At 43.4% G+C, this 72,089-nt stretch overlaps 2 protein-coding genes across 3 annotated transcripts; one reads left to right on the forward strand and one right to left on the reverse strand.

Annotated features, from left to right (window-relative positions):
• Positions 1–11,592: 11,592 nt before the first annotated feature.
• LOC125125905 (zinc finger protein 77-like) lies at positions 11,593–35,185 on the reverse strand. Of its 2 annotated transcripts, none has more exons than XM_047777598.1 (4): positions 34,985–35,185; positions 15,391–15,517; positions 13,558–13,735; positions 11,593–13,135 (listed from the first exon to the last, which is right to left on the reverse strand). In XM_047777598.1, exons 1-4 carry the CDS (start codon positions 34,985–34,987, stop codon positions 11,932–11,934), a joined length of 1,512 nt encoding a protein of 503 aa, XP_047633554.1. In that variant the 5' UTR covers positions 34,988–35,185; the 3' UTR covers positions 11,593–11,931. The 2 variants fall into 2 exon arrangements, with proteins under 2 accessions (XP_047633554.1, XP_047633553.1); XM_047777597.1 differs by having other exon boundaries at positions 15,391–15,563.
• A 6,692-nt stretch (positions 35,186–41,877) lies between these two features.
• Positions 41,878–51,600, forward strand: LOC125125909 (zinc finger protein 709-like). The gene is made up of 4 exons (XM_047777605.1): positions 41,878–42,030; positions 48,833–48,959; positions 49,807–49,867; positions 50,477–51,600. Exons 1-4 carry the CDS (start codon positions 42,028–42,030, stop codon positions 51,516–51,518), a joined length of 1,233 nt encoding a protein of 410 aa, XP_047633561.1. The 5' UTR covers positions 41,878–42,027; the 3' UTR covers positions 51,519–51,600.
• The last annotated feature ends 20,489 nt before the right edge of the window (positions 51,601–72,089 follow it).

The following is a 72,089-nucleotide window of genomic DNA, read 5'->3' on the forward strand; positions in this document are numbered from 1 at the left end:
TAAAAGCTTAACCAACTACCAGCTATGTAACTTTTAAAATAATAAAACATAATAAAAGAACCATATCCTGCACCTACAACCCCTCTCCTCACTTGACTGTAATCCTAATGAGCACAATAAAAACAGCATGGTTTCTTGAGGCAGCGTTCTTGGTCCCTGAGACCTTGAGGCCCCCAGTTCCCACCTTTGATTTCCCACCATGGCACAGCAGAAACAAATCCAACTAGGAACAATGAGGTTGTGGGTTCGACCCCTGGCCTCACTCAGTGGGTTAAGGATCTGGTGTTGCCGTGAGCTGTGGTGTATGTCTCAGACGTGGCTCAGATCTGGTGTTGCTGCGGCTGTGGTGTAGGCCGGCAGCTGTAGCTCTGATTAGACCTCTAGCCTGGGAACCTCCATATGCTCTGGGTGTGGCCCTAAAAAAAGACAAAAGACAAAAAAATAAAAAATAAATAAACAAAATAATAAAAGAACCATATCCTGCACCTACAACCCCCACCTCACTTGACAAAATCCTGAAGAGCACAATAAAAACTGTGGTTTTTTGAGGCGGCACTCTTGGTTCCTGAGATCTTGAGTCCCCTGGTTCCCACCTTTGATTAAGATAAATGTCTCTGTGTCTTGTTTTATGTTAACGTTTTCTTTTCTTTTTTTCTTTTTGTCTTTTTGCCTTTTCTAGGGCTGAACCCACAGCATATGGCGGTTCCCAGGCTAGGGGTCTAATCGGAGCTGTAGCCACCGGCCTACACCACAGCTCACAGCAACACCAGATCTGTAACCCACTGAGCAAGACCAGGGATCAAACCCGAAACCTCATGGTTCCTAGTCAGATTCTTTAACCAGTGAGCCATGATGGGAACTCCCTATACTAACCTTTTCTTAAGTTTCACAGCAACCGTTCTTCAGCCCTCACCTGCTGAGCTGGTCTCAGCACATGACCAATTGTTACTCTTGTTACATTTATGTAAATAATCCCGCCAAGTTTATTGAAACCAGACTTATTTTGCAAATTAATTATTCAATGTGGTAGAGGTGATTTTAGAGAGAAAAATTATGTTTCTGTAATATACCATTTGGATATTAGGTCCTAGGACTGTTAATCGTCTTTGGCATTGACCCGTAAATTAGACTAAATCCTGAATTCTTTTCATTTCCTCCAACATATGGCTATGACTCTCCAAACTAACATGTCTACTTTTTCTTCCATCCTTTTGACTTGGAATCACTGAGAACCAAACTGCTCTCTTCCCAAAGCCAGGCAAGCTAAAAATTGGAAAATTTGAGATAATGATTTTAGAGAAATCATCCTAACAGTTCTGAATAGAACATTTTTGTGCCTGTTGCCATATGAACCACTCAGAAAGTTTACCTAAATACTTGATGACCTCATCAAAGACATTTCAAACTGCAAAAGATGTTTTGAGGCAGAATATTAACTCAGGTAGTCAGTGTAGGAGCATGGGCTTCGATGCATTCTTTGATATGGCTGTTGACGAATATTTATGGTTTAGGGGTCCCAGAGAGTAATTCCCCACAGGCCTTGTTTACTATAGAAAATGTGCCTTCCCCCAGATAGACCATAATCTCTAACCCACTCTTCAACTGATAGAAAAGGAATGAGAGGAATGGTAACCTGGTCCAAGGGAAGAGAAGGACAAAGAAGTCATCAAACCTATGGGGACATTTCCAACCCTAAAACCCTATTGGACAAGGACTGATAGAGGTAACTGAGCAAGGCCAATGGGAGAAAACCGCATCTTTCTGGACCCCACGTTGGTACCCCCATCTTTAAGGAATAAAAACCCCTATAGGACAATAGAGAAGGGGGCTCTTCTCCCCCTTCCCTGGAGCCCTGGAAGCTAGTTGCTTTTCTTTAATAAAGACTTTGCTTGCTTCCCGCCTGTGTGTTCGTGGAGTTCTTCCTTCGACTGCCGTGAACAAGAACCCAGATTCCGGTATCATCTTTAGCTGGCTCATTTCTGGTGCCTGTCATCTGAGTTGCCACTAGTAGTACTAATCATTGTTCTAATTTGTTCTGTTTTAATACTGCTTATGCTTTGTATCTCTTCCTGCTGTACTATGAGGCTTTCTACCGAAATAATGACAACTTCTGGAGGTAATTGATCACTCTGATAAGATTTCTCCTAAGGATAATCCATGAACTCTCCTATTTTGGTGGGTTTGTGGTTTGTTTTGCTTTGTTTTGTTTTTGCCTCACCTGAAGCATGTGGGAGTTCGAACCTGTGCCACAGCAGTAACCAGAGCCACAGCAGTGACAACGCCAGATCCTTGACGCTCTGAGCCACCAGGGAACTCCAAAGAAGTCACTCTTTTGAGCCAAGTGGCTTGCTTAGTGACCTTACCTGAGTTTCAGTTTGCCCAGAAGTGTTAATCTAGGTGCAGCAGGTGGTGTTGGCCACAGCACAGACATCTTCTTGCTCATCTAAAAGATAACCAAGGGTGGAGCTCCCACTGTGGCTCATCGGGTTAGAACCTGACTAGTTCAACCTAAATGAAGATATTCATCACTCAGTAGGTTAGGGATCTGGTGCTGCCATGAGCTTCAGCATAGGCTACCGATGAGGCTCGAATCTGGCATTGCTATGGCTGTGGTGCAGGCCAGCTGCTGCAGCTCTGATTCAACCCCTAGCCTGGGAACCTCCATATGCCTCAGGTGCTACCCTAAAAAGAAAAAAAAAAAAGAAAACTAAGGGCTATCCTCTTATCAGGAACATTAGTCAGAGAGTCTAAGAATCTTTTTTTTTTTTTTTTTTTTGCTTTTTAGGGCCACACTTGCAGCATATGGAGGTTCCCAGGCTAGGGGTCTAATAAGAGCTACAGCTGCTGGCCTACGCCACAGCCATAGCAACGCAGGATCCTAGCCGCGTCTGCAACCTACATCGCAGCTCAGGGCAACACCAGATCCTTACCCTCTGAGCGAGGCCACAACGGGAATTCCAGAGAGTCTCTAAGAATCTTTGTTGGGCAGCATTGCTTTAGCAGCAGATTCTGAAATATCTTCAAGAGGAAAAGAGAGCTTTCTGATCATAGCCTCATTTGGACTTTCTCTTGTACCAGGGAGGCCAGGGGAGCAGTGAGCTATCTGAGGAAGCTACATTTGAATCACAGTCACCTCCTGGTAGGTCCTTTCTAACTTGGCAATGCAAAATTTTAAGGGAGTTGACCAGTGAGGTGTCTTGTACTATGTAAAAAGTTAGGGGCAGAGTTAGATGACTTAAGAGGCAGCCATCTAGGCATTTATAAGCCTGAGGAGAATGATCACCAGCAGAGACAAAGACAAATTTTGTTGTGCACAGGCACTTCCACAAAGGCACTTCCACTAAGGCAGCACCGTGAATGGATTCATTTGCAATGACTGTGACATTTGCCCTTTCAAATCAGTTTTTTCCTACCTGAAATAAGTTGTTCTAAACTGCAGAAGTGAGCCTCCATGACCTTCCCTTAGGTCCAAAGGGTAGGTTTAAACAGTTGCTAATCAAAGAAAGGAAGGGGATTCAGAGAGAAGGAGAAACAGTCAAGAAACAACAGTGCAGGGAGTTCCCAATGTGGCGCAGCAGAAATGAATCCGACTAGGAACTATGAGGTTTCGGGTTCAATCCCTCGCTTTGCTCAGTGGGTTAAAGATCCGGCCTTGCCATGAGCTGCAGTGTAGGTTGCAGATCTGGCATTGCGTGGCTGTGGTGTACGCTGGCGGCTACAGCTCTGATTAGACCCCTAGCCTGGGAACCTCCATATGCTGCCAGTGTGGCCCTAAAAGGACAAAAGACAAAAAAAGAAAAAAAAAAGAAAGAAAAAACAGTGCAGCCTTGGGAGAGAGTCCTGGTCTCTCCTCAAGGAATATACATATCTTTGAGTTCTTCTGTAGAACTAAATCCCCAACAATGAAAGCCAGAGAGGAGGACCACCAGAACCAGTCCAAGGGCCACTAAACACCAACTCTGAAGGAGAATGGAAGCTTAAATCTACCCTGATAACTTATCTGTGGCCCTATTTTCCACTCCCAAACTATAAAACCACTTCATATTCTCTCCCAAGGGAGAGCACAATCTTTAGGGCGTTAGCCTGCTGTGGCCCCCTTTGCCAGCCAAAAGGATAAAGCTATTTTCAGCCCCCCCCCAAAAAATTCCAGAAGTGGGGTTCCTGCTGTGGCACGGTGGGTTAAGGATCTGGAGTTGCTGCAGCTGTAGCATAGGTCACACCTGCAGCTGGGATTCAATGCCTGGCCCAGGACATTTCACAGGCCAAGTAAATAAATTCCAGAAGTAACTCCCTTTAGCAAAAGTCTGAGAGATACAGATGATGGCATCATCATTAAAGGCCAATACCAGAGTAAGACCCTCTTTCTCAGATCCTGCATTGCTGTGGCTGTGGCGTAGGCAAGCAGCTATAGCGCCAATTCGGCCCCTAGCCTGGGAACTTCTGTATGCCTTGGGTGCAGCCCTAAAAAGCAAAACAAACAAACAAAACCTCAAAGACAATTAACAGGAATAGAATCTGATTCTTTTTTTTTTTTTTGGTCTTTTTTGTTTTTTTAAAAAAAACCTCCATGGCATATGGAGGTTCCCAGGCTAGGAGTCAAATCAGAGATGCAGCTGCCAGCCTCTGCCACAACCACAGTAACTCAAGATCCGAGCCACCTGTGCAACCTACACCACAGCTCACAACAATGCCAGATCCTCAACCCACTGAGAGAGGCCAGGGATCAAACCCAAGTCCTCATGGATGCTAGTCGGATTAGTTAACTGCTGGGCCGTGATGGGGAACTCCAGGAATAGAATCTAATATTTACAAAGGTGCAAACAAAATTTGTCTCTCTACAATTACCTCCATTTTTAACCAAATATAATAATAGTAAAAGTAATTTGTTTGCATCAAACTTCACCTGATTATTTACGTAAGTCCAATAATAGCGATTGACCATATAAGTTCATTTCTTCTTTCTTTTTATGGCTGCACTTGAAACATAATAAAGTTTCCAGGCTAGGGGCTGAATTGGAGCTGCAGCTGCAGGCCTGTGTCACAGCCACAGCAACACCAGATCCAAGCCATGTCTGCAGCCTACACCACAGCTTGCAGCAGTTCTAGATCCTTAACCCACTAAGCAAGGCCAGAAATTGAACCCACATCCTCACAGAGGCAATAACAGGTCCTTAACCTGTTAAGCCACAATGGGAACTCCATAAGTTCTTTTTTCAATTTTATCATTCTAGAATTAATTTTTGCAACCAATTGAGCCAAATTTCATATATCACGTAAATCATCTATTTCAAGTGTTACTTTTCTTTTTTTTTCTTATTTTGTCTTTTCTAGGGCCCCACCTGCGGCATACGGAGGTTCCCAGGCTAGGGATCCGAGCCTCATCGCGACTTACACCACAGCTCACAGCAACACCAGAACCTTAACCCACTGAGCGAGGCCAGGGATCAAACCTGCAACCTCATGGTTCCTAGTTGGATTCATTAACCACTGAGCCACGATGGGAACTTCTCAAGTGTTACTTTTCAATTATTTTTAAAAAGAAATGTGTCAAGGTGTGCAACCACTATGATAAGTCAATTTTAAAATATCTCTATTACCTTAGTACGACCCCTAATGCCTATTTAGTTTTAATTTTCTTCACTACCCACCCCACACAGGCTGAAGTGCTTTCAGTCTTTGTAGATTTGCAGTGTCTGGAAATTTCATATAAAATGAACGTGTACTCTCATATCTGGTTTCTTTATTGTAACGTGATTTTTTTTCCGTTTAACCCATATCATATTATGGATCAGTAGTCTGTTTCTTTTAATTGTTGAATAGTATTTCCTCATGTGAATATACCACATTTTATTTATCCATTCACTGGTTGATGAACATTTATGTTTCTGTCAATATTTGGCTATTATTATAGATTTTGCTACACAATACACAAACTTTTGTGTGGATATGTGTTTTCATTTCTCTTGGGAAGATAGCTAAGAGTAGCATTGATAGGTCATGTGGTAAATTTACAGTTAACTTTTTTTTTTTTTTTTTTGGCCACGCCTGTGGCATGCAGAAGTTTCTGGGAGAGGAATGAAATCCTTGCCACAGAACTAGCAATGCTGGATCTTTAACCCGCTGAGCCACCCGGGAACTCTCTACAACTTTTTTGCCTTCAAATTTTGTTCTGTGTTTTCTTTTTCCATTCTTCACTTTAAAATAAAAAATACTTTCCTTTTGGTATTTCTGTTGTGGCTCAGTGGTAACGAATCTACCTAGTATCCATGAGGATGGGGGTTCAGTCCCTGGCCTCATTCAGTTAAAGGTTCAGCATTGCTGTGGTGTAGGCCAGCAGATACAGCTCAGATTTGACTCCTAGCCTGAAAACTTCCATAAGCTGAGAGTGAGGCCCTAAAAAAAAAAAAAAAAAAAAAAAACCCGAGAGAGAGAGAGAGAGAGAGAGAGAGAGAGAGAGAGAGAGAGAGAGAGAGAGAGAGAGAGAGAGAGAGAGAGAGAGAGAGAGAATGAGAACATGACTACTATCCACGAGGACTCAGGTTAGATCCCTGGCCTCACCCAGTGGGTTACGAATCCAGTGTTGCTATGAGCTGCAGCATAGACTGCAGATGTGGCTTAGATCTGGTGTTCGTGTGGCTGTGGCATTGGCTGGTGGCTACAACTCTGATTTGACCCCTTAGACTGGGAACTTCCATATGCCATGGGTGCAGCCATAAAAAGATTGAAAAAAAAAAAAAAGGTATAGTCCTACAAGGGTGAAAACAGGTTAATAAAAGTGCATAAAGTACTAAGCTATGGAAAGCTAAACATTTTCGAATAAGATACTTCATATAAAATGGTACATACCTATTTACATGCAATGTAAAATAGGAAAAATTATTGCATACACAGATGAAGAAACCAAAAAGAAATGAATGGAAACTATCTTTTAAAAGTTTAGGATGTTGGTAACTGCAAGAGGGCAAGATGGGCTTCTGATAGGACATAATCCCAAGTGGGATGTGGCAGGTATAACAGCAACACCTCTGTCTTATATGAATCATGATATCATGTTTTATTTTGTTTTTTTTTTTTTTTTTATGGCTGCACCCGCAGCATACGGAAGTTCCCAGGCCAGGAATTCAAGCCCAGCTGCAGCAACACTGGCTCCTTTAACCCACTGTACTGGGCCAGGGATGGAACCCAAGCCTCTGCATTAAATGGAGCTGCTGCAGTCAGATTATTAACCCACTGTGCCACAGCAGAAACTCCTTGATATCATGTGTTTTAAAAAAAGAGCTATCAGGCCCAAAATATATAGTCAGTTGTGCTAAATCCCATCAGCAAACCAAAACTTAATACCTAGCCAAATTATGGTTTCAGTCTTCCCCAGGAATGTAACCTGCAGTCAATATGGATTTTCCTGCTCAGCACTCGTGAGATAATCTTCTTGATAGGCCACTTCCATTCCCTTTAGGAGGGTGGCCTTGCCTGAAACAATGCATTCTTTGCTAATAATTTCCTTTCCATATTTAAGAATCTTTCCTTCTCTGCAGCTCAATGGTGCTTCTCTCTACTTGCTAGATGTGGTGCTGCCTCATTCATAAATTGTTTAATATGCTAATTTGATTATTTCATTTAGTTTTTTTGTCTTTTTTTTTTTTTTTTTTGCTCTTTCTTGGGCCGCTCCCACAGGCTACGGGTCAAATCAGAGCTGTAGCCACTGGCCTATGCCAGAGCCACAGCAACGCAGGATCCAAGCCGCGTCTGCGACCTACACCACAGCTCACGGCAACGCCGGATCGTTGACCCACTGAGAAAGGGCAGGGACCGAACCCTCAACCTCATGGTTCCTAGTCTGATTCGTTAACCACTGCGCCATGGTGGGAACTCCTATTTTTGTCTTTTCTTTTTAGGGCTGCACCCGTGGCACATGGAGGTTCCCAGGCTAGGGGTCGAACTGGAGCTGTAGCTGCCGCCCACAGCCACATCAACATGGGATCTGAGCTGCGTCTGTGACCTACACCTCAGCTTGCAGCAATGCCAGATCCTTAATCCACTGACCAAGGCCAGGGATTGAACCCGCAGCCTCATGGATACTCATCGAGTTCATTAACTGCTGAGCCACAATGGGAACTCCCCAATTTGATTTTTAAATTTACTCAGTAAAATTTTTGTTGTTTGACAGATTTAGAGGCAGCAGTGGGATCAAAGGACTTTCCAACAGTATTTAGAGACAAGAAACACAGGCATGGTTTTTTTCTGGCCACACCCACAGCATGCAGTAGTTCCCAGGCCGAGGAATGAACCCACAAGTAACCTGAGCTACAGCAGTGATAATGCCAGATCCTTAACCCACTGTGCTACCAGGAAACTCCACCCTCCTTCTCTTTACATTTCTTTATTTCTTTTACATCCCCTTCCTTACAATGAAATATAGGGCTTTGGTTGCAAAGATATGTCAGATAAGGACAAGTTTCTCTCAATTCTTCAAAGACTTGGGTTGTAGCTTAAATGACATCATGGGTTGATCCACACATCCCCCTAGGTTGGAATATTGAGTGTGAACTCTCTTTCTGCTAGTGGTGAAATTCGCTGTGTGGTTATAGCCACACCTCCCGTGCTTTTACATGAGAGGTCTGATTAAAAGAGAAATGAGCAGGAGCCATTTGTCATCCATCAGAAAAAATACAAGGGAACCCACTGGGAAGTTAGTAGTCCATCAGTCAAATATCCAGCCACCACAGGAAGAAAAATCCTGTGGAGACATAGAGAAGAGACTTGTGGATGGCAAGGGAGAGGGGGAGGGAGTAGGAGCGACTGGGAGTTTGGGGTTAGTAGGTGCAAGCTATTACATTTAGAATGGATATGCAATGGGGTTCTACTGTACAACACAGGGAACCATATCTATCTCCTGGGACAGACCATGATGGAAGATAGTATAAAGAAAAGGAATATATATAAATGTATGACTGGGTCACTTGGCTGTACAGCAGAAATTGTCACAACATCATAAATCAACTATACCTTATTTTATGTTTTGGGGGGGTTGTCTTTTTAGGGCCATGCCCTCAGCATATGGAGGTTCCCATAAATCAACTATGCTTTAAAAAAGAAAAGAAAAACCCTGTGGATATGGCACAAAATTACTAGCAAGAAAAAGTAAGACAGAGAGATGTTTCCATTTCAGTATTGATTTTCCATTAAACTTCAAAGAGCTATTTGGAAAACAAACATTAGAAGCAGGATCTCCCGAGATGAGCAGTTTATTCAGTGAGGTTATGCCTATAAACTAGAGCAATATCTCCTAACTTAATCCCCACCACACCTGAAGTGCTCACCACACCAAGAGTATCATTTGTGCAAAGACAACTTGGGAAGACATATGTCTGATTCTCCCTCCCACACTGTTGACTTGTAGAAGCCTGACTCCTGGTCATCTCTGGCTGGAAGCTAGAAGCAGTATTTAGATTTCCGATACTAGGAATGAATAAGTCATTTAATGAAAAAAGATGGTAGCTGCATAGAAATTAACAGAAAACACCACCTGAAAGAAGAATGTCAAAAGGTCTATGTATTTAGTAATATTGCCCCAGAGTGTTTGTAGAAAAACTGACCCAACTACAAGAATGAGTTAATCCTCCAAAATGGGATATTTTCAACCTATCCTTTCAGCTAATGCACGTAAAGCACGGCAACACTTGTGAGTACACAAAGATTTGAAAACCTAGGTAATAAGAGCTCTAAGAAATAATGCAGAAACCTGGATTGAAAAATGCACACCATTTTAAGACCACATACTAGGTGGTCACCTATAAAAAACACTGGGTAATCACATATAAAAATGGAAAGTAATTAAACATACTGGGCTTATCATTTAGAGAGCAGTCAGCTGTAAGAGAAAATGAAACACACTGCCAGATACATTTGCCAGTATTTAATCATGGAAACATCAAGAAACAAATGCAGGGTTAGTACAGACTTTCGACCATGCAACCAGGGCAGTAGGTTTCCTGCATCTGTAACTGTCACATTAAATCTACCACGGGTGGAGGAAGGAAATATCCTGTTAGAGGAATAAGATGCTTCCTACATAAATCATGTGATTAGGAAAATTGATGGACATGAAGGGGGTCACACAATAGGAGAGGATCACCAAGTGCGAATGTCTGAAGAGGCTTGATGGGCCCTGAAGGGCTACAGGAACATGCAAGGACATGTGTGAACCTGAAAACCAAAGAGGATCCATCCTGAGGGAGCTTGGGGAGAAGTGTGGATTCTGACCAAGAGGGAACTAAAATCACTCATGTGTCTGGTTGGGGCTGTTCCACATGGACAAAGCCAGGAGTCAGAAAACTGGGCTGGAACTTGGGCCCACTAAATTGCCACACATCTGTCTCCTGATGGTACGGAAGACCCGAGAATGATGGCTTCTTCGCTTCTGCTTTCTAGACCTCATGCATCTTTTCCCTCCCATGAATGCTAACTCAGAACCAGTAATATTAAGTATTCAGGGATATATAGTTTTCCACCTTCTCCAAGCCGACAACACAATTCAACAGAACCATCAGGACAGTAGCTTTCACTTTCATGCCACCACCAGGTTGCGCTTCCTTTGGTGGGGCAGGGGGGCTGTAGCATGTTGCAGCTTGGTATGGGATCTCAGTTTCTAGACCAGGTATTGAACCTGGGATGTAGTAGCGAAAGCATTGAGTCCTAACCACTAGACCACCAGGAACTCCCAGGTCACCCTTAACTCAATGTATTGTGTCCAATTTCCGACCAAAATCAAGGACAATGAGCAGAGACCAAATTATGAACATTAATCAGACAAGACTATTATCGTCCAAGACCTTCTGCAATTACTGATTTCTGTGAGGAACAGAGACATGGTACCCACTAGCAACGATCAACTTGGAAGATACAACTTTCACTAATATAGAATCAAGGGGAGTATAAATACTGAGTCAGAAAATTCCAGTTATCTATAACATGGACCAGAAAAGACACTGCAACAACACAGGTCTCATATCATGATCACAATGGGAACATAATGCAAAGTAGGAATAAAAAAACTTTTCATCTCCAGTTCTTTTTTGGTACAGTGGTTTAAGGATTTGGCATTGCCATTGCAGCAGCTTGGGTTGCTGCTGTAGCACAAGTTTGATCCCTGACCCAGGAACTTTCACATGCCATGGGCACAGCCAAAAAAAACCCCCAAACAAACAAAAAAAACACTTTTCATCTAAAAATTAGACCAAGTTGCACATGAAGGAGTTCCTGCCATGGTGCAGCAGAAATGAACCCGACTAGGAACCATGAGGTTGTGGGTTTAATTCCTGGCTTTGCTCAGTGGGTTGAGGATCCAGCATTGCCGTGAGCTGTGGTGTAGGTCACAGTCGAGGCTTGCATCCAGCATTGCTGTGGCTCTGGTGAAGGACAGCAGCTGTACCTCCAATTAGACCCCTAGGCTGGAAACCTCCACATGCTGCAGGTGCAGCCTTAAAAAGACAAAAGACCAAAAAAAAAAAAGTTGCACATGAAAAATGCCAAAAACTGAAAACCACTTAACACCCTGGGTTCCAAGGACATTGTAATGGAAATGAGACAAGCTTTATAAGACTGCATGATTATTCAAAGTCTGAGATAACAAAATGCAGGTAGTGCAGATGAAGAGTACATAGAAAGATAGCTATTATCATAAACATTCAGATCAGCAACATGAACTAGAAATTAATACACTGGGATCCTATTAAAGCCAAGCCACTTACAAAGGAAAAACCATATTTATACCCATTGAAAGATTTCTGTCATGCCCTGAGTCTTCATGTACAAAATAAGTGAAGTGCTGAAGACATTTCCACATTTTCCCATTCATAAGGCTTTTCTACAGTGTGTTGCTCACATTATAAGTCAAGAGAGAGAATGAGGTCTCTCCTACAGTCCCTGCAGTCAGTGCTTCTCCCCAGTGTGTGTCCTCATGTGTCCTCGCAGATTGGCAGGATACCAGAAGGCTTTTCCACACTGCTGACACCCATAGGGTTTCTCCTCACTGTGCATCCTTACATGTTTTCTTAAGGATGAGGGCCAACAGAAGGCTTTCCCACACTGGGTACATTCATAGGCTCTCTCCCCACTGTGTGTTCTCATGTGTCCTCGAAGAGAGGCGTTACGAGTAAAGGCTTTCCCACAGTGCTGACATTCAAAGGGTCTCTCCCCAGTGTGTATTCTCTCATGCTCTCGGAGGGATGTGGAACAGCTGTAGGCTTTACCACATTCTGTGCATTCATAGGGTTTCACTCCACTGTGCATTCTTACATGCTTTTTAAAATATCGCTGATGCCTGAAGGCTTTGCCACAGTGCTGACATTCATAGGGTTTCTCTTCGCTGTGTGTCCTCACATGTTCTCGAAGGGATGAGGAACAACTGTAGGCTTTCCCACATTCTGTACATTCATAGGGTTTCACTCCACTGTGGGTTTTCAGATGTCTTCTGAAATATTTGGGACAACTGAAGGCTTTCCCACATTCTGCACAAACATAAGGTTTCTCTCCAGTATGTATTGTAACATGTCCTCCCAGGAATGTGGGATATTGGAAGGTTTTCTCATATTCCTTACATTCATAGGGTTTCTCTCCAGTGTGAGTTCTCACATGTCTTAAAAGGTAGGAATAATACATAAAGGATTTCCCACATACTTTACACACGTGGATTTTCTGTCCATGGTGGCTTCTCATATGTTCTTGAAAGGAAGAGGGACAAGTGAAAACTTGTCCACATTTCTTACACTCTAAAGACTGTTTACTACTATGACTCTTCACAAATCTCTTAGATGCTATCCCAGCATCCTGACAGTTATAGGGTTTCTTTACAATGTCTGTTCCTCCAGGAGGGCTTAGGTGGGAGACAGAGCTGCATACTTGCCCACATTCCTCACATGGATAAGATTTATGTCCAGTGTGAGACCTTTGGTGATGCTTCTGGAAAGAATGGTCGCTGAAGGCTTCTCCACACTTAGTATATTTAGAGGGCTGAACTGCAGTCGGATATCTCAGATATCCCTTTTGAACAGTAAAATCTGTAATCCGGTTCAGGGTTTCTCCACATTGATGATTGTCATTACCTTTGCATTGATGACACTCTGCCAAATGATTTCTGTTAAAAATGGGAAGCACAGTGTTAGGGATTAATGATTTAAAGTGATTTCTTCATTAATGATGTATTGATGGTTTTTCATTATTTTGAATCTGTATTTGCCATTTTCAATGAATGGGTATGTTACAGGCACTTCCCACACTGCAACAAAGGGCAACAAGCTTAATGCTCTGGCTTAATTATGGCTCAAATACACTTAGAGACAAATACACTTAGAGACCCTGTCTTAGAGATAGGGTTTCCTGGTCACTGTGTCCAACTGAATTACGTTTAAGATACCCTATATCACATTTACCAAAGTATTTTCTTGTGAAAATTTTCCAAGTACAAAATTGTTTACCTGGGCTTATACCTTTCGTTTAGTTTCAAGTTAGTCTAACACTCTGCCAAGATTCCCCTTCCCCTGAGGCAGTGGCACTCACCTCAAATCCCTCTCCTGGGTTTGGTGATCTCCAATGTTATGAAACATCCAATTTGCTCCAAAAACAGACCAAGAATCATTTCTTATGAATCTTAGTATTTTCTCATCACTGCATAGTTTGTTCTCCAAAATATTCCATTGAGGACTTGATCCAGTGGTTTTAACTCGAGGGCAAAAACCTGCAACAATCAGTAGCATAACTAAATGCTTGGGGAAAAAATGGTGATATAAGTAAAGCAAAAGAGAACATAGATATTTCTCTCCATATACTGATTCAAAAATGTAATCAAATTTTTTAGGAAAAACAGACATGGGAACAAAGAAAAACTCCAAGGACCTCCGAGAAATTTGGAACTTTGGCCATCATAGGGGAAATGAGCCAACATGGCAGCTTGTTCAGTAAGAGATACTTCAAAAAGAATAGAGACTGAGTCAATATTACCAGAGAGGCAAAGCAGAAAGGAACTGGGCAACATGCACATTCCCAAATGCTCCCTTTATAAGATGAGCTATAGAAAGACTTCCCAAGTGGGCAAGGACGGATGAAAACTCCAACAGGGAAGCCAGGTTAATGATAAACATCACCTTCTTAAACAAAGATTAAGTCATGTTCCTAATGGTGTGTCCAAATACCTCCCCCTTATCCAGGGAGATGTGCTCTCCTGGGGATCACAGGCACAGAGGTCCTAGATGGAGCCTGTCTCCACTGACCCAGCTGCCACTGGGAGATGGGGTGTGGGGTGGTATGAGCTGCTGTCCTGCTCATGGAGGAAGCTCATCATGAGGGAGGAAGGAGGACCAAAAGCACTCCATGACATGGACTGATTCTTTGGTCCTTATGTCACTGATGACAGGCAAGAGTGGGTTTAACTGCAACAAGGTTATGACAACAAATGTGAACTGACCACTGTGTAACTTTCACAGGGTGAAACCCATAACACCGTTCTTACTGCCCAAGGTGACACTGGAGATGATGCTAACATTTACAAAATTAGGGAATTTGGGCTTATGATCAAGAGTAATAAAAAGTAAATCAATAGTTCGTATCCTGCCAGCTACACCAAAAAAAAAAAAAAAAAAAGTAAATCAATAGGAGTTTCCGTCATGGCTCAGCAGAACTGAATCTGACTAGCATCCATGAGGACACAGGTATAAACCCTGGCCTCGCTCACTGGGTTAAGGATCCACCATTGCTGTGAGCTGTGGTGTAGGTCACAGACACAGCTTGGATCCTGTGTTGCTATGGCTGTGTTATACGCTGGCAACTATACCTCCGATTTGACCCCTAGCCTGGGAATTTCCATATGCCATGACTGTGGCCCTAAAAAGATTAAAAAAAAAAAAAGTAAATAAATAGATGAAATTTGTTTTCATGGAAAAGTTCTCTGACCCTAGGTAGGTTTCATGAAAGCTTAGACCGTGTCTGTCTTTTTTTCAACATATTCCCATTCTTTGGTTCTAGTAAGAAAGGAGATTTGTAAGAAATATTTGTTTCCGGAGTTCCCGTCGTGGCGCAGTGGTTAACGAATCCGACTAGGAACCATGAGGTTGCGGGTTCGGTCCCTGCCCTTGCTCAGTGGGTTAACGATCCAGCGTTGCCGTGAGCTGTGGTGTAGGTTGCAGACGCGGCTCGGATCCCGCGTTGCTGTGGCTCTGGCGTAGGCCGGTGGCTACAGCTCCGATTCAACCCCTAGCCTGGGAACCTCCATATGCCGCGGGAGCGGCCCAAGAAATAGCAACAACAACAACAACAACAAAAGACAAAAGACAAAAAAAAAAAAAGAAGAAATATTTGTTTCCTAAAGACTAAGTGTAGGAGTGAAGCCATCCTCACCCACGAAGGCCAGGTTCTTGAAGGTCTCCAGCATCACATCTCTGTAGAGCCTCCTCTGAGCAGGGTCCAGCAAAGCCCACTCCTCTGGGGTGAAGTTTATGGCCACGTCTTCAAAAACCAGTGATTCCTGAAACAGCCACATACTCTATTCAGCAAAGTCCCTTTTCACCTGCCTGTGTGGGAGGAAGAGGAGGCTAATGGTCAGGGAAGTGGATCAATCCCTAGGACTCTCGAGTTATAGTCTCATGAGAAACGACAATAGACAAGCAGATCAAGTGCCAATTATTCAGTGATGTAGAAATTCAAGAAAAGTGTGACAACAACAATGGAAGTAGATTTATAGACACAAGATTAAAAAGAATTGCTTTTGGAATTCCCACTTCGGTGTATTGGGTTAAAGATCTGGCATAGCTGCAGCTGTGGCTCAGATTCAATCCCTGGCCCACAAACTTCCACATGCCAAAGGTGTAGCCAAAAAGGGGGGAAAACTGAGAGAGCAGATCCTGAGGTACCATAAAGACAGAAAATCAAATTATTACCCATATGACATGGAAATGGGTCCCAGGTTTGCTCATAAGTTATTTCCTTGAAGGTCCAGGAATAGGAGCGGATTGTCAAGATGCAATGAACATGGATTTTCTAGAGCTGCTGAATCTGAACAATTCTTTTTTTCCCTTTTTTTTGGCTGCCCTATGGTATATGGAGTTCCCAGGCCAGGGATCAAGTTTGAGCCATAGCTGTGGCAATTCCAGATCCTTTAACCCACCATGCCAGGCCGGGGATTTAATCCACATCCTAGTGCTACAGAGACATTGCTGATTCCATTGTGCCATAGCAGGAATTCCTGTACAACTCAGTTACAACTTCAACTTATAACTTGAAGGCAATGGCATCAGGGAGCCAGTTTTGTCCCCTCATATCCAAAAGAAGCACAAACATGTCCCCCTGTCATGATGAAGTGGACAGCAAGGATACAAACAGGCCAGGGCCCAGGGCCTGGCACAGCTATGGGGTAAGAGGAGGCCTGGTTCCTGAGGAATGTGTCAAGCACCAGGGTCTCTCAAATGAATAACCACATGCCCAGAAATCAAGGAAGATGCTACACAGAGTCACAGAAGGTTCTGATGGTAACAGAGACGAAGGTGACTTTAATGGGGAGGAAAAAAACACCTAATTCTTATCTTTAGTGAAATATGGGATCATACTGCACTAATGATATCAAAAGAAAACAACTATGAAATTAAAAATTAGAGTTTTTTTTTTCTTTTTTGGCTGCCCTAAAACATATGGAGTTCCTGGGCCAGGGATCAGATCTGAGCTGCAGTTGTGACCTACATTCCAGTTGCAACAATGCTGGATCCTCAACCCATTGTGCCGGGATGGGGATCAATCCTGCATCCCAGTGCTGCAGAAATGCTGCTGATCCCATTGTGTCACAGCAGAAACTCCAAAATCAGAGATTTTTAAACAAAAAATATGGTTGCAAAAGCCAACAGGAGAAAAAAAAAATCTCTACAACATCATCTACAAAGAGGCCAATGCTACTTCAAATGTGGTTTGCTAATCACACACCTGATGAGAGACCTGTATTAGGAATACATTTTAAAAACTCACAGGACTGAGTTCCCATTGTGGCTCAGCAGAAATGAATCTGACTAGCATCCATGAGTATGAAGGTTTGATCCCTGCCCTTGCTCAGTGGGTTAAGGATCCAGGCCACACATGCAGCTCAGATCCCACCTTGCTGTGGCTGTGGTGTAGGCCAGGAGCTATAGCTCTGATTTGATCCCTAGCCTGGGAACCTCCATATGCCATGGGTGTGGCCCTAAAAAGACAAAAATAAAAATAAAAACCCATAGGACAACAATAAAAACTAAAAGATAAAAAAATTAAAGACAAATAATATAATTAAATAATGGGGGAATAAACGTGAATAGACAATTCTCCAAAGATACACAAATGGCCAATGACCACATGAAAAGATCCCGAACACCATTAGTAACTGGGGATCCACATACAGACTTGAATTGTGGATGCACTTCCCAACCCATTCTATGAGGCCAGTATTATCCTGATACCAAAACCAGAAAAAGACATCCCATGACATGTAAAGAAATCCACAGACCAGTATCCTTGATACACACAGACAAAAATATTCCTCAAATATTAGCAATCAATATCCAGAGAAATAGGTGTTTCTGTCATGGCTCAGCAGTAACAAATCTGACTAGTATCCTTAAGGACGCAGGTTTGATCCCTGGCCTCACTCAGTGGCATTGATCGGGCATTGCCATGAGCTGTGGTGTAGGTCGCAGATGAGTCTTGGATCTGGCATTGCTGTAGCTGTGGTATAGGCCAGCAACTGCAGCTCTGATTGGGCCTCTAGCCTGGGAACTTCCATATGCCACGGTGGAGCTCTAAAACGACACACACACACACACAAAATCCAGAGTAACATAAAAAGGGTTCAACACCATGACCAAGTGAGGTTTACTTAAAAATCTGGTTCAAAAAAACAAAGCATTGGGAGTTCCCATTGTGACACAGTGGAAACTAATCCAACTAGTATCCATGAGGATGTGGGTTCAATCCCCAGCCTTGCTCAGTGGGTCAGGGGTCCAGTGTTGCTGTGAGCTGTGGTGAAGGTCACAGACTTGGCTCAGATCTGGCATTGCTGTGGCTGTGGTGTAGGCTGGCAGCTGTGGCTCCAATTTGACCCCTAGTCTGGGAACTTCCAGATGCCATGGCTGCGGCCCCTAAAGGCAAAACAAACAAACAAACAAAAAAAACCACAAAGCATTTTATCATATACCTTATTAACAAAGTACAAAAATCACCTGATCACCTCAATAGACAGATAAAAAGCATCTATTCAAACACAATTATCTTTTCATGGTAAAATACTTAGCAGGAATTCCCGATATGACACAATGGGATCAGCAGTGTCTCTGCAGTGCCTGAGCATATAGGTTCAATCCCCAGCCTGGCACAATGCATTGGGGGATTGCTACAGCATGAGTCACGACTATAGCTGAGATATGATCCCTGGCCCAGTAACTCCATATGCTGTGAGGAGGCCAAAAAAGAAAACAAAAAATTCAGCAAACTAGTGACAGAAGGAACTAGAGAAGCTCACACCTAACATCTGAACAGACCCTTCTCCAAAGAAACACAAATGGCCAATAAGCTCACAAAAAGATGCTAGACATTAGTCATTAGGGAAATGCAAATCAAAACCACAAGCTAATGGCGTTTCCATCATGGCTCAGTGGTAATGAACACGACTAGGATCCATGAGGATGCAGGTTCAATCCCTGGCCTTGATCAGTGGGTTAAAGATACAGTGTTGCCATGAGCTGTGGCATAGGTCGCAGATGAGGCTCGGATCTGGCATTGCTGTGGCTGTGGTATAGGCCTGCAGCTGTAGCTTTGATTCAACCCCTAGCCTTGGGGTGGAATATTAGCCCAGCTCACATTTGACCTTCTATATGCTGCAAGTGTGGCCATAAAAAGACAAAAAAAACAAAAACAAAAAACTACAAGCTGATACTTCACACCCACTAGGATGGGTAGAAGAGGTATAAACAAATGCTGGGGATGATGTGAGGCAGTGGGAACTCTCAAACACTGCCAAACAGAATGTAAAATAGTACTCTCTGGGGTGATCAAAATGTTCTAAAATTAGAATATGGGGATGGTTGCACAATTCTATAAATATACTAAATACCACTGAATTTTATACTTTAAAAAGGTAAACTTTATGATATGTAAATTATGGGTCAAATAAAACTGTTTAAACCATAAATTCAAATGAGCTAAAAAGATATCCTTCTTGGAGATCCCACTGTGGCACAGTGGAAACGAATCCAATTAGTATCCATGAGGTTGTGGGTTTGACCCCTGGCCTCACATTGCTGTGAGCTGGGATGTAGGTCACAGACAGGCTTGGATCTGGCACTGTTGTGGCTGTGGTGTAGACTGGCAGCTACAGCTCTGATTCGACCCTGCCTTGGAAACCTCCATGTGCTGTGGGTACAGCCCTAAAAAGCAAAAAATAAAAAAATAAATTAAAAAAAAAAAACATATCCTTTTTTCCCCCCTTTTTTGGCTGCCCAATAGCACATGGAGCTCCCAGATCAGGGATCAGATCTGAGCTACAGTTGCGACTTACACCAATAGCCGTGGCAACACTTGATCCTTTAACCCACTGTGCCAGGCCAGCAATCAAACCTGCTTCCCAGTGCTCCAGAGACACCACTAATCCCACTGTGCCACAGCAGGAACTCCAAAACATATTCTTCTTAAAACAATGGCAATTTAATTAAAAAATAACAGAACTCCAGCAAATTAAAAAAAAGTGTAGAAAAGGAACAAAATTACAGGTTTTTCTGAGATTAAGTGGAATTAGGAGAAATTACAAAACACTTGTGGGAAAAAGTTTTTTTGTTTTTTGGTTTTTTTTTTGGTCTTTTTGCTATTTCTTGGGCCGTTCCCGCAGCATGTGGAGGTTCCCAGGCTAGGGGTCTAATCGGAGCTGTAGCCACTGGCCTACGCCAGAGCCACAGCAACACCAGATCCGAGCTGCATCTGCAACCTACACCACAGCTCATGGCAACGCCAGATCCTTAACCCACTGAGCAAGGGCAGGGACCGAACCCGCAACCTCATGGTTCCTAGTTGGATTCGTTAACCACTGCGCCACGACGGGAACTCCGGAAAAAGTTTTTTTAATTAGATGTAATGGGATGGTTTTTAGAAACTGTTAAACATATCTGAGATGATGTAAGCAAAGAGAACATCTGAGAGGGTCGATGGTTATAAAAGAAACAAAATTAGCAGATGCAAATGCTCCCACATGCTAAATATAAATCTCAAATGGTTCACAGGCCAAGTACAAAATATTAAAATACCAGAAGTTTCCACTATGGCATGGTAGATTAAAGATCTGCTGTTGTCGCTGTTGTGGTGAAGGTTTGATCCCAGGCCTGGTGAAGTAGGTTAAGGATCTGGTGTTGCCACAGCTGTGGCATGGCTTCGATCCCTGGCCTGGGAAATTCCATATGCTGTGGGTGTGGCCATAAAAAAAATCAGCAATTCCAAACCTTAGAAAGAAATTTCACAGCATTACAAAACCCAGAAAGGGACAATTCAAAATATTAAAAACAACAACATTCATCAGAAACTTTTCAGGCCAGAAGGGAGTGTTGAATGGGAAAAACCCACGATGAAGAATACTCTATCTAGCAAGGCTATAATTCAGATTTGAAAGCACAATAAAGAGTTTTATGAATAAGCAAAACCTAAAATAGTTCAAAACCATTCAACTGGCTTTGTAAGAAATGTTAAAGGGGAAGTTCGCATTGTAGACCAGCAGAAACAAATCTGACTAGCATCCATGACGACAAAGGTTCGATCCCTGGCCTTGCTCAGCAGGTTAAGGATCTGGCATTGCCATGAGCTGTGGTGTAGGTCACAGACACAGCTCCGATCTGGTGTTGCTGTGGCTATGGCGTAGGTCAGTGGCTACAGCTCCAATTCGACCCTTAGCCTGAGAATCTCTATATGCCACAAGTGTGGCCCTAAAAAGACCAAAAAAAAAAAAAAAAAAAGCATGTAAAAGGGAATTCTCTAAGTGGGGAAAAAAAACCATAACTAGAAATTTCTATTAATGTAATTATAATTATTAAAATCATCATTGTTAATTATAATTAATTTAATATAAATATTAAATTATATATATACATATATAGCTTTTTTTTTTTTTTTGCCATTTCTAGGCCCGCTCCCTCAGCATATGGAGGTTCCCAGGCTAGGGGTCAAATCGGAGCTGTAGCTGCCGGCCTACGCCAGAGATACAGCAACACGGGATCTGAGCAGCGTCTGTAACCTACACCACAGCTCATGGCAATGCCGGATTCTTAACCCACTGAGCAAGGCCAGGGATCGAACCCACAACCTCATGGTTACTAGTCGGATTTTGTTAACCATTGAGCCACGACGGGAACTCCTATATATAGCTTTTTAGGGCCACACATGTGGCATATGGATGTTCCCAGGCAGGGGTTTAATCAGAGCTGTAGTTGCCAGCCCATGCCATAACCACAACAACACAGGATCCGAGCTGTATCTATAACCTACACCACAGCTCATGGCAATGATGGATATTCAACCCACTGATCGAGGCTAAGGATTGAACCTGCATCCTCATGGTTACCAGACAGGTTCATTACCACGGAGCCATAATAAGAACTCCTAACTTTATATATTTTTATAAATTGGAAAAATCTTATCGGTAAAGTCAAAAATAAAGGTAGTATAAGAGTCTCTTACAAAGCTACAGCTCAGATTTGATCCCTGCCCTGGGAACTTCCATAGGCCACAGGTATGGGCAAAATAGAAAGAAATATAGGAGTTCCCATTGTGGCTCAGCAGTTAGTGAACCCAACTAGTATCCATGAGGATGTGGGTTTGATCCCTGGCCTTGCTCAGTGGGTTAAACTCATGTTGCTGTGGCTGTGGCATAGGCTGGTGGCTACAGCTCCGATTGGACCCCTAACTTGGGAACCTCTATATGCCGTGAGTACAACCCTAAAAAGACAAAAATACCAAGAAAAAAAAGAAAAGAAAGGAAAGAAATACAAATTATGAACAAACCAGCTGCCAGTAATGATACTGTATCAGTAATTCTAAAAAACAAAAAGAAAACTCTCAACAAACAAAAGTCCAGGACCAGAGAGCCTTACAGATAATTCTACCAAACATTTACAGAAGAGTTAATGCCTATCTTTTCCAAACTATTCCAAAACATTGAGGAGGAAGGAATGTTTCCCAGTTCATTCCATGAGGCCAGCATCACTCTGATACCAAAACCAGACAATGACACCATATACACAAAGAAAATCACACACCAATATCACTGATGAACACAGATGCAAAAATCCTCAACAAAACAGTGACAAATCTAAATCAACAATACATTAAAAGGATCATACACACACTATGTATGATTTATCTCAGGGACACAAGGATGGTTGTGTATCTGCAAAACAGTCAATGTGATACAACACATAACAAACTGAAGTATAAAAATCGTATGATCATCTCAACAGACACAGAAAAAGCTTTTGACAAAATTCAGCATCGATATATGATAAAAACAATACGACAGGAGTTCCTGTCATGGCACAGTGGAAACGAATCCAACTAGGAACCATGAGGTTGCAGGTTCGATCCCAGGCCGCATTCAGTGGGTTAAGGATCTGGCGTTGCCATGAACTGTGGTGTAGGTCGCAGATGTGGCTTGGATCTGATGTTGCTGTGGCTGTGGTACAGGCCAGCAGCTGTAGCTCTGATTGGACCCCTAGCCTGGGAACCTCCATATGCCACGGGTGCAGCCCTAAAAAACAAAAACAAACAAACAAAATATAATACGACAAACCTAGAGCCAATATCATACTCAATGATGAGATTAGGAATAAGAAAAAGATGTCCACTCTTGCCACTTTAAATCAACAGAGTATATATTGGAAGTCCTAGCCAGAGCAATCAGACAAGAAAAAGGAATTAAGAAATCCAAATTGGGGAGTTCCCATCATGGCTCAGTGGGTAACAAACCCAACTAGTATCAATGAGGATGTGGGTTCGATCCCTGGCCTCACTCAGAGGGTTAAGGATCTGGTGTTGCCGTGAGCTGTGATGTAGGTGGTAGACATGGCTTGGATGCCCCCGCTGCTGTGGCTGTGGCTGGCAGCCACAGCTCCGTTTTGACCCCAAGTCTGGGAACTTTCACAAGCTGCAGTTGCAGCCCTAAAAAGCAAAAAAAAAAAAAAAAAAAAAAAAAAAAAAAAAAAGAAAGAGAGAAATACAAATTGGAATGGAAGAAGTAAAACTATCACTGTTTGCAGATGATATGATCCTATACAAAGAAAATTCTAAAGATGCCACCAAAAATCTATCGGAATAAATGAATTCAATAAAGTTGAAGAATACAAAATGAGCATACAGGAGTTCCTGTTGTGGCGCAGCAGAAACGAATCCCACTAGGAACCATTAGGTTGTGGGTTCGATCCCTGGCCTCACTCAGTGGGTTAAGGATCCAGCATTGCCATGAGCTGTGGTGTAGGTCACAGACGCAGCTCAGATCCCGAGTTGCTGTGGCTCTGGCGTAGGCCACCAGCTATAGCTCCAATTAGACCCCTAGCCTGGAAACCTCCATATGCCATGGGTGCAGCTCTAAAAAGACAAAACAAATAAACAAACAAACAAAAAACACCAAAATGAGCATACAGAAATGTTGTTTCTAACAGCAAACTATCAGAAAGAGAAATTAAGAAAATAATTCGGAGTTCCCATTGTGGCGCAGTGGTTAACGAATCTGACTAGGGACCATGAGGTTGTGGGTTCGTCCCTGCCCTTGCTCAGTGGGTTAAGGATCTGGCGTTGCCATGAGCTGTGGTGTAGGTTGCAGACGAGGCTCGGATCCCACGTTGCTGTGGCTCTGGTGTAGGCTGGCAGCTACAGCTCCGATTGGACCCCTAGCCTGGGAACCTCCATATGCTGCGGGAGCGGCCTAAGAAATAGCAAAAAGACAAAAAAAAAAAAAAAGAAAAGAAAATAACTCATTTACAACTGCATCAAAAAATAAAACACATAGGAATAAATCTAACTAAGGAGATAAATGACCTGTACATGGAAAACTATTTAGACACTGATGAAACTGAAGATGACACAAACAAATGGAAAGATTTATGATTCTCATGGATTAAAAGAATTAATATTGTTAAAAAGACCATGCTACTGAAGGGAATCTGTAGATTCAATATGATCCCTAAATTACCAATGGCATTTTCCACAGAACTAGAACACACACTTCAAAAATTTGTACAGAAATACAAAAAAACCTAAAATACTCAAAATAATTTTCCAAATGAAGAACAAAGCTGGAGGTAACATCCTCCCTGATTTAAAACTACACAACAAAACCACAGGAATCAAAACAGTATAGTACTGGCACAAAAACAGACTCATAGGTCAATGGAACAGAAAAGAAAGCCCAGAAATTAACCCACACTATCTGGTCAATTAATCTATGACAAAGGAGGCAAGAATATATAATGGGAAAAAGATAATCTCTTCAATAAATGGAAAACTGGACAGCTACATGAAAAAAAATAAGTAGGAGTTCCCATCGTGGCACAGTGGTTAACGAATCCGACTAAGAACCATGAGGTTTCGGGTTTGATTCCTGGCCTTGCTCAGTGGGTTAAAGATCCGGTGTTGCCGTGAGCTGTAGCGTAGGTTGCAGATGTGGCTCGGATCTGGTGTTGCTGTGGCTCTGGCATAGGCCGGTGGCTACAGCTCCAATTTGACCCCTAGCCTGGGAACCTCCATATGCCTCGGGAGTGGCCCAAGAAATGGCAAAAAGACAAAAAAAAAAAGTAAAACTGGACTACTTTCTTACACCATACACAAAAATAAACTCAAAATGGACTAAAGCCTTTTTTTTTAGGGCCCCACCCTCAGCATACGGAGGTTCCCAGGTTAGGAGTTGAATTGGAGCAGTAGCTGCTGGCCTACTCCACAGCCACAGCAATGCTGGCTCCTTAACCCACTGAGCAAGGCCAGGGATGGAACCTGTGTCCTCATGGATACTAATCAGATTCATTTCCAGTGAGCTATGATGGGAACTCCAAAATGGATTAAAGTCTTAAACGTAAGACCTGAAGCCATAAAATTCCTAGAAGAAAACACAGGCAGTGTGCTCTTGGACATCTGTCTTAGCAATAATTTTTTGCATATGTCTCATCAAGCAAAGGAAACAAAAGCCAATAAACAAATGGGGCTACATCAAACTGAAAAGATTTTGGCCAGTGAAAGAAACCACTGATAAAACAAAAAGGGAACCTATCGAGTGGGAGAAGATAGTTACAAATGATATGTTCAATAAGGAATTGATGGCCAAAATCTGCAAAAAAGAGTCATACAAGTCATATAAAGCCCCCAAATAACTCCACTGAAAAATGGGCCGAGGATCTTAACAGACGTTTCTTCCAATGAAGACATACAGATGGCCAACAGCCTTATAAAAAGGCGTTCAACGTCACCAATCATCAGGGAAATGCACATGAAAACCACAGTGAGGGACCACTGTGGCACCATGGGATCCAGTGGCATCTCTGGAGCACTTGGGATGCAGGTTCAATTCCTGGCACAGTGGATTAAGGATCTGGTATTATTACAGCTGTGACGGAGGATGCAACTGCAACTCGGATCTGATCCCTGGCCTGGGAACTCCATATGCCATTTCTTGGGCAGCCAAAAACAAACAAACAAAAAAAACACAGTAAGGTATCACCTTGCACAAGTCAGAATGGCTATCATCAAAAAGACAACACATGGGAGTTCCCACTGTGGCACAGTGGGTTAAGAATCTGACTGTGACTCCTATTGTGTTTCCTATGCTTTAACTCAGTGCTGACACCCTCTACCTGAAGATGGCATCAACACCCACAGGTTCAAGGCTCGGTCACACAAGAGTGCCCTTGACGCCCAAACACATATACTTCAGATGCCAGTCCAAGAATAGGCTGTCACTTGGGCTTCTGCTGACCTCCAAAGACTCCCCTCTTGGGGTTCCATTAATTTGCTGAAGCAGCTCACACAACTCAGAGAAGCACTTCCTTATATTCACCAGTTTGTTAAAGGACATGATAAAGGACACAGAGAAACATCCAAATGAATAGATAAGTAGAGTCAGGAACATGCAAAGAGGTTTGAAGCTTCCATGCCTTCTCTGGGCCCCACCCTCTCCACACCTCTGCCTGGTCACCAACCCAAAAGCTCTCCAAATTCCACACTATTGGGATTTTGTGGAGCCTTCAGCTTAGGCAGGATTGATTGTTAATTCCATCTCCCTTTTTAAGAGCATGGGAGGGCAGAGCTGACAATTACAAGCTTCTGATCAGGGCTTGGTCTTCCTGATGACCAGACCTCATCCAGGAACCCAACCACAGTCACCTTGTTAGAACAAAAGATACTTCTATTACCCAGGATATTAAAAGGGCTTCAGGAGCACCAATCAGAAGCCAGGCATAGACGAATACAATTTTCTATCCACTCATAAGTCTTTAAACACAACCGGCCCCACAGTGATGATATGCCCTCAGGCTTGAAAACAAGGAAAGAGCATCCTTTAAAAAGGAAATTGGGGACTTACCATTGTGGCTCAGTAGTAGCAAACCTGACTAGTATCCACGAAGATGTGAGTTCAATCCATGGCCCCACTCAGGGGGTTAAGGATTTGGTGTTGCCACGACCCGTGGTGTAGGTCGCAGACACGGCTTGGATCACGCATTGCTATGGCTGTTGTGTAGGCCGGCAGCTGAAGATCTGGTTCAACCCCTAGCCTGTGAAATTCCATATGCTCAGGCGTGGTCCTAAAAAGAAAAAAAATAATAAAATAAAACAAAAAGGAAACTGTGTACAACAAGATCAGTGGCATCTCTGCAGCTCCAAGATGCAGGTTTGATCCCTGGCCTGGCACAGAGAGTTAAGGATCCAGTGTTACCATACCTGTGGTGTAGGATGCAACTGCAGCTCAGATCTGATCTCTGGCTCAGGAACTCCATATGCTGCAGGGAGGCCAAAAAAAAAAAAAAAAAAAAGAGAGTAAACTGGGTTCAAAAATCTTCACACTTTTTCCTGGTCTTGGGGGGGCGGGGAATCCTCCATAAAATAAAGGTTTTTTGGCTGTGCCTGCGGCATACATTCCCAGGCCAGGGATCAAACCTAAACCACGGCAGCAACCCAAACCATACCTGTGACAACGCTCTATCTTCATCCCTCTTGAGCCACCAGGGAACTCTCCATAAAACATAATTTTTGATAACTTTTTTAGGAAAAACTCTGAGCTGACAGTTCATAAAGTGATGTGGTTGAAACACCTCATTTTCACAAACCTGCCTTAATAACAGGTGAACAGGTCACTCTTCAGTACACTCTATGGAGCCTGCTGAGGTTTGAAAATGGACAAAGGTGGGAAATAATACATAATCAAAGTTAAATCATCTTATTCTAGTGGATGTGACTTTTTTATTTTTTATTTATTTTTTATATGGAAGTTCCCAGGCTAGGGGTCCAATCAGAGCTACAGCTGCCGGCCTACACCACAGCCACAGCAAAGCAAAATCTGAGCCACATCTGCAACCTACACCATGGCAACGCCAGATCCTTAACCACCTGAGTGAGGCCAGGGATCGAACCCGCATCCTTGTGGATCCTAGTTGGGTTCGTTACCACTGAGCCACAGCGGGAGCTCCCCATGTTTGATTTTTAAAATCCATTAACAGGGGAACTAATGGTGTAAGTTTTGACAGGAAAAAAAATATAATAGAAGAAAACATCTGCCTTTATTCCTAGCTTAAATATGTGTATGTCACACCCAGAAAAGAATATGAATATAAGCAAATAATCATATTTTTACTAAGTTTCCAGCATGCAAACTCATAAAGATAAATCTCAGTGTATTCTGAATCACTAGAAACAAGCAACTAAAAAGTAAAAATTTTAAATGTTAGAGTTTTTAAGCAAACAGCTACTAAAAGTTAATTTTCTTTAAGTCCTAAAATGTGTGTAACTACATATATAAAATGATTTATGGATAAATCCTAAAACATTACTGAATGATGCCACAGTAGAATGAAATAAATGGAGAGACAGCCTACGTTCTCCCAAGGCAACTCAATGTCACCCCGTCAGCTTCTCCCCAGATCAAGAGCTGAAGAAAATTCCATTGACTACAAGCAGGTTTGCTTTGGGTTTTGTTTTGGGGGTTGTTTCCATTTTGCTTGAACTTAAGAAAAACTATTCCTAGGGAGTTCCCTGTTGGCCTAGTGGTTAGGACTTGGCCCTTTCACCACTGCAGCCCAGGTTCAATCCCTGCTCTGGAAACTGAGATCCCATATCAAGCCGCTGCACATTGAAACCAAACCAAACCAAACCAAAGCAAAACAAAACAAAGAGAAACTACTTCTAAAAACTGAAATGGAAGGCAAATTTCTATTAGCCAAGATCTTCTATAGGACAAGGTGGTACTATTTTCTGTAAACAACATGGAAGCTTTTTACATAGCAGGGTTTAGGACAGGATGGTGTTAACACAGGGATAGACAAATACTTGGGTAGGAAAAAACCCACAGTACACTGAAACAGGCCCACAAGTTTTTGGCAACTGGGTCTACTCTGGAGCAAGGGCTGCCAGGCAGGGCTGAGATGATGACGCTTTGACACGTGGGATAGTGACCACTGGGTATCCACAGGGGAATAAGAAATCTTTTTTCCTTATCAACTGCATATATGATAACCAATTCCCTGTGGACTTACTATGAGAGACAAAAGTAGAATACACTGAGAAGTTATAGGCAAAAGCATTATGACTTGATAGTTGGGGAAATTTTCTTGTATAAGAAAAAAAGGGTACACTACAAAGGAAGAGATGAAGAAATTCAAGTCTATTAAAGGTAAGATGTGTCCATCAAAGTGTAGGACAGGGAGAAAAAAGGAACTACAATCTGGGAGAACGTACTGGCAACACTTAGAAATGAAAAAGGTGAACAACTATATGGCAACAAGTTTGACAGTCTGGAAGAAATGGACAATTTTCTAGAATCTTACAGCCTGCCAAAACTGAATCAAGAAGAAACAGACCAACTGAACAGACCGATCACTAGAAATGAAATTGAAGAGGTCATAAAATCACTCCCTACAAATAAAAGTCCAGGACCAGATGGCTTCACAGGTGAATTTTATCAAACATATAAAGAGGAATTGGTGCCCATCCTCCTTAAACTCTTTCAAAAGGTTGAAGAAGAAGGAATACACCCAAAGACATTCTATGATGCCACCATCACCCTCATTCCAAAACCAGACAGAGATACCACCAAAAAAGAAAACTATCGCCCAATATCATGGATGAATATAGATGCAAAAATTCTCAACAAAATCTTAGCCAACCGAATCCAACAACATATCAAAAAAATTATACACAATGACCAGGTTGGGTTCATCCCAGGTTCACAAGGATGGTTCAACATACGCAAATCAATCAGCATCATACACCACATTAACAAACAAAAAGTCAAAAATCATATGATCATCTCAATAGACGCAGAAAAAGCATTTGACAAAGTCCAACATCCATTCATGATCAAGACCCTTGCCAAAGTGGGTATAGAGGGAACATTCCTGAATATAATCAAAGCCATTTATGAGAAACCCACAGCAAATATAATACTCAATGGGGAAAAAATGAAAGCCTTCTCACTCAAATCTGGAACAAGACAGGGATGCCCACTCTCACCACTGCTCTTCAACATAGTTTTGGAAGTCCTAGCCACAGCAATTAGACAAACAAAAGAAATAAAAGGCATCCATATAGGAAGAGAAGAGATAAAACTGTCACTGTATGCAGATGACATGATACCATACATAGAAAACCCTAAGGACTCAACCCCAAAACTACTTGAACTGATTAATACATTCAGCAAAGTAGCAGGATATAAGATTAACATTCAGAAGTCAGTTGCATTTCTGTATACCAGCAATGAAACATTAGAAAAGGAATACAAAAATACGATACCTTTTAAAATTGCACCTCACAAAATCAAATACCTCAGAATACACCTGACCAAGGAGGTAAAGGACCTATATGCCGAGAACTATAAAACTTTAATCAAAGAAATCAAAGAAGATGTAAAGAAATGGAAAGATATTCCATGTTCCTGGATTGGGAAAATCAATATTGTAAAAATGGCCATACTACCCAAAGCAATATACAGATTCAATGCAATCCCTATCCAATTACCCATGACATTTTTCACAGAACTAGAACAAACAATCCAAACATTTATATGGAACAACAAAAGACCCAGAATCGCCAAAGCAATCCTGAGAAACAGAAACCAAGCAGGAGGCATAACTCTCCCAGACTTCAAGAAATACTACAAAGCCATAGTCATCAAAACAGTGTGGTACTGGTATCAAAACAGACAAGACAGACCAATGGAACAGAATAGAGAACCCAGAAATAAACCCTGACACCTATGGTCAATTACTCTTTGACAAGGGAGGCAAGAACATAAAATGGGAAAAAGAAAGTCTATTCAGCAAGCACTGCTGGGAAACCTGGACAGCTGCATGCAAAGCAATAAAACTAGAACACACCCTCACACCATGCACAAAAATAAACTCCAAATGGCTGAAAGACTTAAATATACGACAGGACACCATCAAACTCCTAGAAGAAAACATAGGCAAAACACTCTCTGACATCAACATCATGAATATTTTCTCAGGTCAGTCTCCCAAAGCAATCGAAATTAGAGCAAAAATAAACCCATGGGACCTCATCAAACTGAAAAGCTTTTGCACAGCAAAGGAAACCCAAAAGAAAACAAAAAGACAACTTTCAGAATGGGAGAAAATAGTTTCAAATGATGCAACCAACAAGGGCTTAATCTCTAGAATATATAAACAACTTATACAACCCAACAGCAAAAAAGCCAATCAATCAATGGAAAAATGGGCAAAAGACCTGAATAGACTGTTCTCCAAAGAAGATATACAGATGGCCAACAAACACATGAAAAAATGCTCAACATCGCTGATTATAAGAGAAATGCAAATCAAAACTACCATGAGATATTACCTCACACCAGTCAGAATGGCCATCATTAATAAATCCAAAAATAACAAGTGCTGGAGGGGCTGTGGAGAAAAGGGAACCCTCCTGCACTGTTGGTGGGAATGTAAACTGGTACAGCCACTGTGGAGAACAGTTTGGAGATACCTTAGAAATCTATACATAGAACTTCCATATGACCCCACAATCCCACTCTTGGGCATCTATCCGGACAAAACTCTACTTAAAAGAGACACGTGCACCTGCATGTTCATTGCAGCACTATTCACAATAACCAGGACATGGAAACAACCCAAATGTCCATCGACAGATGATTGGATTCGGAAGAGGTGGTATATATACACAATGGAATACTACTCAGCCATAAAAAAGAATGACATCATGCCATTTGCAGCAACATGGATGGAGCTAGAGAACCTCATCCTGAGTGAAATGAGCCAGAAAGACAAAGACAAATACCATATGATATCACTTATAACTGGAATCTAATATCCAGCACAAATGAACATCCCCTCAGAAAAGAAAATCATGGACTTGGAGAAGAGACTTGTGGCTGCCTGACAGGAGGGGGAAGGAGTGGGAGGGATCAGGAGCTTGGGCTTATCAGACACAACTTAGAATAGATTTACAAGGAGATCCTGCTGAATAGCATTGAGAACTTTGTCTAGATACTCATGTTGCAACAGAAGAAAGGCTGGGGGAAAAATGTAATTGTAATGTATACATGTAAGGATAACCTGACCCCCTTGCTGTACAGTGGGAAAATAAATAAATGAATAAATAAATAAAAAGAAATGAAAAAGGCTGAATGTCCAGAGTATATAAAGAAAACATAAGAAATCAGTAAACATACAAATGAATTAAAGGTGAGAAAATGACTGAAAACTATTTCACAGAAGATGAACCACCACTTACAAGAAATGCTCAAGCCCAATGGTTATCAGTAAAAAACCAACATACTGACCACATACACGGAACCAATATACAGTCCACAAGCAGATCTCACTTGATACACTCAAAAGGGACAAAATTAAGCTGGATTCTCCCCGTGCTGGAAATGATGTGGAATAAACATTTGACTCCAGCCCTCCAGCCACACCTCCTAGTATTCTGAAAATATCCAGGATCTACAACCCACCAATGTTAGTCCAGGGGTAAAAAAATTTGTGATAAATTTGCACTCAGAGACAAAAAGCAGCAGGAATATAACAGCCTGCTGACAAATCAAACCTAAACCTGAGACACCCTGAGCCCCACAGGACTGGATGGAGGAGGGAACCGGGTGACCACTGACACCAGCACGGGTGAAACAGACCAGGGCTGAGAACCATGGAGAAACCTTCTAGGCGGTGTTACTGGTGCAGTACTGGTAATATTCACTTTTTGCAAATTCAGCAGAAGCAGAATTTTAAACAGAAAATTAAAACAAAACACTACTTGGTGAGGAAGGACCAGATGTAAAGCTGCAAAGAATAGCACACAGGTAATGCAGGGCCGGGAAATTCTAGGCCCCTTTTATGGTCTCAGTCACTAGAGCTGGATTATCCCATTTGCTCACTACCACCCTCACAACAGGCTGTACATCATCTATTCAGAAGTGAGCAAGTCTCAAGAGCACAGGTCACTATTCACAGAATGTCCACTAACCTCTGCTGACCAGCTAAGAACAGGAAGTGAACTAGGACCAGACAAATGTCCTAACTCTGCCCCCTGCATGAAACAGTCAATACTCTTTCTATGAATCTTTTTAATCCCTATCTCCACTCATTTCACATGAATGTGGGGAACTGCCTGTGTTTCCTAAAATTATAATGGCAGAGAGAACAGTCTCTGTACTGACACTTGTCCTCAGAGGCACCTCTGGTTAAGCCCAAAAGGTCCAGACGCTCACGAGTCTGCAGAAAACAGCAAAGACCTGAGATGCTTCCCAACCTCATTAAGGAGAAGAAACCAGGCACAAAGAACTCAGTATTTCACACCTGCCAAAACCTGAAGCTGGATTAAGGGCAGCTCTGAGTGCTGAGCTGGACCTAGAGGAGGCTGCTCACAGGTGTCAGGTGACAATGCTCAATGCTCCCTGAGCCCTGTGCTCCTGGAAACTTCCATGGAGGGTCTTCAAGGAAAATAGCAGGCTGCATTGAGCGCTGTCACCTGCCCATCCACACCTGACTTAGAGAAGACTCCCACTGAGGCCAGGTAGCCAGGATGAGGCCAGACACAGCCTTAAATCCCCACCTCCGCCTCAGCAGTGACTGGCTGAACTGCTGGTCCCCGCTGCCCAAGCAGAACAAATGCTTGTTGGTCAGACTTGGTTTTAGCTCCTCTCCTGACCCTTGACCCCTGATTGGCCTCAACCCCAGCCAGCAGACAGCCCCCTAAGGACAGGCTGGGCTCATGGATCTGCTATCAGAGCATCACACCTGGTCCTTCCTGGTTCTGTTTACTCCTCTGTATAAAAGAAAAACTCTCTTTGCCCAACTCCTGAGATGCTTGCATATCTCAAGGTCATGTTCTCCCTGCTGCAGAATCCCTGTGCTGGTGCAAGAGACCTTTCTCCCCTGCAATAAAAACTCATCTGAATGAAAGTCTGCCCTTAGGAAATTCGGATTTTTTTTATTTGACACTAGCTTAACCAAGTGTTCACAACCGCCCATTTCTTACCTTAGCTTTACTTAGGCTCCTGTCTCCCCACAAGCCCCTGACTTTGGGTCACCACCCCCTACCAAGAAGCACTGAGATGTAGAACATAGCTGCCCCCCCCCCACAGTCCCCACTTCTGCTGAGGATACAGTGACCACAGGGAGGCCCCATCCTATCCAACAGTTTTGCTCTCAACTTCCTTAAAGAGAAGATACAACCCTTTTTCTGTTTCATCTGAGACCCTGGCACAGCTGTGAGTGAGATCTGAGTCTCAACCCTAATCCAAGTCTTAGAAATGTTAAAAACAAAACCACAGGCCCCAAATAGGGTCGCTTATGCAAGTTCCAAATCACCACAAGGAGGCTCAACTTAACTACAGTTTCAGCCTCTCTTAATAAACAGAATCAGAAACCAGTCAATCAGGAATTACCTGGTCACCTTAAGTGAGGTAACCTGCCCGCCAGACCCCTGCCTTCCCTAAAGTAATCCTGCCACAGACAAGCCACTTTCGCTAGTTTCTTTCCCGCTCTCTTCTGCCCATTTAAGGTTTTCATTCTGTTCAGCGCCGGGCTGCGCCCTTCTATTTGCGGGATGGGAAGCTGCTGTTTTCGTGAATTGTTGAATAAAACCAGTAAAATCTTCAAAATTTACTCAGCGGAATTTTGTTTTTTTTAACAGGAATAAAAAAGTAGGAATTTGACAGATCAGGGTGGGTCCCCTGGGACCCCCAAGCGGCGCCCAAGCGGCGCATACTCAGGTCAGGACCTCCCACCCCCACGAGAGGACAGGAAGGGGCAGGACGCCAGGACCCACCCGCAGGCAATGGCGGAGATTTCAGTCAGTACCTGGGCCCTACCCCGCCAACGTGGTGACAGGACCGGACGCTGGGACCCCACCCCTTCTGGAGACTCGGGTAGGGACCCCGGTACAGGACACCGGGAGCAGCCCCCACGCCCCGTCGCGACCTAGGGCGGAAACTGGGGTAGGGACCTGGGTCAGGACGCCAGGTCCCCCCACCCTGCCTCCAGAAGCCAAGATGCGAGTCAAGATCCCGGGATCCTACCCCGCAGCCGAGGTAGGAAACTCAGGTCGGGACCTGGACCTAAGAACCGGACGCCAGGTCCTCAAGCCGCCGCCGAGGGCAGATACTGGAGTCGGAAACCCGAAGAGCTGGCGCGGGGAGACCCGGGCTGGCCTCAGCTCCCAGTCGGTCCAAATCAGCTCCTGCCGATCTCGGGCCCAGGACTCGCTCACTCACCATCTCCTTCCGGCTCTGGGGCGTCCTCCCCACGGTCCCAAGATGCAGGTAGGTGAAGACAACGGAGAAAGGACACCTGGGGCCACGCCCCGCAGGTGCGCAGGAGCGCCGAGATCGGCAGAGTGACGCCTGCGCGGACTGGGAGCGCGCCCACCTTCCGCCTTGATTGGACGGAGACCCACGCACTCCTCCTCCCCGGGTTTCTGAGTGTACTCCGAGACCCGCCCCGGCGCCCTTTATTAAACAGCTCCCGATTCTGCCCCCCGAACCCCTTGATTGGATGGTTCTCAAGGTCCCTTCAGTCTGATTGGACTGTATTCCAGGCACTCACCTTATTGAGGCCTATGAATGGATAGAGCTCGGGCAAGTTCCCAGACCCTGATAGGAGAGTTGTTCGGACAGCCCCCGCCCCCTTATTCCCGTCCCTTGATTGGGCAGTTCCCGGGCCCCTCCCCAGCATTTGTTAGTTCTCCCCGCCACGCTCGCCGACTCCTTTGACTGGAAAGGTGTTATAGTCCCTCCGGGTCTCAGTGACTTGCGGGGATATTGATCAAACGCCTTGCGGGGCGGAAATGCGGGTTCTTGGCTTCAGCCCTTCCTTGCCCGGTCTCCTCCTCAGGACCCAGACCTGTCCGTCCCGGACATGAGCTCGGAGCTCGGAGAGAACTTGTTCCCGGGCTGGCGGAACTAGCGTTCGCCCGCAGCTCGGCCGCCCCTCCTTATCTTCCTCCTAGACTGGGAAGTACTAACTCAATGTCCCCACGGAGCATCCCCTTATCCTTAGTCGGAACAGGACAAGATGGGACAGGAGAGCCTGGGGACATCCGGGGTCGGCGGTCGGCCCGGGAGTGAGGTCACCGTGGGTTTCTGCGCTTTAAGAGCAGAGACAGGTCAGCTTGAAAGGGTTTGACGTGTGACCTTTGACACTGGGAGGTTCGGCACTCCTGTTCGGCCTGCACATCTGGTCTCGACCAAGTTCTAGGAGTCCATTTCTTAGGCCGCATCAGCAGGGTGCGCATCACCATGCCTGAGCAACACCGAGATTCAGAAAAAGTCCTTGGTCAGCTTCTCCAGAGAATGGGCCACCAAGGGGCCCTGTCCTGTCCAGGCACACTGGTCCCACAGTCAACACACTGCCCTCACTCGCCCAACTTCCCTCCTGCTCACCCTCCTCACACAGAAGAGAAAAGCCCTTTTCTGTGGGGTTGGAGACCCTGGTACATCTCTGAGATCCAAGCCTTGGCCGTACTTCAGCAGTCTTTGTGCTTAGTCTCTTTATCTAAGTCTAGACATATTTTTATTATTATTATTATCATTATTTTTGTCTTTTGCCATTTGTTGGGCTGCTCCCGCAGCATATGGAGGTTCCCAGGCTAGGGGTCTAATCAGAGCTGTTGACGCCAGCCTACGCCAGAGCCACAGCAATGCAGGATCCGAGCCGCGTCTGTGACCAACACCACAGCTCACGGCAACGCCGGATCCTTAACCCACTGAGCAAGGCCAGGGATCGAACCTGCAACCTCATGGTTCCTAGTCAGATTCGTTAACCACTGCGCCACGAACGGGAACTCCTTTTTTTAAATTTGTTATTATTATTATTATTTTAAACATTTAAAAAGATGAATCCTGCAGCTTCCTAAGGACTTGGTGCTGGGGCCATGTTACCTGGGACTGGGATATTCTTTCCAAGTGGCTGTTAGATTGCCGGGGAAAGAAAGACAGTTGACCGGACCAGTGAGATCTGAAGCAAGATTGATTGACCAGCAGAGTGGCCAGGAGCATTGAGCAAGAGGAGCTCAGAGCCCCCTGCTGTTAGCAGAGAATCAGGTTTTATAGGCAGGGGGTCATGTGCTGAGTTCTATGGGTCCAGGATAGTGGTTGAGATCATGGTATCAAAATTTAACTTTCTCCTTGAGGCTGTCTTTGTCCTTGGGAGGTCAACCATTTGGTGGGCTTGGTTGTTTTGCCTTTGGAGGTCCGATAAGGTGGAGACTGCAGGTCTGGGTCAGGATGGGTCAATGAGTCACGTGAACTTATTCTTTTTTAGGCCTTCATTTTTGTTTCCACCTAAGAATATCCACTTGGGTTGAGGTGCAGTGAGTTTTGTGGCTCTCTGGTATAACAATGAGGCTGAGCCACTTACAGAATTTTAAGGCAAATGTGGGCCTGGGAGCTTGACTTTAAAATACCTTTCAGGAGTTCCCGTCATGGCGCAGTGGTTAACGAATCCGACTAAGAACCATGAGGTTGCAGGTTCGATCCCTGGCCTTGCTCAGTGGGTTAAGGATCCGGTGTTGCCGTGAGCTGTGGTGTAGGTTGCAGACGCGGCTCGGATCCCGTGTTGCTGTGTCTCTGGCGTAGGCTGGCTGCTACAGCTCCCATGAGACCCCTAGCCTGGGAACCTCCATATGCCGCAGGAGCGGCCCAAAGAAATAGCAAAAAGACAAAAAAAACAAAAAACAAAAAACCTTTCAAATCAAGGTTCACAGCCAACAAAAGTGATGGCAGCCTCCATGAAATTGCCATCATTGAATCCAGCTGGTATAATTAAAGCCCCAGTTGAGGGTGGGTGAATCTAAAAGCCCCCAACAGTCCAAGATGTCTCCTAGAGGGTGATGAGGTAGCTCTATTGCAAATAGATTTTAGATACTATGGCATGATTTTGGTGTATGTAGTTCATAGGGTGTCAGGTTGTTTGCCCACTAAAACACATGTGGTTGAGGTTGGAGCTCCAGCACTGGCCTATAAGGACTTTTATTCAAAAATAATATATCAGGGAGTTCCCGTTGTGGCGCAGTGGTTAACGAATCCAACTAGGAACCATGAGGTTGTGGGGTCGGTCCCTGCCCTTGCTCAGTGGGTTGACGATCCGGCGTTGCCATGAGCTGTGGTGTAGGTTGCAGACGCAGCTCGGATCCCGCGTTGCTGTGGCTCTGGCGTAGGCCGGTGGCTACAGCTCCGATTCAACCCCTAGCCTGGGAACCTCCATATGCCGCGGGAGCGGCCCAAAGAAACAGCAAAAAGACAAAAAAAAAAAAAATATATATATATATATATATATCAGTATTGGTTCATTATTTGTAACAAATGTACCAGACTAATAAAAGATATTAATCATAGGGTAAACTGGATATGGGATACAGGGAACTCTTTGTACTAGCTTTACTTTTTTTTCCTTTGCTTATCTAAAATCATTCTCTTCAGGGCCCCACCTATGGCATATAGAAGCTCCCAGGCTAGGGGCTAAATTGGAACTGCAGCTGCCAACTTATGCCACAACCACAGCAAGTTGGGATTTGAGCTGCACCTACGACCTACCCTACAGGTTATGGCAGTGCTACAGTTCATGGCAGCACTACAACTCAAGGCAACCCTGGATTCCCAATCCACTGAGCAAGGCCAAGGATCTAACCTGTGTTCTCGTGGATGCTAGTCAGGTTCATTACCACTGAGTCACAACAGGAACTCCTCTGAAATCATTCTAAAAATAAAGTGTGTATTTTAAAAAATTATGACATTCTGATGCTATAACATGGATGAGCCAGGAAGACACTATGCTAAATGAAATAATCCAGACACAGAAGGACAAATACTGGATGATGACACTCCTGTTGAGGTCCCCAGAGAAGTCAAATCCTAAAGAGACAGAAAGTAGATGATGGGGCCAGGGGAGGGGAGAGAGAATAGAGAGTGTTTCATGGGGACAGAGTTTCAGTTTGGGAAGGTGAGAAAGTTCTGGAGAGGGATGGTGGGGATGGTTGCACAACACTATGAAAAGAATTGATTCCACTGAGATGTGTGCTTAAAAATGATTAAGATGGTATATTTTATGTTATATGTATTTTACCACAAAAATGTTACAACAAAGTGAAACCAAACATATTATGGATATCAACAAATGTGAACTGGCTCAACTCACCATTAAATAAAAAAGGAGTCTCAATTTGGCTCACCAAACAAGATGTAGATAGAAACTGCATGCAGAAGACACATGTGAAATGAAGTGAATCAGAAAGGCAAAAAGAGAGGGACAAAAGGCCAGCAGGAAATTAAGTCAAAAGGAGAAAAAGTAGACATCAAGACCAAAGGCACTGACCGTAATAATGAAGGAGCCTATGCATTAGTCTCATGGTGCCTCAGAAAAAATAGATTCCAGGGAGTTCCCTGGTTGCCTAGGAGTTAGGACTCCATGCTTTCACCACAGGTCTGAGAACTGAGATTCCACATCAGTGGGAAGGCCTACTGACCTCAGTTCCTCTTCACTTACTGCTCTCAAATACCTCCTATGAGTAAGACCCCAACCTGGCAGTCATTGTCTGAAATATATCAGAGAAAATTTAGTAATAATAGTAATGGCAGTGTTCCCAGAGGCTAAGATTATGAAGTAATGCCACAGACTTCCTTCCAATAGTGCAACTGTGTCAGGGAGACAGACAACAAGCACCTAAATGAGCTAACAGAAAATGAGTATAAATGCAGAAGAGAAACTCCTATTAGACTGATTAACAAAAGGAAAGATAATGCTTCCAAGGAGCTCCTTGGAAGGCACTGTGAGGGAGAGAGACCTTTACATTGAGATCAATGCCACCGGACTGTGGGGAGAGTCTCACTGATTTTCTAACTGACTGACTGGATCTGAGGACCAGAGAAAGGATGGTGCTGGACCCTGAAGAAGCTGGGGATATGAGGGGGTTCCCGTCGTGGTACAGCAGAAACGAATCTGACTAGGAACCATGAGGTTTAAGGTTCGATCTCCAGCCTTGCTCAGTGGGCTAAGGATCCGGAATTGCCATGAGCTGTGGTATAGGTTGCAGGTGTGGCTCAGATCCTGTGTTGCTGTGGCTCTGATTCCACCCTTAGCCTGAGAGCTTCCATATGCTGCAGGTGCGGCCCTGAAAAGGAAAAAAAACAAACAACAAACTGGGGAAGTGGGAGTGAGGCATACAGATTTTTTTTATTTTTTATGAACACACCAGTGGCATATGCAAATTCCTGGGCCAGGGACTGAATCTGAGCCACAGTTGTGATCTACATCACAGTTTTGGCAGTGCTGGATCCTTTAGCCCATTGTACCAGGCCAAGGATCCAACCTGTGCCTCTGCAATGACCTAAGGAGTCATGTTCTTAACCCACTTTGCCATGGTGGGAACTCCTGCTGTAGAGATTTTAGACAAAATAACCCTGGGAAAGAAAACAATATAAATAGAAATATTAATAAGAAAAATCCTTGGAGTTCCCATCATGGCTCAGTGGTTAACGAATCCGACTAGGAACCATGAGGTTGCTGGTTCGATCCCTGGCCTTGCTCAGTGGGTTAAGGATCCGGCGTTGCCGAGAGCTGTGGGTTGTAGACGCAGCTCGGATCCTGCATTGGTTGTGCCTCTGGCACAGGCTGGCGGCTACAGCTCCAATTCGACCCCTAGCCTGGGAACTTCCATATGCCGTGGGAGTGGCCCAAGAAAATGGCAAAAAAGACCAAAAAAAAAAAAATCCTGATGGTAAGTTAAAATGATAGAAATTAAATCTTTTTTTTTTTTTTTCTTTTTAGGGCCGCACCCCTGGCATATGGAAGTTCTGAGGCGAGGTGTCTATTTGGAGCTGCAGCTGTAGTCTACACCACAGCCACAGGCATGCCAGATTCCAGCCACATCTGCAACCTGCAGCATCAGATGGATTCTTGACCCACTGAGCAAGACCAAGAATGGAACACGAATAGATTTACAAGGAGATCCTGCTGAATAGCATTGAGAACTTTGTCTAGATACTCATGTTGCAACAGAAGAAAGGCTGGGGGGAAAATGTAATTGTAATGTATACATGTAAGGATAACCTGACCCCCTTGCTGTACAGTGGGAAAAAAAAAAAAAAAAAAAGAATGGAACACCATCCTCGCAGAGACAACATCCGGTCCTTAACCTACTAAGGCACAACTGGAGCTCTCTAGAAGTGAATCTTTTTTTTTTTGTCTTTTTGTCTTTTCTAGGGCTGCTCCTGTGGCATATGAAGGTTCCGAGGCTAGAGGTCTAATCCGAGCTGTAGCCGCCGGCCTACGCCAGAGCCACAGCAACGCGGGATCCGAGCCACGTGTGCAACCTACACCACAGCTCAGGGCAACGCTGGATCCTTAACCCACTGAGCAAGGCCAGGGATCGAACCCACAACCTCATGGTTCCTAGTCTGATTCATTAACCACTGAGCCAAGACGGGAATTCCTAGAAATGAAATCTTAAAGAAGCTAACCAGAATCAGATCTGTTTTAAGTACACTAAAAAAAAAAAAAAAAAAAATCAAGACTAGTGGGAAAAAAAAATTTTTTTTCCTGAAATTCAGACAGGATGATATCAATCTCCAGTGTGGGTACTGACTTCCTAGAGGTCGTGGTCCCCAAAGCCCCGTGTCTACCCCTGACCCCGGAGGTCACCTGGCTCTTAGGGTCTGTTGCTTTCTGGCTCCGGCCGAGGGTAGGGGGCGCTCCGCCGAAAAGCTAAGCCAGGACTTCCCAGTCCAAGGGAGGACCAGGAGGAGCTACGGACGTGGGCGGATGCCGGGTTGGCCAGGCAGAGAGCAGGTTCGGGTCAGAGCCAAGAGCGGGCCGGAGTCGGTTGAAGAGGCTGGACAAGCACAACTCTGAAGCGGAGAATCAGCTTTCCTCCAGGCTCAACCACTTGATCCGCACCTCACCCACCACTCAGGCCAGACACGCAAATTGCCCAATTAGCTGCGTCGGAGCGTGGAGCACGGTCCTCAGACGCTCCAAAGGACGCACTGCCCAATCAAGGTGTTTGTCTCGAGAAACCACCCAATTAGAACCCCTGTGAGGGGAATGGCTGAAGAACGCCCCAATCAGAGCAGAGAATACCTAGCTCCATCCAATCAGAGCTGGGGGTGTTCGCGCTCCCGAGGGTATGGATGTAGCTCTTGGACCGCAGGCTCTCCTGCTCACCTGCCCCGCGCTGCCCCAGGTGTCCGGTCTCCATCTCTCTAACCTCCCCTGATCGCGGAACCGCGAGGAGGACCCCAGGGAGAGCTCAGAGCGGGCCCAGATGGTGAGTTCGCGGGCCGAGCTGGAGACCAGGAGGGGCTGGTTCGAGGCGGCAGGAACCTACTGGAAGATGACGCGGGCCCGGTGTGCGTCTCCCCCGCAGTTCTGGCCAGAATCTCCGTCCTCGGTTGCAGGGTGCTGGGGAGGGCTGGTCCCTGTGTCACCCAGATTTTTCTTTACTGAGTCACCAAATATCCTAGACTATGAAGCTTTAAAAAAGGAGACCTTTTAATGTCTCGTTGGTTTATAGCGACTACAGAGGCGAGGGTCTGGTCTAGTATACTCAGAAGTGGATGTATTCTGGTGCCCAATGGGATTGTTTCTTGTGTGTAAAAAATAAGATTAGAATCACCACTTCAAGTACAAAGATTGAGTTGAGATTACATTGAACCTGTAGATGAATTCGAGGATGGATCCTTTATAGTATTGAGCTGTGCGATCCCCAGTCTTGGTATGTCTCTCCATTAATTTCCTTTAATGATGTTTTATTGTTTTCATCATACGTGTTTTTCAAAACCTTTATAAAGCCTTGTTCCTCTTTACCTAGTATTGATGCTGATTTAAGTGGTATTTTTTTTAAAGTACTGTTTGTAGTACATAGAAGTAAACACATTTTTGAGCAATATTTTGGAGTCCTTGTTAGATGCAAGCATAGATTTTAATTATTCATCTATAAATTCTTTGAATCTTTACATACAGAATCTAACCTGCAAACAATATTTCAGCTTTTTTGGTCCTGTCATTTTGCCTTTTTCTTTTTTTTTTTTTAATGATTCACAGGGACTTCTAGTACAATATAGAATAAGATACTGTGTGTCTTATCTTTTTGACAAGAAAGCTGCTTTACTATATCACATATTTCGTTTAACACTGCAGTAAGTGTTTTTATGCACATATTCCCCAGTTAGCCGTGTTCCTTCTAGTTCTAGTGTATTAAAAGTTTATATCCATTATTGAGAGTAATATGTTAGTAATTGTTTTGTATCTAATGATGTGGATTATGATTTTTCTGTTTCTATTAATATGGTAAAATGCATTAATTTTGAAACATTCTTTCCTTCCTAGAGTAAAATGAACATGGTTGTGTTTTATTATGTACATTATTACTCATTATTTAGGAAACTAATTTTCAATAGAATTTTATGCTTGTATTTGTTAATGATATTTAATTTTGTTGTGCTATTCTGCTCTTGGCACATCTCTGAAAAAGGAATTATTTTCTACACATAGAATTATCGATTTCAGAGTTTCCTTAGTGGCTCAGCGGTTAACGAACTGGACTAGGATCTGTGAGGTTGCGGGTTTGATCCTGGCCTCGCTCAGTGGGTTAAGGATCTGAGCTGTGGTGTGGGTCGCAGACGCAGCTTGGATCCTGCGTTGCTGTGGCTGTGATGTAGGCCAGCAGCTGTAGCTCTGATTCGACCCCTATCCTGGGAACTTGCACATGCCACGGTTGCGGCCTTGAAAAGATTAAAAAAAAAAAAAAAGAATTACTGATCTCTTTTTAATAAAACTGGCCCGTAAAATGGTTTGGGATTTTTGTTTCTTTTCCGTGAATGTTTGAAAACACCATTTTATTAAATTACTTTCAACTACTGAATAGTATAGAAGTACTCAGATTTTAAAATTTTATTTTAGACCATTCCCCTTTTCTCATGTTTAATCCCTAGAACATCCCTAATTATGCCTGCTTTTTCATTCATAAATTTATTTGCCCAAGCTTTGTTTTTGTTGAAGAAGATTGCCAAAGGTTTCAATTTGAGTAGTTCTAAGAGATGTGTTCTTAGCTTTATTAAAAAAATTTGACTATATAGTTTATTTGCAATATTGTGCCAGTTTCACTGTACTGCAAAGTGACTCAGCCATATGTATATATGCATAATTTTACATCGTGGTCTGTCCAAAGATTGGATATAGTTCCCTGTGCTATACAGTAGGACCTTGTTTATCCTTTCTAAATCTAATGGTTTGCATGTACTAACCTTAAACCCCCTTCCCCCTCACCCCCACCCCCACCCACCCCCCGGCCCCGTTGAGGGGGGCAGGCAACCACAAGTCTGTCCTCCATGTCTGCGTGTCTGTTTCTGTTTGGTAAATAGGTTCATTTGTGCACATTTTAGATCCCACTTTTAAGTGATATATGGTATTTGTCTTTCTCTTTTTGACTTATTTCCGTTAGTATGATAATCTCTCATTGCTGCAAATATTTTTGTTTGTTTGTTTTGGTCTTTTTGTCTTTTAGGCCGCATCCACTGCATATGGAGGCTCCCAGGCTAGGGGTCCAGTTGGAACTGTAGCTGCTGGCCTACACCACAGCCACAGCAACTCAGGATTCAAGCCACAGCTGTGATCCACACCACAGCTCATGGCAATGCTAGATCCTTAACCCACTGAGCAAGGCCAGGGATTGAATGCGCAACCTCATGGTTCCTAGTCAGATTCATTAACCACTGAGCCAGATGGGAACTCCTTTCTGTGCTTAAATGCTACTGCTCTTTTTCCAAATTCTTGAGTTCATTTTTAGCCCTGTGGTACTGTTCATTTCTGAGAGTAGATGGTGCTTCTGCACTTGGCTGGGGACACTTTTTTGATTCTACTGTCTCTCCAATGGGACATGGTGAAGTTGACAAAAACACTTGAAATCATGACATTCTGTTTCTGATCCTTATAGTTTAAAAACGTAGAGGCATTAAAACAAACAAACAATCCATCCAAGGTATCAATTGTGTGTTACTCAGATGGTTATCTCACTGGGTTTTTTTTTTTTTTTTTTTTTGTCTTTTTGCTATTTCTTTGGCCGCTCCCACGGCATATGGAGGTTCCCAGGCTAGGGGTCTAATCGGAGTTGTAGCCGCCAGCCTACGCCAGAGCCACAGCAACTCAGGATCCAAGCTTCGTCTGCAACCCACACCACAGCTCACGGCAAAGCCGGATCCTTAACCCACTGAGCAAGGGCAGGGACCGAACCCACAACCTCATGGTTCCTAGTCAGACTTGTTAACCACTGCGCCATGACGGGAACTCCTATCTCACTGTTTTGATGTCACCTCTTCCAGTCCCTTTGCTCTTGTTCCTAGTTCCAACTGCCTTCACTGTCCTGGATTTTACCCTACAGCACTTATCCCTTTTTCTAGATAATATTCAATTTACTTATTGTCTTTCCTCTGAGATTTTATGACTCATGTGGTTCAGGATTTTTCTCTTAAGTGCTGTATCCCTATAACTGCATGTAGGAGGAACTGTCACCCAAATAGATCTTTCCCAAATGAGTCAGTTACAAGTGTCTAGAGAAGGAAGGGCCTGAGACAGAGGGATTTGCCAGGAGAGGGAGCCCGAGGATGTCCGACGTGAAGATAATGTTCCATTTTTCTAGTCTCCACTGGCCTGTTCAGGAGACAGGCAGAGTGGGGATCTGCACTGTCCACTATCCCTGGCCCCACGTGGCTGTTAAGCTCTTGAAACACAGCCCAGAGCTGAGTTGGGCTCATGTGTGAAATCCATACTAGATTTCTAACACTTAGTGTAACAAAAATAATGTAGCGTATTTCTATTAGTATTATTATTTTATGGCCACACCTGCAGCATATGGAAGTTCTTGGCGGAAGATTGAACCCACACCTCCTCAGTGACCCACACTGCTGCAGTTGGATTCTTAAGCCACTGCACCACGGCAGGAACTCCTAGAATATCTCAGTAATTATGTGGATCACATGTTGAAATGATATTCATACTGTATTTGCAGGGCAAATGAAAAGTATTATTGGATTTCTTTTGTGGCACAGCAAGTTAAGGGTCCAGCATTGTCACTACAGCGGCTTGTGTTGCTTCCATGGTGCAGCTTCAGTCCCCAGCCTGGGAACTTTCACGTGCCATGGGTGTGCCCAAAAATATATGTATTATAATTTCAATACAACTTAGTTTTTATAAGGTGGTGACAAGAAAATTCAAATTTGGATATGCGGTCTGTATTGTCTTCCTATTTGATGGCACTGCTCCAGATCAGGGGTTGGCAATATACAGCCCTCAGGCCAAACACTGCCAACCACCTATTTGTATAAATAAAGTGCCATTAGCACGCTGCCACGTGCATTCCTTTACATATTATCCCTGGCTGCTTTTGTGCTGCAAGGCAGAGCTGAGCAGTTGCAACAGGGACTACATAGCTAGAAAAGCCTAACAATGTACTGTGTGACCTTAATAGACAAAGCTTGCTGATCTCTGTTCTGGGTCACATTACTCATGCTGAGTAATAACAGGCATAATCATCCCGTAACATGTATGAACAGAAATGCAGCTATTAGGAGGCTTTGAAAGCAGGCAGACCTACCTACAGCATTCTAACTGGGTCACAATGAGAGTATTAATTGATTGTTGTCTATGGAGTTTCCTCTGCTCCATACTGATTGTAATGATAGCTACTTGGGAGATTATGAGAAATAAATGAGCTAATGTGTGGAAATCTATGTACAAAATACGTCACACATCATGGATGCTCCAATAGTGCATTTTAGTTTTAACATTGTTGTGAATCTATTAGGAATTTTGATGGTTTTAAAATGCGGAAGAGTTAGCTGAATTTTGTGGAAGCCTGTTTTGAGACAGTGCTGGATACCAGTGCACCAAGAATGATCAAGGATGCCCAGAGCAGTTGCTTTACTTACCAGCCTCACAAGAGGGTTCCCACCTGGAGCATTCTAGTTCTGCTGTTTCCTGTTCAGGCAAACTGTAGCACCTGCATTGCAGTGTGGCAGCCTGTGTTCACACCTCTGCACGTGGAAGTCAGTGGAATGATGTACTTCTCAAAGGCAAGGCTTTTGGGGGATGCAGCACGTCATCAGATTCCACGCTCAGGGGTGGGCATTTAGGCTTGTCTGCAAGCCAGGGGGCGCAGAAATGACTGTTCTATGTAGAGCCCCCAAGAGGCTGGTGGATAGGTCAGTGCTCTGGATTTTCAGTGGGAGCAGATGTCCTTAAGGATGAAAGTGCTACCAGATCCCATTATACATTTTACGATCTGGGCGAACTCATAGCCATACCCCTCTGGGCTTAAAATAATTCACTTCTCACAACTGCCTCTTCACAAGCTAGAAGGCCAGCGCGCTCTTTTCTAGGGAAGGCAGGGCTGTTCTGGCATCATGTAACATCAGTTTGCCTAGGTGTTGAGGAAGAACTATCACCCATAATTGTGACATCACTTGTCATCATCAACACTGAGGCTCCTGAATGCAGGCACTGTGGTGAGGTCTGAAGTCTTGCGCTTCCTTTCTCTTGCCTGGGCTCCAACTTGTCAATACACTGCCTGACTCCCAGAGAGCATGAAGAGAAAGGAAAAGTTGCTGTTTTATAGAAGAACAGGAGACAGATAAGTAAATATTAATGCTTCTCATAAAGAATATTCTTATTCCACCAGGTGGACCTGCCAGTTTATGAGGGATTGGAGTTTTTCAAGGAAATATCCAGATCAGGGCCTGGGTTGAAGGTTGGGCATAACAAGGCATCTTAAGAATCAAATTTTTGGGTGTTCCCTTTGTGGCACAGCGGAAACAAATCTGGCTAGAAACCATGAGGTTGCGGGTTTGATCCCTGGCCTTGCTCAGTGGGTTAAGGATCCCACATTGCCGTGAGATGTGATGTAGGTCACAAACGCGGCTCAGATCCCACGTTGCTGTGGCTATAGTGTAGGCCGGCAGCTGTAGCTCCAATTTGACCCCTAGCCTGGGAACCTCCATATGCCATGAGTTCGGCCCTTGAAAAGCAAAAAAAGGAATTAAAATTTTGGATTTCCCATCGTGGCTCAGTGGTTAACGAACCAGACTAGTAGCCATGACGACTAAGGTTCACTCCCTGGCCTTGCACAGTGGGTTAAGGATTCGGCATTGCTGTGAGCTGTGGTATAGGTCACAGACATGGCTTGGATCCTGAGTTGCTGTGGCTGTGGTGTAAGCCTGCAGCTGCAGCTCCAATTGGACCCTTAGCCTGGGAACCCCCATATGCCAAGGGTGCGGCCCTAAAAAATGACAAAAAAGGAGTTCCTGTCGTGGCGCAGTGGTTAACGAATCCGACTAGGAACCATGAGGTTGCGGGTTCGGTCCCTGCCCTTGCTCAGTGGGTTAAGGATCCGGTGTTGCCGTGAGCTGTGGTGTAGGTTGAAGACGTGGCTCGGATCCTGCGTTGCTGTGGCTCTGGCGTAGGCCGGTGGCTACAGCTCCGATTTGACCCCTAGCCTGGGAACCTCCATATGCCACGGGAGCGGCCCAAAGAAATAGCAAAAAGACAAAAAAAAAAAAAAGAATCAGATTGTTGGCAAGGAGAAAAGCAAGAAATGCTCCCAGACCCTCACTGTGTTTTCATTCATTAAAACCTCATCCAAGCCTGACCTTGGTTTCATAATGGGCTGAGGCCTGTATGGGACCATGAAGAAGGGGATAAAATCATTTTCATTAAAAACAAAATAGTTATTTTATTTGTAGAGTATTTCTTCCGTATCCCCAATGTATTGTGGATGGAGCTGGACCCTTCAGATGGAGTGGAGGAGTGGAAGTAGCCACATTCAAACAGTGGAGAGATGAGTTCACTAAATCTGTTAAATCTCTGAGGCAGGCTAACATCACTGAGGAAGTTGGTGCTGAATAGAGGGAAAGAGAGATGATGACAAAGCCCTAGGGTAGATGGGAGACCATGGAGCCATGGATAAACTTGCTCTGAATTGAGTCCTGGTTACTCAGTGCTGTCAGCCTCCCCCTTCCTCCTTCACACACTGGTGGAGAGTGGTACCTCATTAAGCCAGAATTTGGTGCATGTTTCAGGACTCAGTGGTCTTTGAGGATGTGGCTGTGGACTTCACCCCAGAGGAGTGGGCTTTGTTGGATCTGGCTCAAAGGAACCTCTACAGAGATGTGATGCTGGAGACCTTCACGAACCTGGCCTCAGTAGGTAAGGATGGCATCATTCCTTCACTTACTCTCTAGAGTGCAGATATCCTCAAGCTATTGCACTTGTTTCAGAACATGGGCTGAACAATAGGAATTTATTGCTAAGAAAGTAAGTCATGGTCACACTACTATGGAGCATGGAGCATGTAGTCTAACAACTTTCTCATATTATGTATGAAACCTACTACTTTCTCATTAAATGTTTTTAGCCACTGTAAGGGTTAGCTTCCCTTTTTTTTTTTTCCCCATCCTCACAAATGTCCTTGTTGACACTGAAAGACCTTCTAGGAGTTCCCACTGTGACATAGTAGGTTAATGATCCAGCTTGTCTCCATGGTGTTGCAGATTCGATCCCTGACCTAGAGTTGTTGTGCTTCAGCGTAGATTGCAGATACAGCTCAGATTCAATCGCTGGCCCAGAAACTTCCATATGCTGTTTCAGCATGTGCATTTCAGCAGTTCCATCCTGTGTTGCTTCCTGATAATAGGGCATTATGTCACCAGAAGTCTCAGTCTTCATGAAAGTATTTTCCATAAACTGTCCATCATTTTGACTTTGACCTCTTGTCCTTATTGTTAAAATCCTGAAATAGCCAAAATTCCTCCAATTCTTTTTTTTTTTTTGCTCAGAAGTGCATTTTTCTTATAAAATTTGTTTATCTTTTGGATTGTTCTTGAAAAGAAATGTACATGTATCCTACCTATTTTCTTGCCCTTTATCCCGCCAGTTCTTTCCAAAGAATATAAATTTGTTTTGATTTTTCATATCATGACACTCAAAAATCAGGAGGTCAAATCCTCCACAGTGTATGTTTGAAGAAGAAATCATTCCTGGTTCTTCATTTTAGGGGAAAACTGGAAATGCCATAACACTGAAGAACAGCACAAGAACCAGGGAACACATTTGAGGTGAGTGACCCATATATTAAAGAAAGTCAGTCTCAGGATAGACTGCCATGATATTAATATGTATATGTGTGTAGATATATGTAGATACATGTCAGATCTTAAGTATTCACAGAGAATTTTCACAAGACAATTTTATAAAAATGATACAGAGGTTGGAGTTCCCATCATGGATCAGTAGTAATGAATCTGACTAGCATCCAGGGGGATGCAGGTTCAATCCCTGGCTTCGCTCAGTGGGTTAAGGATCTGGTGTTGCTGTGGCTGTGGCATAGGCTGGTGGCTATAGCTCCAATACGACTCCTAGCTTTGGAACCTCTATATGCCCTAAAAAGCAAAAAATAAAGATAAAAAGGAAAATAGTGACTCTTTGAGATTTAGCTCAGTTGTAAACAACTGTCAGGGCACAAAATCCCATATATTAAAAACACTGAAAATGGTGCCTGGGATTGAGCCCTCTGTCAGCGCTCTCAACTTATATTACTTTGAAACAATTCTAACAGAGAAGAAACATACATTTGCAGAAAGTGGTAACAATATAATCCTATTGATCATTAAAAGCTATAATGAATCATAACAAATCATGAGTAACATGATTCCTATTTTTAACAGATGTCATGTGATGGACATATCCTCAGAAAGTAAAGAAACTAATCAGGGTGGAGAAACCAGCGGGATTTCCAATCTTATTGTACTTAAGAGACTTTCTGCTAGAGTAAAATCCTATGAATACAATAAATTTGAAAAAGCCATCATCGATTCTTCATCACTAAAGAGTCCCATAGCATCACCTCAACATGGACAAAAACCCTATCAATGTAAGGAATGTGGGAGAACTTTTATTTCTTACTCATCCTTCAGGGCACACATAAGAGCTCACACTGAAGAGAAACCCTACGCATGTAAAGAATGTGGAAAAGCCTTTATATATTTCTCCAAACTTAGAGTCCATATGAGAACTCACACTGGCGAGAAGCCTTATGAATGTGAAAAATGTGGGAAAACCTTCAGATCTCCTTCAAACCTTTGGACACATAGAGAAACTCATACCGTTGAGAAACCCTATGCTTGTAAAGAGTGCAGTAAATCCTTCTCTTCTCCCTCTTCTCTTAGAAAACATGTGAAGGTTCACAGTGCAGAAAAAACCTATGAATGTAAAGACTGTGGAAAAGCCTTCCTTCATTCTTTTTACCTGATCATACATGCAAGGATGCACACTGGAGAGAAAGCCTATAGATGTGTGGAATGTGGGAAAGCCTACAGCTGGCCCTCAGACCTTAGGATTCACATGAGGACACACTCAGGCGAAAAGCCTTATGAATGTAAACAGTGTGGAAAATCTTTCAGTTCTCCTTCATCTTTCAAGGGACATTTGCGAACTCACACTGGAGAGAAACCATATGCATGTAATGAATGTGGGAAAGCCTTTGGTAGTCCTTCATACTTTAGAACACATGTGCGGATTCATACTGGAGAGAAACCCTATGTATGTAAGCAATGCGGGAAAGCTTTCAGTTGGTCATCATCTTTTCGAGGACATTTGAGAACTCACAGTAGAGAGAAACCCTATGAATGTAAGGAATGTGGTAAAGCCTTTAGCAGGCTTTCATCCTTACAAAGACACATGAGAATTCATACTGGGGAGAAACTCTAAATGTCAGCATTGGGGGAAAGTCTTCTGTAGTCCCCTATCCTTAAAAAAAATTCAAGAGTTCCCTTGTGGTGCAGTGGGCTGTGGATCTGGCATTGTCACTACAATGACTTGGGTCAGTGCTGTGGCATGTGTTTGATCCTGGCCTGGGAACTTTCACATGCCACAAGTGCAGCCAAAAACAAAATATATGCAAACTCACACAAAAGAGAAACTCCATGTCAGTAAGTAATGATGGAAGATCTTCATGCAGGTCACATTTATTGTGTACAACAAACTGCATACCATTGCAAAAATTTTACAGAGGTCTTAGATACCCTGTTGGCTTTATTTGTGCCTTATTCTTAAAGTAGATCCCAATCATATTGCTTCCAGTTCTTTCTGAGAATAGCATTTAGGAGACAATTTTCCTTTAAGAATTTATTTGCCAGGGCTGCCCTAACAAATCACCATAAGGAAAGAGAAATGCATTCTCTTCCTGTTCTGGGTGCTAGAAATAAAAAATCAAGTGTCATTAGGGTTGGATCCTTGTGAAGGTTCTGAGGAAGAATCTGATCTCTTCAAACTTATAGTGGCTACCAGCAATCCTTGGTATTTGAGGTTTGTAGATGCATCACTCCAGTTTCTGTCTTCATCTTAACATCACCTTCTCAAGTGTTTCATCCCCTTCTCTTATAAGGACACTTGTCATTGGATTCAGGGCCCACTCGAGTCCAGGATGATATCATCTTGAGATCCTTATTACATTTACAAAGACTTTTTCCAAATAAGGTCACATTCACAGATTTTAAGTGGATATATCTTTGGGGGGAGGGCACCATTCTACCCACTACATACCCTGTCAGCCAAATAACAGACCTTTTTTTTTTTCAGACCTTTTGCTATACAGTGTTTTCATTATGAATTGCTTATATAAAAGTTATTCACACTATGAAATCTTTTTGGACCCACAGATCTTTTGAAGTGTATTTTAAAATATGTAACCATTGGGATGTTATGTAGTTTTATTTGCTTCTAATTATCACTATGTTGCAGTCTACAATTTAGATCTTCCTGCAAGCTCCAACATGTCCACCCACACCATTCATTTTTACTTTCATGGTTGGTGATGTTCTCTGACACTCTCTTTTCTCCAGTTTTTACCATATTTGTGTTGAGTCTAATTTGTGTAGTGAACATCTTCATATATATATAGATATATATATATATCTACATATATATCTAGTGGCCCTGTGTTCCTGACTCTACCCTGAAAGTTATAATTGTGAGTAAGAAAACATGTAGGACTTCATTTCCTGATTGCATTGTAGTGGTTGTACTTACTCTGTATTTTTGCTTCTAGACAGTAGTTCCATTTGAGAAGTAGGCACCTGGAAAATATATAAAGTAGATTGTGTGAGTTTTCTGTTCACATCCAGATATAGTCTGTAAACAGTAAACTTAATATGTGGTCAAATATTACAGTTTTTATGTTTGCAAAATAAGATACATGTTTCTTTTCCCGTTTTTTTTTTTTTTTTTTTTTTTTTGGCCAAGCCTGCAGCATGTGGAAGTTCCCAGGCCAAGGATCAAACCTGTACCACAGCAATGACTCAGGCTTCTGCAGTGACAATGCTGGATCCTTAACCCACTGTGCCACAAGAGAGCTCCAAGATACATGTTTTTTTAAGTCAGACATGAGGTTCTGTACATATTTCTTAGAGGAAAACTAGTAAAACTGGTTTTATGTTTGTATGTACTGAAAACATTAACATACTAAGAAAGGATAAGTTAAAATATTTCAATATAATTATGTATTATCAAATCAGTAATGTAAGTCTGTCTTTTTAACCATGTTCTGAGATCATAATACATAACTATTTAAAAATATTCCCCTGAAATTTCTTATAATACAAAAAATTTCCCCATTAAAGGAACTTACTCATTCATAAGAATAAAAGCTTATATATTTGCTATGTCAGTGCCTACCAACCAAAACCCATGAGAAGCACACCTGCAGGTGAACAAAATTGGGTTTGTTGACTCATTGCAATGGCATGATCACATAGCTTGAGAAACAATAGGACATCTCAGAAATTCTGTGTTAGAAAGAATGTACAGGAATTGGACTAATTTCAGGTGATTGGAGGAAGCTTCACAGAAGCAGGCTTTGCACCAGATTGGCCACTGCCAGGAAGTGTGCAGTGGAGTATTAATTCAGCAGGCTCTGGCTGCTCAGTCTCTGCACTTTTTTTTTTCTTGTTTTTTTTTTTTTTTTTTTTTTTGTGGCCACACCCATGACATATGGAAGTTCCCAGGCTAGGGGCTGAAAGAGAGCTGTAGCTGCCAACCTACACCACACCTCAAGGCAATGCCAGATCCTTAACCTGCTGAGCGAGGTCAGGGGTCGAACCTGCATCCTCATGGATACTAGTTGGATTCATTTCCACTGAGCCATGGCAGGAATTCCCTCCACACTTTTCAAAGAAAAAAAAAAAAAACTGGTCCTTGACCAGTTCTTGGGAAATAAATTTTGAGTCCCTGGGATGTTCTGTTCGATAAGAATGTTTTGTCTGCTACATGACTACAAGACCACCAATAAAAAATCCTGGAAACCAAGGTTCAGGTAAGCTTCTGTGATTGGCATCACTTCAATGTTGTCACATACCTTTGCTGGTTGTGCTGTCCACATAACTTTACTGAGAGAGGATAGCTGGAAGCTTGCACTTGATTTCTCCTGGACTTCACCAAATATATGCCTTTTCCCTTTGCTGCTTCTAAGCTGTAACCTTTTACCATAATCATGATATAATGGCTCTTCCAAATCCTGTCAGTTCTAATAAATCATCACACTTGAGACTGCCCTTGGGGAGTTCTGATACAGAAAGTGAGTGTAAATGTATGATTGGGGATTTTAATATTTCTTGTTTAGGATGCAGAAAGAAGGGACTGGCGCTAAAATTAACTTGTAAAGAAACAAATCAGTTTTGTCAGCTAGACTAACAATATTTTATCATTTTTGTGATTTTGCACAATTCTCTTCTTTGGTCACACCCCATGGCATGAGGAAGTTCTCAGGCCAGAGATCGAACCTGAGCCACAGCAGTGATAATACTGGGTCCTTAGCTGCTAGGCCACAAGGGAACTCCACACAATTCTCTTTTTACCCTGTGATGATTTGATCCCTGAGTGCTCTCTTGCTTGTGCCTTACTCCAAGACATAACACCCAGTGGCCTTATCTGTTGACAGTGTTATTACGTAAAATGGTTTCCGTTCAGCAGAACACCATTGCTCAGGATTGAATACCTGGCCAGGTAGATCTCCATCCTCAAGGGCTGATTCTTCTCACTATGTAAGCACTTTTTAATATATTTACCATGTATCTGGCACTGTTTGTTTCCCATAAATTAGTTAACATAAATCGAAGTAATCGTCTAAACTATAATGCAGACACTTTATCTCCTTTTGTGAGTTAACTGGGCCACAGATTACAAAGCTAGCAAGTAGTAAAGACAGGATAAGGATTCAAATCTAGCCCTTCTAGCCCAGAAACCATGCTCTTCACCGTAGGTTAATCTTTGAACCTCTAATATACCAGAGCCAGGCTAAGCTCATAACAAAATTAGGCTCGATGCTAATCATGGCACACATGGTAGGCTCTTAATGTAGAATCAGGAAAAAAATCCTTGCAGTTCTAATATATACAGTTTTGTAGGAAAAAAGATGTAAAAAAGTCAAGATTTTTATGTAAGAAGTAGAGAGTTGGCATCAAAGATACAAATATGTCTTGGAAAAAATCCATGATGAGTTTCAAATGATGCAACTGATAAGGGCTTAATATCTAAAATATACAAACAACTTACACAACTCAGCAGCAAAAAAACTCAACAACCCAATTTAAAAATGGGCAAAATACCTGAATAGACATTTCTCCAAAGAAGATATACAGATGGCCAACAAGCACATGAAAAAATGCTCACATCACTGATTATCAGAGAAATGCAAATCAAAACTACTATGAGGTATGCCCTGGCCAGTCAGAATGGCCATCATTAGTAAGTCCACAAATATCAAATGCTGGAGAGGGTGTGGAGAAAAGGGAACCCTCCTGAACTGTTGGTGGGAAGGTAAATTGGTACAACCACTATGGAAAAGTGTGGAGTTACCTTAGAAAACTAAATATAGAACTACCACATGACCCAGCAATCCCACTGTTGGGCATATATCTGGACAAAACTTCCCTTGAAAAAGACAGATGCACCCATATGTTCATTGCAGCACTATTCACAATAGCCAAGACATGGGAAAAAACCTAAATGTCCATTGACAGATGAATGGATTAAGAAGATGTGGTATATATACATAATGGAATACTCCTCAGCCATAAAAAAGACAAAATAATGCCATTTGCAGGAACACGGATGGAACTAGAGACTCTCATACTAAGTGAAGTAAGTCAGAAAGACAAAGACAAATACCATATGATATCACATCTGGAATCTAATACATGGCACAAATGAACCTTTCCACAGAAAAGAAAATCATGGACTTAGAGAACAGACTTGTGGTTGCCAAGGGGTAGGAAGAGGGAGTGCGACGTACTGGGAATTTGGAGTTAATAGAAGCAAACTATTGCCTTTGGAATGGATAAGCAATGAGATCCTGCTGTGTAGCACTGGGAGCTATATCTAGTCACTTATGATGGAACACGATAATGGGAGAAAAAGAATGTATATGTGTATGTGTGACTGAGTCACCTTGCTGTACAGCAGAAAACTGGCAACACTGTAAACCAGCTATGATGGAAAAAATAAAAATCATTAAAAAAATAATAATCCATGACGGGAGAGATAATAGGGAAATCAGGAGGGTGTGGTATTTTTTCTCTGAAAGATAGGGGGCATCAGTAAGCAAGGACGTGTTCATTAATTTATAATTGCTTCTAGACCATCTGAAGTAAACACTCCTAATGGAACTGCTCACGGGTGTTTGTGAATAGCGGGGAGTTATACACAGACCTGCATCCATGCAGTTAGCAGAGTAATGAGTCTCTATAAAAATAAAATCCTACTCATGTTTCAATTTGTAATAGTTAAAATCTTTGTGACATGTACTAATGAATTGGAAGGAGTTTCTGTCACAAGACTCCCATCATTTATTTGGGCCACAGAGTATGGCTTCTTTTTCAAAAAAAGACTGCATTATACAGTTGGCACTTATCATTTTGCAGTTATTATAGTCCAGTAACAGAATTTGTATCCCAGAAATCAGAGTTGCCCTTAATCTGAAAAGGGGATGTGTTCATCGGCAAAACTTCCCCAACATGTGCCCTTTCCTATAAGCAGAACAATACCTATGCAAGCTCTCAGTGGTCTCCCGATAGATGCAAGGAGCACTGTGGGGAGTGACAGGATTTTTCCACATCATAGTCCATTTCAACTCTCAAATTCCTTTCCCAAGCCTAATTCTGTGTCTTTTTGCTGAGAGACTTCATTAAGGGATCCACATCTATCACTATCTTGGGAATACATGCCTTGAGCAGTGCTACGTGGCAGTGAGGTGGGAGGGAATAGAAAACGGGCAATCAAGGCCCAGGACAGTTGCTCACAACTCTCTGGCAGAAGGCAGAGGAAGTGGCTCTCAGCACTGTCAACTCAGCAGCAGCAGCTATGGGGGTCACCACGCCTAGCAGTCTCACAACTACCTTGACCAAGTGCCCACAGACACATACATGTGTAAATCACAGCCCCTACATGACCGTCAACCTCCACTCATCAGGAGCCCTTGGAACTGGGGCTGAGGCCAGCACATGCATGGTATACACCTACCACCACCTCAACTCTGGCTCCCTAGTCATCCCCAGGCTCCCAACCAGGTTTCAAGAGACCGTTCCTTCGAACCAATGTGCACTCACTTCTTGGGACAACACACCAGGGAACGCATGCCCCTTGGGAGATGCAGTTCGAATAAAGACAGCTAGCCCTTCATTGCTCCCAGCACACAACCCAGCCCCCACACCCTACCAGCCGGGCCCCGAGGCTGCTGGGAGTTCTGACCTTTGCTGACCACCCAGGTTCAAGTGGCTTATCCTTCCTGTGGTGGAAGCTGCACTGAATGTGTTTCCCAAAAAGCCAGAAGAGATGCTGTCCAGGGCCAGAAGTAACAGAAATCCCTGCCTTCTCATCCTGCCTCACTGGATCTCACATCTGCTTCTGGCTAGTAACCAGGAACTATTGCCAGGCGACGTGTTGGGAGGTTTCCCTGGGCCTCAACCTGCTCTTGTCCCCCAATATGGCTGCCATCGGGAAGGCTGCTGAAGACAGCAAAGGCTGCCAGGTGCTAAGGAAACCACAGCGGATACTGAGTGACAACAGAGGATAGGACAGCTAAAGAGAGGTTACATCACCAAAAAACATATGTACATTGGGGGGTTACAGCCCCCAATGCAGTTACCTCCTGAAAGTAAAGGGACACCCAAAACCCACTGTATTGTCAGGTAATGAAGGGCTTGTTCCCAGAGGAAACCTAGAGCGTCCTTGACAAAGGATATTTGGACTCTCGGGGCCTCAGGCTTCTGTCCTTTGGTGGGATGTCCCCTTGGGACTTTCTTAGGGAGTCAAAAGGAAACAGCAAGTGCCCTCGAACATTACGCCTGGTGAGGGCTCAGCAGTGTGAAGTTGCCTCCCTCACTAGGATAGCTGAAAGGCTCCCTTGGGATTTGGTTTTTTTTTTTTCTTTTTTTTTTTGTCTTTTTGCTATTTCTTTGGGCCGCTTCCCACGGCATATGGAGATTCTCAGGCTAGGGGTCAAATCGGAGCTGTAGCCACCGACCGGCCTACGCCAGAGCCACAGCAACGCGGGATCCAAGCCGCGTCTGCAACCTACACCACAGCTCATGGCAACGCCGGATCGTTAACCCACTGAGCAAGGGCGGGGACCGAACCCTCAACCTCATGGTTCCTAGTTGGATTCGTTAACCACTGCGCCACGACGGGAACTCCGGGATTTGTTTTGAGGGCCACCTATGTACCAGGTCTTGTTCTATTTGTTGGAGAATCAGCAATGAACTAACACAGTCATGGGGATGTAATTAACAGCATGGTGACTATAGTTAATAATACTGTATTATGTATTTAAAAGTTACTAAAAAAATAATAAAAAGTTACTGAGAGAGTAGATCTTAAAAGTACTCATCACCAAAAAACATATGTACATATAACTAAGTATAAAGATGGATGTTAACTAGAATTATTATGGTGATCATTTCGTGATATACACATATAACAAATTATGTTTTACATCTGAAACTACCTTTATATGTCAATTATACCTCAGTAAGATAATAAAGAATAATACCATGATGTTCACTTTTACTTCTATTTAATGTGGCACTGAAAGCCATGGATAGTGCAATAAAATAAGAGAAAGAGATTATAGGCATAAGTTCTAGAAAAGAAGAAAATTTAATTATATGCAGCCAATAAGATGGTTTACATTGAAAACATGAAGAAACTACAGATGTGCTGGTCGTTTAAAATTATGTATCTAAAAAGGCAGTGTGGGAGTTCCCTTGTGGCACAGTACATTAAGGACCTAACATTGTCACTGCAGTGGCTGAGGTCACTGCTGTAGCATGGGTTCAGTCCCTGGCCTGGGAACTTACATATGCCATGGGTGTGGCCAAAAAGATAAATAAATGAAAAATTTACAAAGTAAAAAGTCAGTTGTGGCATTCCCTCATGGCTCAGCGTGTTAAGGATCTGGTGTTGTCACTGCTGTGGCTCTGGTTATAGCTGTGGTGGAGGTTCAATCCCTGACCCAGGAACTTCTGCATGCACAGACCCAGTCAAACCTTTAAGGGCTGCACCCACGGTGTATGGAGTTTCCCAGGCTAGGGGTCTAATTGGAGTTACAGCTGCCAGCCAACGCCACAGCCACAGCAATGCCGGATCCTTAACCCACTGAGTGAGGCCAGGGATCGAACCTGCAACCTCATGGTTCCTAGCTGGATTCATTTCCACTGCTCCACAATGGGAACTCCACACACACAAAAAATTTTTAATATAATGATTTTTATTTTTTCCATTATAGCTGGTTTACAGTGTTCTGTCAATTTTCTACTGTACAGCATGGTGACCCAGTTACACATACATGTGTACATTCTTTTTTCTCACATTATCATGCTCCATCATAATTGACTAGACATAGTTCCCAGTGCTACAAAGCAGAATCAAAAAAAATTTTTTTAATAAATAGAATTTTAAAGTCAGTTGTGTTTTCATTATACCATCAGCAAACTACTGGAAAACATAATAAAAGAGAATATCCCACTGTAAATCAAAGAATACCAAGTCCATAGGAATAAATATGACAGAAGATATGTAATACCTGAGAAAATACAAAACATTTAAATATATTTTAAAGACAAATATATTAAAAGATATACCATATTCATCAGCAGAAAGATCAGTGTCATAAAGATGTCAGTTCTTCCTAAATTAATCTATAGGTTCAAAGCAATTTCAACCAAAATGCAATAGAATTTTTTATGGGACTTGGTAAAATTATTGCAAAATGTACATAGAAGAGGAAAGGGCAATAGCCAGAGCACTTCAGAAGAAGAAAATCAAGGACAAGAGACTTGCTTTATCAAATATCAATAATTATACAAACTAGTAGTTCCCACTGTGACTCAGCAGTAATGAACTCAGCTAGCATCCATAAGGATGCGAGTTCAATCCCTGGTCTCAGTGGGTTGGCTGAGATGTAATGCAGGTCGCAGACGTGGCTCTGATCCCGCGTTTGTGTGGCTGTGGTGTAGGCTGGCAGCTGTACCTCCTATTCAACCTGAGAACTTCCACATGCTGCAAGTGTGGCCCTTAAAAGACAAATAATAATAATAATGTAACGGTTATTATTCAGTATAATAATTAAGACAGTGTGTATGGACATGGTATGGATTCAAGCATAGACAAATTGAGTAATGGACTAAAATAGGGGGCCTAGAACCAGAGCCACATGCACATGTAACTTTGGTATTTCACAGTATATAAAAAATCAAGTATAAAAATGTGATAATGTTGGAGGAGGTCATCGAGAGGATGTGACTGCTGCTTGACTAGTGAACTTGGACCTGGGCAGTCAGATGCTGGATGCTGCCTCCCTGTCCTTGGAATATACATTCCACTTACTTACTGTTCCCATACACACGAGCAGCCATTTCACTGATGTAGCTTTGAGAAAGTTAAGGCATTTTGAGACCATCTAGACTGAATGAACTCAGATAAAGCACCTATATAAACTTTTTTTTTCCTTTTTAGGGCCACACCTGTGGTACATGGGAGTTCTCAGGCCAGGGGTCAAATAGAAGTGGCAGCCACCAGCCTACGCCACAGCTGCAGCAATGCCACATCTGAGCCACATCCACCACCTAAACAGCAGCTCACAGCAACATCGGATCCTTAATCCACTGAACAAGGCCAGGGATCGAACCCATGTCCTCACGGACACTAGTCGAGTTCATAACCCGCTGAGCCACAATGGGAACTCCTGTATAAACTTTTAAGATTTTGGCAGGCAAGCACAGAGATCTACTTGTGTTTCAGCTACCCAAGACAAGCCTTGTATGTAAGTACCTTTGTTTATTAAACCTGCCACCTACCAATCTGGAATGGTTCCCCTCTTTCTTTGGTCTCTCCTTGCCCTCTGTATATGGTGGCCTATTTTGAATTTCACCTAGGAAACTTCCAAGGTTGCAAACCAACAGTTATATACCATATAGTAGAATATTATCCAACTTTAAAAAGGAAATTCTGACACATGCCACAATGTGGATGAAACTTAAGGAAGTCATTCTTTTTTTTTTTGTCTTTTTTTTGCTATTTCTTTGGGCCGCTCCCTCGGCATATGGAGGTTCCCAGGCTTGGGGTCGAATCGGAGCTGTAGCCACCGGCCTACGCCAGAGCCACAGCAATGCGGGATCCGAGCCGCGTCTGCAACCTATACCACAGCTCACGGCAACGCCAGATCGTTAACCCACTGAGCAAGGGCAGGGACCGAACCCGCAACCTCATGGTTCCTAGTCGGATTCGTTAACCACTGCGCCACGACGGGAACTCCAAGGAAGTCATTCTAAGTGAAATAAGCTAGTGGGTTAGGGATCTGGCATTGCTGTGAGCGAGGGCAGGGATCAAACCCACATCCTCATGGATACTAGTTGGATTTGTTTCCACTGCGCCACAATGGGAACTCCTCTACTCCATTTTCTGTATTTCTTCCTTCCTCTAAAAGGTATCAGGAAATCAACAGTTAAAAGCAGGTTTCCTGAAAATGAGTGTGATTTACTTACATTAATAATGCTCAGTTTTCCTGTTTTAACTCAAAATCTCACGTGAGGCTTACATAAAAGGCCCACCGCATCTAGACTGTGAGGTGTTCTAGTTGTCCCCTGGGAAAAATACATGAGTCTAGTTCCCCCCACATCAAACGTACACACTGTTGAGTTGTAAGAGCATGGTGCTGAGGAAAGATTTCATCCCTTCCTCTCCCCACCCCACCTTCAACTGAAATTTGTATCAGTTTGTACAGTTCCAATAAGTTCCCCCACAATGAGCAGAAAATGCTGATGTGGTACCTGCCACGATGGCCACAAGTCTGCTTTTTAGGGCCACACCTATGGCATATGGAGGTTCCCAGGCTAGGGGTCAAATCGGATCTGTAGCCACTGGCCAACACCACAGCCACAGCAATGCAGGATCTGAGCCACGTCTTCGAACTACACCATAGCTCACAGGAAACTGATCCGAGTTAAGGCCAGATTCTTAAACCACTGAGTGAGGCTACGGATGGGACCTGCATCTTCATGGATACTGGTTGGGTTCTTAACCCACTGAGCCACAACAGGAACTCCTGGATACAATTTTAATATTTAAATTATATATTACATAGGCATATTGGGACAGGTCTGCCATAAGTATAACTTTACCTTCCTTTACCACATTTCAACGTCCATAATTTTTTTTCTTTTTTGGCCACCCTGTGGCATGTGGAGCCCCTAGGCCAGGGATCAAATCTCAGCCACAGTTGTGACCTACACTCAGTTGTGGCAACACCGGATCCTTTAACCCACTGTGCAGGGCCAGGGACCAAACTTGCATTCTGGCACTGCAGAGACACTGCCAATCCCCTTGCACCACAGCAGGAACTCCTAAGGTTATTTATTTATTTATTGCTTTTTAGGGCCACACCCACGGCTTATGGAGATTCCCAGGCTAGGAGTCAAATCAGAGCTACAGCTGCTGGACTACGCCACTACCACAGCTGCACGGGACCCAAGATTCAACCTACACCACAGCTCACGGCAACCCTGGATCCTCAATCCACTAAGCGAGGCAAGGGATCGAACCACAAGCTCATGGTTACTAGTCGGATTTGTTTCTGCTACACCACAACGGGAACTCCTAACGTCCATAATTTTGAACATCACCATGTCTCATACTCTCTCCTTTGTAGTTGCCATCAATTTTGCCTCTGTGTACTTCATCCTGGATATTTCTATATTATCTTACTTTTCATTAAATCTCTCTTCAGCTGTATGTATATTAATGGCACTTTTACCCTTGGAATTCTTAATTTTGCTGATATATATATTTAGTCATATGACTTCCATTTGGTTCTTTTAATTTTTTTCTTTTATTTATTTATTTATTTTTTGTCTTTTGTCTTTTTAGGGCTGCACCCACGGCATAAGGAGGTTCCCAGGCTAGGGGATGAATTGGAGTTGCAGCTGCCAGCCTACACCACAGCCACAGCAACACCAGATCTGAGCCTCGTCTATGACCTACATCACAGCTCATGGCAACGCTGGATCCTTAACCCACTGAGTGAGGCCAGGGATCAAACCTGCGTCCTCATGGATGCTAGTCAGATTTGTTTCCGTTGAGCCATGATGGGAACTCCTAAACTTTTTAATAAAAATGAAATATGTGAACAGAAAAATGAATACATAAGATAGCTCAGTGAATTTTTTTGGCCACGCCTGCAGCATATGGAAGTTCCTGGGCTAGGGACCGAACCCCAGCCACAGCAGGGACCCAAGCCACTGTAGTGACAACACCAGATCCTTAATGCTGCGCCAAAAGAGAATTCCAGCTCACTGAATTTCTTATAAGGTCAATCCACCCAGGCAATTGGCACAAGATCAAGAAACAGAAAATAACCAGCACATGAAGCTCTGTTTGTGCTTTAAGTCACTATCCCCAAAAGATAATAGCATGATTAAGTTTCACCTACTTTCTACTTTATGTAATTAGGACCACACCCATATACCTTTTTGTGGAGGGGGGTTCCTTTTTAGGGCTGCACCCGTGGCATATGGAAGTTCCCAGGCTAGGGGTCAAATTGGAGCTGCAGCTCCCAGCCTATGCCTCAGCAACGCCAGACCCAAACCATGTCTGCAACCTATGCCAAAGCTCAGAGCAACACCAGATCACTAACCCATAGAGCAAGGCCAGGGGACTGAACTGGAGTCCTCATGGATACTAGTCGAGTTTGTAACCCACTGAGATACCAACAGAACTCCTGTGTGTGGGTTTCTAATCAACACTGTGAGATTCAGTCTCTTTGTTTATATTTATATTCATTCTTGTTCTGTGATTATCCCACAATATATTTATCCATTGTATTGTTGATGGACATTTGAGCAGTTCCCAGTTTGGACCTATTGTGAATAGTGCTGCACTGACCATCGTAGCAAGAACCTTTTTGGCAAGAATACACATGCACTTCTATTTGACATACATACATCTGTATGTATACATGAGATACAGGGTGTGCATTAGCATGAGTAGATACTGGAAACAGTTTTCCAAAGTTATATCAATTTACACTCTCAGCAAGTGTACAGGTATTCCAATTCTTCCACATCTTTACCAAAACTGGCATTCTTCTGGATATTTTGTATACATTCATTTTACCAATTCTGGTGAGGATGTACTGGTATCTCACCATGCTTTTAATCTGTATTCCCTGAGGACTAATAACACTGAACATTCATATTCTAAGTATATACCTATATTATAATTACAGTTAAGTATATCTAATTTGAATTTATATTAACCATCTGAATGTCTTCCTTTGCAGGTGATTCATTGAATCTTTCTGTTTTACCTTCCTCTTGCATTGCTTGACTTTTATTAATTTGTTGGGGCTTATAATACATTCTGGATACAAACTCTTGGCCAAATATAGATTGCGAGCTTCTCCTCCCGTCCTATGGGCTGCCCTGTCACATTCCTAATAGAGTCTTTTAAAAATAGTTCTTCTTCTTTTTTTTTTTTTTTTTTTTTTTTTTGCTTTTTAGGGCTGCACCTGTAGCATATGGAGGTTCCCAGGCTAGGGGTCTAATCTGAGCTGTAGCCGCCAGCCTACACCAGAGCCACAGCAACGCCAGATCTGAGCCGCATCTGTGACCTACACCACAGCTCACAGCAATGCCAGATCCTTAACCCTCTGAGCGAGGCCATGGATTGAACCCACAACCTCATGGTTCCTAGTCAGATTTATTTCTGCTGAGCCACAATGGGAACTCCCTAAAAATAGTTCTTAATTACAGTACAGTCTATATTTATGGCTATTATTTTTGTGAACTATTTAAATTCTTTTCTCCTATTCCAAATTCATGAAGGTGATCCCTTATGTTTCTTTCTTAAATTAAGTTTTCACCTTTATCTTTGGTCCATTTGGAACGAAGTTTTACGTATGGCATGATGTGCATATTTACATATTTTTTATTTCCATATAAAATTCCTAGGGGGCAGAGGTAAGCACATGACCCAGCAGACCCTAGGAATGCTCTCAACAAAAGGGGAGTGGAAAGGTTGGGTCAGCTCAGACCTACATGCAGAGGGGTGCAAAAAGTGGGAAAATTTTGGATCACAAAGCCAGGCAACACTAAATGGTAGCCTGTTGTCCAAAGAAACTTCAGGTACACCAGCAGCCATTTGGCACACCAAGGGTCAAATATAGAGGCTTTTGAAGGGGCACATGAGCCCCATGTGTGTGCAGGGGAAGGTGCTTCACCTGCAGCCTTGACTGGAGCAGCATCCTAAAGCTTGCACTGGCTTATCCTTCTACTGAAATCTGACCACTGCTCTCCCCTACCACCTAGTGATGTCTACTAGTAATGCACACCCCCAAACCTCCGAAAATGACAACCAAAGACTGTTTTACAAGATTGTTAAAGACAATGAGTAATAGCTTTTTAGAGTCCAACCCAAGAGAATTTTTTTGTCCATTATAACTTGATTTTGACTTTCTTTCATACTAGACAGCAGATATACCAACAGTGATGTAAAAAGGACACTTTCACTAAAAGGGGGGGATAAATAAAAGGGGAGGCGGAAAATACTGTACTGTTTTGTGTTAACATTGTCACTGAAACCAAGTTCCCCTGAGTTTGTGATTAACCCTCTCTATCCAAAACTGTATTCCTTTTCCTGTCCTGCCTTTGTTTCCCCTTAGGATTGAGGAGTAACAATGAAAACGGGGGACTAAAACCAAGCAGAACCCTTGGGGATCCTCTCAGGTATATGAGTCCCCCATCCCCAGTACTGTGTCCCCATTTCTTGAAGTAAAAGGCTTTTTTTTATTCCCTTAGGGCTCACTAGAGTCTCAGACAGGATGGCTCAAGGGTTAATGACTGGAATAATGTGAACATGTAGTAATAAGGAATAGCAGTTGGTAACAATTTAAACAATTGATCAGCCATATAGTAGAGTCACAGAACCTTTAGTTCCTCCCTGAAGGACGTAGATAACAATGTGTGATGCATATTCCTAAAATGTTTTTACAGAAACCAGACTCCCACCAAATGGAAATTGCTGACTACAAGCATGTAGACCCCAGACCAGTTAGAACCAGAAGATTGATGCTTGAGATTCCTGAAACATCACACTGTTAACCTCACCACCAACAAATCAGGAGAATGTCTACAAGCTGATCAGGTACCTTGCAACCCACAGCTCTAACGTTGCCTTTAAAAACCCTTCCCTGGGAGTTTCTGGTGGCCTAGTGGTTAAGAATCCAGTGCTATCACTCCTGAGGCTTGGGTCACTGCTGTGGCACGAGTTTGATCCCTGGACCAGGAACTTCCACATGCTGCGGGCATGGCCAAAAAATAAAAATTAAAAACCTTTCCCTGAGGCGTTCCCGTCATGGCACAGTGGTTAATGAATCCGACTAGGAACCATGAGGTTGCGGGTTCGATCCCTGCTCTTGCTCAGTGGGTTCATGATCTGGCGTTGCCGTGAGCTGTGGTGTAGGTTGCAGACGCGGCTCGGATCCTGCGTTGCTGTGGCTCTGGCGTAGGCTGGCAGCTCAGCTCCGATTAGACCCCTAGCCTGGGAACCTCCATATGCCGCGGGAGCGGCCCAAGAAATGGCAAAAAGAAAAAAACAAAAACAAAAACAAAAAACAACAAACAAACAAAAAAACTTTCCCTGAAAACCATCAAGGAGTTTGAGTCTTTTGAGCATGAGTTGCTGTTATCCTTGCTGGCACCCTATAATAAACACTGTACTTTGCTTCACTGCAATCCAGTGTCAGTAGGTTGGCTTTGCTGCAAGTTGGCTAAGTGGACACAAGTTCAGTTCGGTAACACTATTTGCTGTAAACCTCCCTATGATTCACAGGAAAAAAGGCATAATAAACCCCTTAAAACCCAGTTGTCCTAGAGAACACTCCATTGTAGATTTGTTAGCAAAATAAATGTTGTTTTAATCTATAGGTTTTTAAGGTGATTTTATTATGCAGCAGCAGACAACTACTCTTACATAAGATGACATGCCCTGGAGTTCCAGCTGTGGTCCAATGGGCTCCGCAGCATCTTAGGAGCACTGGGGCACAGGTTTGATTCCTGGCCCAGAATAGTAGTATGCCGCAGCTGTGGCTTAGGTCCTGCCTACAGCTTGGATCTGATTCCTGGCCCAGGAACACCATATGCCTCAAAAGATGACATGCCCTTCCCTCCACTCCAGCAGAGACTGACTTACTTTATGAAGGATAAATTTGGTCCTAATTTTGAGATAGTTATGCTTTTAAAAACCATGGTAAAATACACAAATCATAAAATTTACCATCTTAACCATTTTTAAGTGTACAGTTCAGGGGCATTAAGTATGTTCAGTCTGTTGTGCAACTATCAACCTACCATCTCCAGAACTCTTCATCTTGTGCAATGGAAACTGTATATCCATTAAACAATTACTCCTGATTGTCCCCCATCCCTGCCCCTACCACTGGCAACCACCATTCTACCTTCTGTCTCTATGTATTTGTCTTTTTGTGACTGGCTTATTTCACTTAGCATAATGTGTTCAAGGTTAATCTATGTCATAGCATGTGTCAGAATTTCCTTCTTCTTTTTTTTTTTTTGTCTTTTGTCTTTTTTGTTGTTGTTGTTGCTATTTCTTGGGCCGCTCCCGTGGCATATGGAGGTTCCCAGGCTAGGGGTTGAATCGGAGCTGTAGCCACCGGACTACGCCAGAGCCACAGCAACGCAGGATCCAAGCCGCGTCTGCAACCTACACCACAGCTCATGGCAACGCTGGATCGTTAACCCACTGAGCAAGGGCAGGGACCGAACCCGCAACCTCATGGTTCCTAGTCGGATTCGTTAACCACTGCGCCACGACGGGAACTCCAGAATTTCCTTCTTTTTAAGGCTGAATAATATTTCACTGTATGTATATACCACATGTGGTTTATCATCCACCAATTGAAGGACACTTCAGTTGCCTCCACTTTTCGGCTCTTATGAGTAATGCTGCTATGAATGTGAATGAACAAATATCTCTTTGAATCCCTGCTTTCAATTCTTTTGGGTATAGCTCACAAGTGCAATTGTTGGATCATATGTTAATCCTATTTTTAATAATTTGAAGAACTACCATATTGATTATGATAGCAAGTGCACCATATTACATCCCCACTCACAGTGCACCAGGGTTCCAATTTCTCCGCATCCTCACCAACACTTGTTATTTTCTCTTTTTTGTTTTTCTGTGATTTTGATAGTAGTCATCCTAATGGGTGTGAGGTGGTTGAGACAGGTGTATTTTTAGTTATTTTAAGAAACTTTTCTTCATTAGCAAAACGAAAAGGTAACCAGGAGTTCTCTTGTGGCACAGCAGGTTAAGGATCCAGCATTGTCACTGCAGCAGCTTGGGTCACTGCTGTGGCATGGGTTCAATCCCTGGCCCAGGAACTTCTACATGCTGTGGGTATGGCCAAAAAAAGTTTTTAATGAAACGGTTACAAACAGGGAGTTCCCACTGTGGCTCAGCAGATTACAAAACCAACTAGTATCCCTGAAGATGCAGATTTGATCCCTGGCCTCACCAGGTGGGTTAAGGATCTGGTGTTGTCGTGAACTGTGGTATAGGTCGCAGATACAGCTCTGGTCCCGCATTGCTATGGCTGTGGCGTAGGCCAGTAGCTGCAGCTCCCATTTGACACCTAGCCTGGGAATTTCCATATACCATAGTTGCAGCCCTAAAAAAAAAAAAAAAAAAAGTTACCAAGAGAAGGGGAGAAACTATTTGTAAGACATGTATCCAAAAAAGGATTAATATCCAAAAATATATGAAGAACTCACACAACTCAATAGCAAAAAAACAAAAAAAACCCCAGACAATCTGATTAAAAAATGAGAAGACCTGAATAAATACTTTTTAAAGGAGACATCCAAATGGCCAACACTAGGTTATTATAGCCAGAATTGGAAAAATACACAGAGGCAAAGAAACACCATGGCCATACATGAGACTCATAGACACTCTTGCCTGAACACAACTTAGCAACATGGGTAATCCTGGTCGTAACCATGTAGCCCCTAAACAGAATCATCAAGACTTTGGAACCTAGGACATAAAAGTACACACACTCTGAGACACTGGACACTAATAGACAGACCTCTAAAGGGTAAAAACAACCCTCCTCTTTCTCTTTCTCCTTAGGACTTACCACCTTTTGATACACCTTATATTTTACTTATGTCAATGCAAACAATCAATAAATGATCTCTCTCTCTCTCTCTCTCTTTCCTTTTCCCGCCATGCCTATGGCATGTAGAAGTTCCCAGACCAGGGATGAACCCAAGACACAGCAGTAACCTGAACCTCAGCAGTGACAACACCAAGTTCTTAACTGCTAGGCCACCAGGGAAATCTTCATTAAATCATCTCTAAAAGGAATAGAAAAGAGTTTCATTTGAGCCAAGCTCAATGAACCCAAGAGGCAGCCTCTCAGAAGCTCAAAGAAACTGCTTCAGGGAAGCATGGTTTCCAGCACTGATGTACATCTTGTCAGAACAAAGACCATATATCAACCATGATGGGGGCACATTCCTTCAAGGTTTCAAAAGACAGATGACTACACACACAGCAAGTCAGTATGGCCTTGGCATCTGGGAAGGACTACCAGTGTGGGTGTCATAGAAAAGGAGGCATTTATCCCTGTCTTCAAAGTGACATTCTTTGCCTTTAGATAATGCATTCTTTTTTTTAACACTTAAAGCAGATTTACAATGCATGTTTGACAGGCCATAAGACAGGCTGTTCTAGTTAGCATAAAGTCCAAGCCAAATGATGTATAAGCCAGAATTGTTATCCAACCCAAGTTTACTCTTTTTGCCACAGGACAGGCCAATAAATTCAGAGACGAATTGTTGGGGCAAGGAATGACGACTTCAATCGGAAAACTAGCAGACTAAGACTAAGATGGCAGACTAGTGTCTCAAAAAAACCATTTTGCCTCAGTCTGAATTCAGGCTCTTTTTATACTGAGAAAGGGGAGGCGGAAAAGCCAATAGTCACTCACTGTCACTTGCTTGGGGGAAGGGCTCGCTCACAACAATGCTGACCAATGGCTGAATAGGACCACTAAATGTTGCTCACTAAAGGTTGCTCCATTACAGAATGACTTCACCATACCTCATTACGAGGAAATGCCTTCCATCACTTATGTATCCTTGTTTAGCTCTCACAGAAATTCAGCTGGAAGAGGGGATGGTATTCCCCTGGATCTGATCACTGCTAAATCAACAGCACACAGTAGAAAGCCTGCTATATATAAAGAAACGCTTACCGAAAGGCCAGTACACACACACACACACACCCTCCCTCCTTCTTCTGGGGGCTTTGTCCATTTACCTTAACTCTCTCATGGCTCACATCCACTTGTCTGCTCAGGCTTATCTTCTCCATTCCAAATGGTAAAGGGTATCCTTTGTCCCCCCCCAAAGAAATTCCCAAGGGATCCTTCAGGCAGAACTGCTCTGAGGGTAGGAGGTGTCACACTGCACAACCCTCATCGTGCACAAAGCCTTTCTGCACCCACCCCAGCCCCTCATCTCCATAGCAACCTCCTAGGAGCTGAGCGCCATCATCTAGTCACGGAAGCCTGAGATCCTAAAAGTCAGTGGCTCGACATATTTTCCGTGTGGTAATCAGAAGACCTTTCACTCCCTTACATCTCAGGGAGTTTGCTTGTTCCTTTGCTTCCGCCAGTTGTCTGGCCTCGAGGGAGTCTATCCTCCCCCCTAACCCCCATCCTCCCAGTCGCCACCATGCTTCCTGCTGCGCTCTTCACTGGTGTTCGCCTCCCCACCCTGTTGGTCCTGGGTTGGCTCCCACCAAAGGTCCTGTGGCTTTCACCACCCTTCGCCACCTTCCCACCACACCACACCACACCTGCAGCATCCAGGTAGGGGAGAGGAAAGGCCTGTCAAGCTCGGACAACTTGTCTCTCGGCCATAAGCTGACAACCAGCCCCATCATCAAGCCAACCGGAAGTTGGCAGACAGGAGTTTGGGCAGGAGGTGAGGGAAGGCCCCACAGCACTTCCAATCCTACCCTGACCCCCACTGAGTATTCACTGGCTTTTCAAACACCTGATGTCTCAGCTCCCACCACAGGAAGGACTCTCAACAGCATGAGGACCTCAGGACTCCCTGGTGTCTCTGCGGCCCCAATCCGCGTGCAGTCACATTGCATGCTGGGGGCAATCCGAAGCATGAAATCCTAGTGTCTGAGGAGGCTTTTACTCTGAACACTTACCACAAGACTTGGGGTCCACTGGGTGGTTTGTGTCCAGGAAGTGAGCGTGCTGTGCACTGGTAAAATCTCTGCACATTCTGCCTGGAGCAGTTGGGAAGTTTGGACATGAAAAAAACTGGGGGCGTTGACCACACCTGCGTGGCTGCTCGCCCCTTGGGTACTAGAGCTGGAAGGTGGGCGTGAGTGTGAGCACTGCTTAGCCCGACGTTCTCCCACGTCGTGCACGTGTTAGGTGTTGAGACTGACAGATTTGAAGCAATTTGGCTGAGTTCATGTGGGAACTGAAGCTCTGGAAGGAGAATGTGGGTCATTGTCACACTCCTTCCTCTGGACACTGTGCCTCGCAGCCATGTGGAATTTCTGCGGAGAAATGACTGCCAGAGGGGCTCACATGTAGATCTTCAGTGAAGTTTTACTGCAGTGGGGATCAGGACTGGGTTTGGCCCTAAGATTTCGGGTAGCCTGGACCTGAGTCACAAG

This window comes from Phacochoerus africanus, chromosome 4, assembly GCF_016906955.1.
Source record: "Phacochoerus africanus isolate WHEZ1 chromosome 4, ROS_Pafr_v1, whole genome shotgun sequence".
Taxonomy (NCBI): Eukaryota; Metazoa; Chordata; class Mammalia; order Artiodactyla; family Suidae; genus Phacochoerus; species Phacochoerus africanus.

Excerpts from the sequence above, each read along its gene's own strand:
- LOC125125905 (XM_047777597.1), bottom strand. The coding sequence starts at position 15,532 with ATGTGGCTGTTTCAGGAATCACTGGTTTTTGAAGACGTGGCCATAAAC. Across the intron at positions 13,736-15,390 it reads CAAGAACCTGGCCTTCGTGG|GTTTTTGCCCTCGAGTTAAA; the intron begins GTGAGGATGGCT and ends TGATTGTTGCAG. Across the intron at positions 13,136-13,557 it reads ACCCAGGAGAGGGATTTGAG|AAATCATTTGGCAGAGTGTC; the intron begins GTGAGTGCCACT and ends CATTTTTAACAG.
- LOC125125909 (XM_047777605.1), top strand. Across the intron at positions 48,960-49,806 it reads CACGAACCTGGCCTCAGTAG|GGGAAAACTGGAAATGCCAT; the intron begins GTAAGGATGGCA and ends TCTTCATTTTAG. Across the intron at positions 49,868-50,476 it reads AACCAGGGAACACATTTGAG|ATGTCATGTGATGGACATAT; the intron begins GTGAGTGACCCA and ends TATTTTTAACAG.